General features: G+C 57.9%; 4 protein-coding genes across 6 annotated transcripts; 1 reads left to right on the top strand and 3 right to left on the bottom strand.

Moving 5' to 3' along the window:
* Window positions 1-2,220: 2,220 nt before the first annotated feature.
* Window positions 2,221-16,958, top strand: TCFL5 (transcription factor like 5; the record flags this gene model as incomplete). 2 transcript variants are annotated; one of them, XM_079719237.1, is made up of 6 exons in its annotated part: window positions 2,221-2,870; window positions 3,932-4,118; window positions 4,404-4,566; window positions 6,540-6,783; window positions 8,669-8,810; window positions 16,839-16,958. In XM_079719237.1, 6 exons carry the CDS (start codon window positions 2,221-2,223, stop codon window positions 16,956-16,958), a joined length of 1,506 nt encoding a protein of 501 aa, XP_079575363.1. The 2 variants fall into 2 exon arrangements, with proteins under 2 accessions (XP_079575363.1, XP_079575362.1); XM_079719236.1 differs by having other exon boundaries at window positions 6,537-6,783.
* Window positions 16,959-18,266: 1,308 nt separating this feature from the next.
* On the bottom strand, window positions 18,267-38,797 carry COL9A3 (collagen type IX alpha 3 chain; the record flags this gene model as incomplete). The annotated part of the gene is made up of 32 exons (XM_079718811.1): window positions 38,447-38,797; window positions 37,809-37,877; window positions 36,577-36,612; window positions 35,870-35,941; window positions 35,187-35,240; window positions 33,998-34,033; window positions 33,742-33,765; window positions 33,437-33,490; window positions 33,060-33,113; window positions 32,615-32,656; window positions 31,416-31,472; window positions 30,954-31,007; window positions 30,256-30,309; window positions 30,009-30,062; window positions 29,514-29,567; window positions 29,105-29,158; window positions 28,279-28,332; window positions 27,307-27,360; window positions 27,158-27,211; window positions 26,928-26,972; window positions 26,699-26,752; window positions 26,566-26,619; window positions 26,036-26,089; window positions 25,861-25,932; window positions 24,771-24,806; window positions 24,220-24,264; window positions 22,820-22,852; window positions 22,499-22,645; window positions 22,273-22,327; window positions 21,562-21,744; window positions 19,319-19,396; window positions 18,267-18,457 (listed from the first exon to the last, which is right to left on the bottom strand). Exons 1-32 carry the CDS (start codon window positions 38,522-38,524, stop codon window positions 18,267-18,269), a joined length of 2,055 nt encoding a protein of 684 aa, XP_079574937.1. The 5' UTR covers window positions 38,525-38,797.
* A 2,339-nt stretch (window positions 38,798-41,136) lies between these two features.
* OGFR (opioid growth factor receptor) lies at window positions 41,137-48,349 on the bottom strand (the record flags this gene model as incomplete). The annotated part of the gene is made up of 7 exons (XM_079719120.1): window positions 41,137-42,369; window positions 43,089-43,237; window positions 43,884-43,950; window positions 44,747-44,825; window positions 45,714-45,792; window positions 46,410-46,478; window positions 48,002-48,349. The coding sequence occupies 7 exons, from the start codon at window positions 48,347-48,349 to the stop codon at window positions 41,337-41,339; spliced, it is 1,824 nt and encodes a 607-aa protein (XP_079575246.1). The 3' UTR covers window positions 41,137-41,336.
* A 2,617-nt stretch (window positions 48,350-50,966) lies between these two features.
* On the bottom strand, window positions 50,967-55,687 carry MRGBP (MRG domain binding protein; the record flags this gene model as incomplete). Of its 2 annotated transcripts, XM_079718594.1 has the most annotated exons (5): window positions 50,967-51,981; window positions 52,472-52,546; window positions 52,830-52,911; window positions 55,046-55,167; window positions 55,540-55,687. In XM_079718594.1, 5 exons carry the CDS (start codon window positions 55,685-55,687, stop codon window positions 51,794-51,796), a joined length of 615 nt encoding a protein of 204 aa, XP_079574720.1. In that variant the 3' UTR covers window positions 50,967-51,793. The 2 variants fall into 2 exon arrangements, with proteins under 2 accessions (XP_079574720.1, XP_079574721.1); XM_079718595.1 differs by lacking the exons at window positions 52,830-52,911; window positions 55,046-55,167.
* Between the last annotated feature and the right edge of the window lie 381 nt (window positions 55,688-56,068).

The raw sequence follows: 56,068 nt of genomic DNA, 5'->3' as shown, positions 1-56,068 counted from the left end.
GTCCATGATGCTGTTTACTTATTCATTTATTTATTTTTTTGCATGTTTAGTTCTTAGCTCAGGGGAGCCCAGGTGGGGCCTTTCTCCCGCCCCGACCTGCTCCGCCAGGCTCTGCCTGACTCTTCAGCTAGGATCCTCAGCTAAGGAGGGCTACCCCTGGAGGGCTACACCAGAACCACTTGGAGCCACGTTTAGAGTTTGAAAAAAACATGTTTTATATTTTCTTCACATTTTATTTATAAAATAAGTCCCACTAAAGCCAGATCATTCTCACATTTCATGTCTGAATAAAAGAGGGCTCAAAGACTGTTATCTGCAAGGAATCCGCCCAAATCAAGAAACACAAAAAACAATGTAGGTGCCAATGGTCTTTATTTCCAATAAGCGAAAAACCAAGTCGTATATAATCTTGATTTTATTTTCTTTTTTAAACATTGTAAATTTCACCATACTCCGTGATTTTGCTGCTCAAAGTGGGGTCAACTGATCAGCTGCACACACGTCAGCTGGGGGCTCCTTAGAAAGGTGGCATTCCGGGTCCCACCTAGGCCTGCTGAATTAGAATCTGCTTTTAAACAAGATCCCCAGGGCGAGCCTGTGCGCATTACGGTCTGTGTTGATGTCATGTTTAGAATCTTCTCAAAGATTTTATCGATATCATCCTATATATCTAGTAGTTGTATAATTTTCTTTTTAAATGTAGGTATTTTGATGACCTGAAACTAATTTTTATGTTAGGTGTGAGAAAAAGTGCTCTTCCCCCCCCACACACACCTGATACCTTTTATTGAGTAAGTGGTCCATTATTCTCCTACTGGGGACATATTAAGTCGACAAAAAGAAAAGCAAATATATATATATATATATATATATTTTTTTTTTTTTCCTCAAAAAAAATTTTTTTTGGCTGTGCCACGTGGCATGTGGGATCTTCGTTTCCCTACCAGGGATTGAACCTGCACCCCCTGCAGCGGAAGCACGGAGTCTTAACCACTGGACCTCCAGGGAAGTGCAGGATGATCTTACATTGTTCAAAGGAAAGATACTGCAGAAGAAATGAATAGCTCAGATGTCTGAGCTCTGACAGAATGAGCGATTCAGAGCCTGATGGAAGAAAACTGTGCCTAAATCACAGGCCTTTCTTTAAACCACGTGGTTCCTATACAGAAAACAACCACTGGTTGAGATGGGGGTAAGGGTGAGAGGTGGGTACAGTAATTATTTTGAGCCCGCAAAAATAATTCTTCTAAAGACCACCTATTCTATGATACCATTTATAGGACGTACCCAGGTTGGCAAACCCACGGGGACAGAAAGAAGGTTAGTGGGTAGGGAGTGCTAATGGGTATGGGATTCTTTGGGGTGATGAAAATGTTCGAAAACTGGTTGTGGTGATGGCATGTGAACACACTACCACTGAAGAGCGCACTTTAAAAGGATGAACCCACATGGCACGTGCATTCCAGCTCATCAGTGGCCAGTGTTTGTCCAGTGCATTGATTACACGAGCCCTGCCGGTTCTAGGAGGAACCGCGCACCACGTGTATTGATTTACCTGACTGAGTTTTCACCTACGTACAGCCTGCCTTGTCACACCTGTATTTGGGGCCGCTGTCTCACCTGTCTACTGTTCGGGCTTACTGTAGGCCTCGTGTCCCGAGGAGGGGGGGACCGCAGGGCACCCCGTGGATACGTGGACTCGAGGTGAAGCGTTACCTGGAGAGGCGCCTCTTGCATGCGCCCTGATACCCGGCCAGGGCCCGGGCGGCCCCGCGGACACTCGACCCAGGTGTCTGACCCTCGGACACTGGACTCGGGCGTTTGGCCCCTTGGACATTGGGATCCGGGCGGCGCGGCCCTGCGGACACTCGACCCGGGTGGTCTGGCCCCTCAGGCACTGGACTTGGACGGCCTGGCCCCGCGCGCCGCTGCCTCGCCGCCCGAAGCCCGCGCCCCCGACCTGCGCGCGCAGCTCGGGACAGGGCGTCGCGGCGGGGGCGGGGCTGTTGGTTGGTGTGGCCGGGCCGCGGGGCGGGGCCGCGGGGTGGGGTGGGGCGGGGCGGGGCCGGGGAGGGGCTGCCGTTGCGGGCGGGCAGCGCAGGCGCGCTGCGGCCGGCGGTTTCCGCGCTCCCGCACGCCCGCCCCGGCGGTTTCCGCGCCCCTGCACGCCCGACCTGGCCCAGGCGGCCCGCCCGCGAGCCCCACGCCGTTGGCGCCGGCATGTCGGGCCCCGAGCAGCCGGAGACGCCGCAGGCGGGCGGGCCGGCGGGCCCCGAGGGCGCGGACGCGGCCGTCGGCGAGGCGGGGCTGAGTTTCACGACCACCGACCTGAGCCTTGTGGAGATGACCGAGGTCGAGTACACGCAGCTGCAGCACATCCTCTACTCGCACATGGAGGCGGCGGCGGCCGACGGCGAGCTCGAGACGCGCCTCAACTCGGCCTTCCTGGCGGCGGCGGCGCCGGGCGCGGCGTCGGGGGACTTCGCTGCGGCCGGGGGCGCGGCGGCGGGGGGCGTGCCGCCCGTGTACCCGGTGCTGTGCCCGCCTGCGCTGGCCGATGGCGGCTTCGCGGGCGCCAACCAGTGCCTGGGCCACATCGACTTCCAGGAGCTGCGCATGATGCTGCTGAGCGAGGCGGGCGCGCCCCCCGCCGCCGAGAAGACGCCGGGCGCCGACGGCCCGGGCGCCGGCGCACCCCGGCCCAAGGCAGCCGACGGCGCCGGCAAGGAGAACGTGGAGGGTGCGCCCGAGGCGCGGGCCAAGTCGGCGGTGCGCGTCCGCCTGGAGGACCGCTTCAACAGCATAGCAGCCGAGTCCTCGCCAGCCCCGCGCGGCGCGGATCCCCCCGAGCCCGGCATGGCGCTCAACAAGTGGGTGCATCCCCCAGGGAGCGGGCCCGGCTGGGTCAGGGTGTAGACCAGGGTCCTCTGCAGAGAAGCACCAGGCTGGGTCCGGGTATAGACCAGGGTCCTTGCAGAGAAGCACCATCCTGGGTCCGGGTGTAACCAGGATCCTCTGCAGGGAGGCACTAGCCTGGGTCCGGGTGTAGACCAGGGTCGTGTGCAGAGAAGCACCAGCCTCGGTCTGGATGTAGACCAGGGTTTTTTGCAGAGGCCAGCGGCCTCACTGCAGCTTGCATCTTAACAGGGAGCAGACCTCAGTGGGTCTGGAGGCTGAGCTGAAAGTTTGTGTGCTCTGTGCAAGCACAGCAAGCAGATATTAAGTACACAGCCTGCAGCATTACCTTTGCGGTGTGCACTCTGCGTCTGCATGTGGAAGAGAGATGAGTTGAGATAAGTGCACACATGTTCCTGAGGAACAAAGGTTTTGTCCCCAAATCACCCAGCTAAATGTCAGGAGAGACCTCTGCTTCCCTTTCTGTTGACTCAGGTTGAGGCTGACCTCATCTTGCACAGATGCATCCCCTGGGAGGAAAGACGTCATGTTGTGAGGCTTTGAGTGTAAAATGCAGCTTCATCCTTCAGCCAGACTGCTAGCCCATAAGTGATCTCGCAGCAACAACTATCGGGGAGGAGTAGCCTGTCTGCTAGGGCGTCTCCTCAGCTTTCTCTCTGTCCCCACCCTGTAGTTTTCCCCATTTTGCCCATAGTCGTCAGATTTTGGAGGATGGCCCCCAAAACAGAGATTGGTGTCAGAAGTGTGATGGGAAGGGAGGTGTAACTAAAAGATGACACACAGCTACACCTTCCAATGTGAGGAAGAAAGTTTGAACTTGTCCCCTACAACACTAGCTGATAATTGTTTTGTAGAGATTTCCATGATGGGGGGCATTCATGGTAACAGATTCGAGTTCCTATCTAGAAAATCAAGTGTTAGCCATTAGAGTGTGATAGTTAGTGATTGTGGTGTTTCAGGAAACTTACCTGCCACATACTCTTCATGTGTTTCTGGGTTTCTTTTGTCTTGGCAGTTTGGTATCTCTTATTCACCATCCATCCGAATTAATGAACGTTCCTCTTCATCAGCAACAAAACAAATGTACAACATTAGTGAAAAATAAAACTGCTGCTGCAACTACTGCTCTGCAATTTACATACCCGCTGTTTACTGCAAATAGTTGCTCTACTAGTGGAAATTCTAATCTTTCACAAACACAGGTAGAGAAAATGATGTGCGAAGCTTTGCTCTTTTGTATTAAATGGATAAATTGTATTTTAGTTAGGTCCCAAGGATTTTTTTTTTCTTTCATTGAGCTCGATAACTTTTTAAAATCGAGAGTATTTATGTGGTTCGGGGATATTTAAAAATCCTTAGTGCACCTAAAGTTCTTCAAGTTCATGTGAATAGCTTTGACGTTACTTCTATTAAAGTGCATTTTATTTGTGCGTAGAGAGGAGATTGTCACCTGTTGATAACGTTCCTGTTGCTTCATTTTTTTCCAGAGTTCTAGTGACTCATGTTCTGTACTTGAAGCTACCAAGCATCAGGATATTGGATTGCCGAGAGCATTTTCTTTCTGTTATCAGCAAGAAATTGAATCCACTAAACAGACTTTGGGTAGTAGAAACAAAGCTTTGCCTGAGCAGGTTTGGATTAAATTAGGAGGTAAGCGATAAGACAGAAGCCGGCAGGTGCTTTCTCCTCCTGCCTGATGTCTTTGCCCTCCCCCTTTTTTTTTGGCCACGGGTGGGGGAGGGGAGAGAGGTGGTTTATAAACAATCGAACGGATCTCGGAAGCCTGCTTGCATCTTAGGAATCCTTCTGTGCCTCCGCCCAGTCACCTCACTTTGAACATCCTTGCGAATTTGGAACATCACGTTTATACTTGGCCTGGAAACGTTGAGTTTAGGGGCTGCTTTTTCTTAACAGTAACCTCCTTAAACAGAAAAATGATAGACTTAGGTACATCTTCGTTACCTTCAAGTTACCGACAGTGCTTGTAGGGTTTTTTTTTTTTTTTTTTTTTTTTGCGTTATGCGGGCCTTTCACTGCTGTGGCCTCTCCCGTTGCGGAGCACAGGCTCCGGACGCGCAGGCTCAGCGGCCATGGCTCACGGGCCCAGCCGCTCCGCGGCACGTGGGATCCTCCCGGACTGGGGCACGAACCCGTGTCCCCTGAATCGGCAGGCGGATTCTCAACCACTGCGCCACCAGGGAAGCCCTGGTTTTTTGTTTTTTTTTTTTTCTCTTATTTCATACTTCATGAGTGAGGCAGGAGTCTGAAATCCACTCAGAGCTTTAGGGGACGATCTGCAGATGGGCAAAGGATTGAGTTGGGAGCAAGAGGCCATAAGGTGATACAGAAAGTTTTAGGAAGGAAGAAACTTCTGAAGGCAAACTTTGCTTACCCCTGACGTTAACCCTCAATCCGTTTTTCCTGGAAAACATTCTTTTTCGAGTTATCCAACAATAACACGGCTTACACTCAGCTTTTCAAGAGCTGATAAAGACAGGGTAGGGATGGAGCTCTCCTCCCTTCCCCCACGCCAGTGATTAATTTTCCATTGTTCTTATGACATTGCTCGTGAAGGTATCTGTTAGCATTTGTAAGGTGTAAAGATTAATATTAAAATAGTCCCTGTACTGACCACTCAGCTGAAGAACCAAAATATTACCAACACTTGTGAATTCCTCTCTATGTCTTTTGAAAAGTTATCACCATTCTGAAATGTGTGTTAAGTGATTCTTTCACTGTAGAGGGTTTGGCTTTGTACGGTACCTTGGGAATGCACATCACCACAGGTACTTATTAGACGCCTGCTGTGCTTTGATAGGAATTCGACGTATTTCTGTAGCACAGGTCAAAGCTATGCTGTGCTTACTCCTTTTGTGGGGGGATCTCACCTGTAAGGTGAGGGCAGGTTTAACCCTAAAGCATTTAGGGTTTGTCCTCTTCTGAGCAGTGCAGTTAGAACATCAGACGTCATATTAGAATAAGTGCATATCAAGAAAATCTTTTGGAGAAAATATTTCTAGGTTTGTTTCTTTCTTCCCATTCTGAATATCAGAAAAATCAAACAACTTCTTGGTTTTTTTATTCATAGATGACAGTTAAAATGCCTGTTGATTTAAAAGGGGGACTTTTGACTGTATTGCTGTATAAGCTGTATTGATTACATAATACCTGGGGTGTTTTGTTTTGTTTTATTTTTTGCGGTACGCGGGCCTCTCACTGTTGTGGCCTCTCCCGCTGCGGAGCACAGCTTCCAGACGCGCAGGCTCAGCGGCCATGGCTCACGGGCCCAGCCGCTCCGTGGCATGTGGGATCCTCCCGGACTGGGGCACGAACCCGTGTCCCCTGCATCGGCAGGCAGACTCTCAAGCACTGCGCCACCAGGGAAGCCCTCTGGGGTGTTTTAATTTAGTTTATGTTCAGTTTTATAGTTTGAAACCTGGAGCCTTGTGCCGGCTGTTTCTATGGAATTTTGGAGTGCTTCCTGTTTGGTTCTCTGTGCTCCTTACCCATTCATGTTTATATCTTGGATCGAACATACCAAAAAATATATTCAGCATTCACGAGGGTAAGTTTAGAAGAACAAAATAATTAAAATACCACTTTTTCCTTCTTTTGCAAAGAAGAAGCGCTATGTAAACAAGCAATAAATAAGAGGAGTCGGAGTAGGATACATCAGTTGGACACAAACATAGAACGAAGAACCCTTGGAGAGCTCCAGAATGTGGGTGAAGGCTCCACAGCAGCGCAGGGTGCTTGGCCGTCGGTGGAGTCGCCCCAGGCCGCCCTCGGGGAGCAGAGGCAGAGCGGGCCCCCGCGGGGCAAGTCCCAGCGCAGGGAGAGGCACAACCGCATGGAAAGAGATAGAAGGTAATGCGTGCTGTCGGTGGTATACAGTTGTCCTAGACGCCAAGCCGATGACAGTCAGTGCTGGTAACGGGCACCTTTTTGTAGAAAACAATGGTGTAGCCATTTCTGTGTTCAAGGGAGGGAAAGCTGGCAAGAGTCAATGGTCGCCTTGCTTTGCTAGGTGGATGGGGGTACCCAAGACCACCCCCAGGTTTGATGATTCATTAGGAGGACTCATGGCTTTGATTTATTTTGGACAAAGAACCCAGCAAAGTCAGCAGAGGCGCATGGGGAGAGGTCTAGGGGCCCCAGACGCCAGCTCCCCAGAACACCTCTCAGTGGAGCCACTCAAGATGCCTGTCACCCCCCAGCACTGGTGACATGTTCCCAGACAGCAAAGCTCCTTAGAGACTCGGGGCCCTGGATCCTACTGGGGGCTGGTCGTGAGGGGCATTCCCTACCTGGCACGTGGCCAAATCCCAGATGCCCAGAAGGAAAGCTGGTGTTTAGCATAAGCCAGTGACCAATGGTGGTGGGAACCCCCCCGAAATCTAAGTTCCCAGCTGCTGGCCGGGGCCGCCTTCCTGGGAGGGAGTCTGCCTGCACGCTGGGTTACTCAGTTTTGCTTGGTTCTTTTAAGGATATTGAAGAAGGAGGAAGTTACAGCTTATGTAAGTTGTTTTATCTGTGGATTTTATTTGTGCTGTTCTGTGTAGAAGCAAAAGGTGGTTAATTTTTCTGTTATAGCTGGGTACGGGATGATTCCCTAACATATAGTTAATTAATTTAGTCATTTATTGAGTACTTTGTACCAGTTTCTGTTTTAGGCTAAGGAAATAGAGCACTGAGCAAGACAGATATTCATCTCTGAACCTACAGTGTTGAGCAGTGGAAATTTATTTATTTAAAGGGATATATTAAAGCTAGGCAGCTAGATCCCTTTCCTAAGGGTGTGTCCACACATACACGCCAAGTAATGGGCATCACTGAACTCACCGTGAATCATAATGGGCATTGTTTATATTTATTTAATAAACATTTCCTGAGCACCTACCATCTGAAAAAAAGCCTTATACGTACTACGTGTTGACGGTAAAAATTTTAATTCTTACTCTGCCATTTCCTAGTTTAACAACTTCCTACGCATTCTTTACCTCTCCACCTGAGTCTCTCGTCTATAAAATAGGGATATTGCCTACTGCGTAGATGGGACACAAGAATTAAGCAAGCTGAAATGTAGTGTCTGTCCCAGTACCTGCAGTTACAGAGCATCTAGTGAATTCCTGCTGTTGTTACCTTACAAAGTTGCTCTAAAGTTCTGAGCGTACAGGTGGGGAATTAGCAAAAAGGGCCGTATTATCTGAAGGTAATACGTAAAAGTTAAAGATGGTCTAAGACTCCAGTTGTGATGTAAATCATCCCTAAAAAGACCGGGTTTGGGGATATTAACAGGCTGGTAGTCTGTGGTCCTTTATGAACCGGGGCCCCTTGGAGAATCAAAGCTGTGAATCCTAGCTTCTGTGACTTCCTTGGCACCTGGAGGGCAGGTGAGTGAAAGAATGTCCTGCCCAGAAGAAACACACACACAATTTTGCTTCCAGTTTCAGGGGGTTTGGGTCCATCCTTGGTCCAGAGACTTGGACCTGGTCCTTACTCCTGTCCCAGGAGAAGTAAACAGGAAGCTTTCCAGGGAGCGCGACTGGGCTTAGTGGGCCGCTGAGGGGGGGCTGGCCGCCGTGGAGGGGGGGCTGGCCGCCGTGGAGGGGAGCCCCGAGGTGAGGGCCTGCCCTTCCTACGCTCCCAGTGGCCAGGCTGCGAGCTGGTTCCTCAAGACACACAGACACCTGCTTTCTTCCTTTGTTCTGCTTCAGCTTCTCTATGTGATTCCTTTGGCTTTTGACTGTAGGCGCAGAATCCGCATTTGCTGTGATGAGTTGAATCTTTTAGTCCCGTTCTGCAACGCCGAGACCGATAAGGCCACGACTCTGCAGTGGACCACAGCGTTCCTGAAATATATTCAGGAAACACATGGAGATTCTCTTAAAAAGGTTAGTATCTAGGCCAGGAGATTTTCACAGTCCTGTAAATGTATCAGTGTTGTTATGTATCCTTTTTCCTCTAAGATGTCCCAAATTGTCCTTTGTTTCCTGGAACCAAATGTCAGATGCTGAGTCCAGTGTGAATAATGCCCAGCGCATCACTTATCCAGGTACTAACCACAGCCTGGATTTGTGGTCAGCTAGCAGTTAGGCACCTGCTCTGTGCAGTGGATTGTTTGGGGGCTTAAAGGGGTTTCAGAGACCTGCCTGTAGGATATGATTTTTTTTCCCCCCTCAGAAGATGTTGTGAAAAGGAGAAAGCCCAAATAGGAAAAAAAAGAGGCAATTAAATGTCAAATAAATAATCTGGATTTCAAACGTGTTCAGAAGGCAGAGAAGAGAAACACTGCGGCCTGGGGGATCGGGGAGGACTCGGGGGCTCAAGCATCTCAGTTCCTTAGGACAGCCAGCTCGACCTTGACCCTGTCTGTCTGGGCCGAGGAGCCGTTGATTCCCTGCAAGCCAGCTGGGCTCCCGGTGGGAGCGGATGCTGGGTGTGAGTGAGGGTCCCACCTGCCCCCTCCTTGGGAGTTCAGATGAGAGAACATTCCCTGCATTGGCTTCTGTGCTCTGCCTTGCGGGGACCTTGGGTCCAGGTGCCGGCCTCAGCACTCTGGGGATCGGGGTGCATGGGATGAGGCCTTAGTGAGGAGCGTCCGGGTTTTGCTGCTGGTCCCGGCTGTCGTGTAGTCGCTGCCGTTGACGGCAGCACGAATCTGTTTAGAGAACCGAGCTGAGGTTGGCGCTGTAAACATGCAACCTTTTGCAAAAGAGCCTTCTGTATCTAGATCCTGGGGGAGCAGCCGGCCGAGCGCCCCAGGCCGCCTGGAGTGAGGCCGTTCGGGCTCTGTGCTAAGAGTTTGTCTTCTCCGCTTCCCTTTTCTGTGCCCATGTGCATTTCCATCTTGTGTGTTTCGTAATTTCGGTCAAGTTCCTTATTTTCCTTGTATATTTAGTTGCCTTTGAAAGCGATCCCTGTGTCCAGTTTGTGCTGATGGATCATTTATGGTTATTTATAGTGTGGTTACTCTTTAACATTATTTTTTAGCGATAGACTTGGTTTATTGTCATAAAATAAAGCTTTTATATTTAAAAAAATGATTTAATGGTTGGCTGTGTGTACCTAATAGTGGTAAATTATTATTTATATGATTCATTCAAATATGATGAAGGTGTTTACAACAATTAAAAAACTTAACTGTTACTATCTATACTCAAAGATTAAATAGGTTAAAAACTTCCGGACGTTAATTTTTATGTGTATTAGGCTTCCTGAATATTTCTGAAATTTAGTTACATTGAATTTATAGATTGTTTCTGGGTCGGATTACAAGACCCATCAAGAAACAGGCTGAAGTGACGTCAGTAGCAATTTAGGGGGGAATTAGAATGTAGGTAGCTTAAACCCTTGTGTCCTTCCTGTTTCCTTAGTGACTTTCCCCCTCTTACTTGCATGAACATTTTGAAAGATATGATACACAAAAGTCTTCAGTGATTTTCCTAAATTATTTCAGTACACATCTCATCCCACAGGTCTGTTCCGACTCTAACCAGGCTTCTGTCCCAGACACTGGGGGCACCTTGAATAAGACAGAGACCCCGTGGGCTGGAGGGAAGCAGCTAACAGGTCGAGGGTGAATGGACCACTTCCATCCCGGTGTGGGGTCTGGTTGACATGCTGCAAAGATGGCTCTCCCTGCTGCGCAGCAGGGAGACTGGACTCCAGGAGGAGAGGTTGGGGGTGGGCAGGAGTGGAGACATCAGACCCTGGTCAGAGGCCGCAGCCGCTCTGCTGAGACTGGCCAGGGCCCGCAGTGCTGGATGTAGGGCTGCTGGGCAGAGGAATTGGGGACCACGGTGGGGCATCTGGCTGGAGCAGCTGGGCGGGTGGTGCTGTTTCCTGAGATGGGAAGACGTGTGGAGCAGCAGGATGGGGTGGGGCGGAATCCACGTTCTGTGTCCGACGGGCTAGGTTTTCAGTGCCCAGGAGGTGTCAGGTGGAGAAGTTGAGAAGGTAAACGAGTCTGCAAGCAGGTGGTTCCCTTTGTTTTGTTTTTCTAATGAGCATAGAGTTCACTGAACACCTGCCCTCCCCACACCTAGTCTGAGCCGTCAACATTTACCATGTTTAACACACACGTGCACGCGCACAGCACAATTTCAAAGACAATGACAGATGTCATGACCCTTCACCTCTAAATATTTACGCCTGAGTCTCCCACGTAACGCCAGTGCCGTTTTCACGCCTCACAAGGTCGATAGTCATTCTCTTATACCATCTACTACCCAGTCCATATTCCCATGTCCCCCAGATGTTCTAAAGGAGACTTTTATGGCTGCGTTTTTTTCCAAACCAGCACCCAGCCATGCTTCTGTGTTGCATTCAGTGACGTTTTTCTGTCTCTAAGCTATAGCAGTCCTCCCTACCCCACAGTTTCTATTACAGCACTGAGATTTTGAAGAGATCGGGCCAGACAGGTGCCTGTAGAACCCTGGATTTAGATGATTCGTTGTATTTATTTATGGTAATTAAAATTTTTTATATAATTTTAAACTTGCAGGAAAATTCCAAGATGAGTGCTCAGAGCTCCTTGTGTGCCCACCCTGGTTTACCCAGAACCCCCAGTTGTTCACATTTTGCCCCATTTGTTCTGTCTCTCGCAGCCTAAACCATTTGACGGTAAACTGTGGGCACCATGCCCCTTGATACCCAGACACTTCAGTCTGTGATGTTAAAGAATATTACATTATCTTACATAACCAGAATGCAATGGCCAAAATCAGGACACTTAACATTGGTGTAATACTCTTATCTAATTCAAATTTTGCCTCTTGTCCCAATAACATCCTCTACACCATTTTCCCCCGTCCAGCCCCGCTCCAGGATCACTGGTGACACAGTTGTTGTGAGGTGCCATTTTGGGGCCATGACCTTGAACCCTAGCCAGGCTCCGGGGCTGTGGGGCCGTCTCTCACTCTGTGCTCCCCTCTCCTCTGTCCTGTCACCATCACAGTCATTGGGCAGGACGGTGGCACTGCCCCCCTGCTTTGTCTTCCCTCCTCCACCTGAAGTTGGGCTGGGGGCCTCCCCGCACCCACTTGTCCTTGCGCAGCAGCCCCAGTTATCAGGTGCAGCTGTACTGTTACTTCTCCCTTTCCTGTGCAGTAGGAACTCTGTCCTCTTTATTTTAAATTTATTTTATTGAAGTCTAGTTGATTTACAACGTTGTGTTAATTTCTGCTGTAGAGCCAAGTGACTCAGTTGTACATATATATATATATATATATATATATATATACAGACACACGTATATATATATATACATACATTCTTTTTCATATTCTTTTCCGTTATGGTTTATCACAGGATACTGAATATAGTTCCCTGTGCTATACAGGGAACTGTAACCCTATATAGGGTTAGGACCTTGTTTATCCATCCTATATATAATAGTTTGCATCTGCTAACCCCAAGCTCCCACTCCATCAATCCCCCACCCCCACCCCCTTGGCAATCACCAGTCTGTTCTCTATGTCTGTGAGTCTGTTTCTGTTTTGTAGATAAGAGTGTTCTTCGTAAGAACAGCATTTTATCTATTTCTCACATTTATTTATCGCATTCTGATCCGTGAAGATGGCAGTTTTTAGAAACTTGTTGAGACTTCCATTGTGACCTCTTATGTGGTCAATTTTTTAAAATTCTGTGTTTATTTGGAAAGGACGTGCATTCTCTGTTTGGCGAATTCTGTTTGTTTATTAGGTTGAGGTTACGAATTGTGGTTCAGGCCTTTCCTGTCCTCTCTTGTCTGTCAGACCTGTTGTTCTCAGAGCCCCCGTGGCAGCTCCCACCGTGACTGGCCTTGTCCCATCTCTGTGGGGCTCTCAGCGTGGCTGAGTGTCGGGGCACACCCTCCCACCTGGGCCCCGAGGTTTGTCACCCCTCTTGGTTTCATTAACCCTTTTCCTTTAATTCTCTCATCTCTCTGTACAGATGACACCAGTTTCCCTCCTCTTCCTAACTTCCTGGTATAATTTCTTGACATGTAATTGGAACAATCTTTCTCTTTCCTACTAAAAATAGTTTTTATCATTGACCTTCTCCTATTTACAAATTTAATGTGAATATCCAACTTTGACCAGACGTCATCTCAAGGTGTCTGATGAGTTGTAAAAATCCCTTAAAACTCAGCTATTTCACTTAAGTTTCATTGAAATAGACACTAATTGAGAGAGCAGAGTAACAGTTAGTAGCTCACCTTTGACGCAGTCAAGGGCGGGAGGTGTCCACTTGTCTCCCTCTTTCACGGTCACCCCAAGTTCCCATGAACTGAGTCCCAGGGACCTCGTGAGAGTCTAGATTGAGCTACACCTTAACCCCACTGCTGGCAGAACTACTCAAAATAAAGACGGGTCCCCAGGGCTATCCTCCTCATTTTATGACGATTGTTTAGAAAAATCTCTTGAAGTACTTTCTTACGTCTGAGAGATGATTATTTTCTTCCTTCTGATTTCTATTTAGGTATTCTCAAAGGTAAATTCTACCTTCTCAAATATAGGCAAATGTTTTATAGTTGGGCTTTGGGTGTCAGAATATAGAAACCAATATATCAAACCATGGTTCATCTTACATTGCATTAAGACCCGTTGAAAATCTTTTAAATTTTGGGAAGGAAATTAGAATGTATTTATGTGCAAGTATAGCTTCTGAGCATAGACAGTTGTTGCAAATGGCAGATGGCCTTGGTTGGGATGCCACTTAGCGTGTGGACAGGTGGAGTGCTCCAGCTGTTCCAGATGACTCAAAAGTCAGAGCAGTGGCAGCAGAGAGAGCACTTATACTTCCCTTCCTGGACACAAATTAAATATAAATCTATTATAGTCCAGCAACAAAGAGCACAATTCAAAAATGGGCAAAGGACTTGAATAGACATTTCTCCACAGAAGATAAGCAAATGGCCAATAAGCACATGAAAAGATGCTCAACATCACTAATGATCAGGGAAATGCAAATCAAAAGCACTTTAATGGATGTTGAGATAGCAGTTCACACCCATTAGCTGTGGCTATTACAAAACAAAATAACAAGTGTTGGTGAGGATGTGGAGAAATTGCAATCCTTGGGATTGCTGGTGGGAATGTAAAATGGTGCAGCTGGTGGTTCCTCAAAAAGTTAAACATAGAATTACCATATGATCCAAAAGAATAGAAATTACCCAGAAGAATAGAAAGCAGGGACTTAAACAGATATTTGTATACCAGTGTTCGTAGCCGCATTATTCACAGTCACCAAAAGGTGGAAACAATCCAATCAACAGATGAATGGATAAGCAGAATGTCTGTACAGCCAATGGATTACTATTCAGCCATGAAAAGGAATGAAGTTCTGACACATGCCTCACAATATGGATGGACCTCCAGAACAGGATGCTGACCGGGAAAAGGCAGACACCAAAAGACAAATACTGTATGATTCCACTTACATGAAGTACCTAGAGTCATCAGATTCATAAAGTCAAAAAGTAGAATGACGGGTGCCAGAGACTGGGGGAGGTGAATGGATGGAGGGTACATGTTTAACAGGGACAGAGTTTCAGTTTGGGGAAATGAGAAAGTGCTGCAAATAGATAACGGTGATGTTTACACAACATTGTGAATGTACTTAAGCCACTGAATTGTACACTTACAAATGGTAAAAAATGGCAAATTTTATGTTATATATATTTTACCACAATAAAAACATAAACTTAGACTTAATTGTGTAAGAACGCTATGCTTTAAAAAAAAAAAACTTACAGAAATGTATACATGCACAAAAACGGAGAGACTAGAATAATGAACTCCCGTGTCCAATAACTCAGCTTCAGGCATAACTTTGTTTCACCTATACATCCCCATCCTCCCACCATCACTGAGTTATTTTAAAGCATTTCCAGATGTCATATCATTTTCATTCACAAATGTATCTCTAAAAAGAAAAGGGCTGTTTAAAAGCACAACCACGTCATCATCATCTTCCTTAATCTCCATCCCTGTCCAGATTTCTCTGATGGGCTCACAAGTGTCTTTTTACTGTTGACTTACTTAAATCCGTATCCAAACACTGCATTTGGTTCACGGCTCTTAAATACCTTGTAATCTGTTATGGCTCCCCTTTCCTAGTTTCCTTGCTGTTTGTTTATTGATGAGGCTGAATGGTACTGAACCAAATTTGGGTCCATTTGCCTGTGCGCAGTAAAGCCAATTTGCTGACACCAGTTGCGCTGAAAAGAAGTTTAGCGTTTATTGCAGGTGCCAAACAAGGAGTCTGGGCAGCTAATGCTCAAAAGATCTGAACTTTCTTGTTTGGCACCCACAATAAAAGCTGCACTTTCTTTCACTGCAACCCAGTGTCAGTAGATTGGCCTTACTGTGGGCGGGTGAGTGGACCCAAATTCAGTTCGGTAACAATTTTTGGTGACCCAGATGGGGTTTCCAGCCCATCTGGGGTGCCAAAAATTGTTACCGAACTGAACTTGGGTCCGCTTGCCCACGCACAGTATTACGTGTCATGATTAGTTATACTCTGTGACAACTTCGGCAGAGAATTTTTTTCCATATAATGTTTTCTGTGTAATTTAATATACTACATAATCTTCATTAGTTTAATATTTCTCTCTGAGATGCCTCAGGAGCCCTTTGGAAAACTCAAAGTCAGCTAGAGAAGGAAACTTACAAGAATAATTTTGTCCCAGAGCTGGTTGTTTCTGGATAGGGAAAATATAAGGGACAAACTAATATGGATACAGAAAGTGATGGGAGGTTTGTGGAAAAGGAAGCTTAAGGAAAGAGTTTTGCATGGGGTCAAGATTGGCTCATATTAGAGTGAATTTAATTAACTAAATGAACTTTGCTATTAAAAGTAAGCTGGTGCAAGACTGGATGTGGTTTTCTGTCTCTGTTAAGAAAGCAAAGTTTTCCTGGAATATTGAGCTGCTTTTGACAACAGGTTGTAAGTTTCCTTCTCTAGCTGACTTTGAGTTTTCCAAAGGGCTCCTGAGGCATCTCAGAGAGAAATATTAAACTAATGAAGATTATGTAGTATATTAAATTACACAAAAAACATTATATGGAAAAAAATTCTCTGCTGAAGTTGTCATAGAGTATAACTAATCATGACATGTAATGCTGCACGTGGGCGAGCGGACCCAAGCTGGGTTCAGTAACATGAATACTGCGTCCTGCAGGACATCCCACCTTCTGCATCTTGCAGACCCGTGTCTTTTGTTTCCTGGAGGCCGATGAGCTTCGGGTTGTCTGCTTGCACCTGCCTTCTCTTTTTGTGAGCTTGAGACTGACTCAGCCATTAAAATTGAGGCCTTTTACAAAGTGTTTAGAGGCATAGTGTCATGAACTTGACCCGCGGCCAGCAGGGTGCTGGGGAGTTAGCTCTTGGTCTGGCCCCGTTGCCACGCCTAGCACTGAGCACTCAGTGGGGTGGGGGCGGGGGACAGCAAATGCCCGTGGCGGGAGGGGTGTGTCATGGTACAGAGTGTCTGTGTGGGGTGGTGGAAAGTTCTGGAAATGGATGGTGGTGATGGTTGCACAGGAGTGTGAACATACTTAATGCCACTGAATTGCAAACTTACAAATGGTTAAAATGGTAAAGTTTATGTCTGTGTTACCACAATGAAAATAACAAAAAAATATGGCTGCTTTTAAAAAAAAAATCAGAAGGGTTTACAGTATGGTCAGGCATTTTGAAAATCTATTGGAAAACTAAATAAAAATACATGTAAAGGTAACTATTTGAGACAAATGTTTGAATCCCCATTTTTATCATCTGTATCCCCTTACAGGATGTGACATACGTTTGTGAGTGACACCTTAACTATATATTTTGAAGTAGTTTAGCTCTTAATTTCAACCATTTGTGTTTTTGAAGATAGCAGTTTTCAAGTCTGTGCATATTGTACGTTAATGGTCATTTCTCAACTTTAGGAATTTGAGAGTGTATTTTGCGGAAGAACTGGCAGAAGGCTAAAGTTGACCAGACCAGACTCCTTGGTGACGTGTCCCACACAGGAGAGTCAGAGTAGCCCAGCTATGGAGATCAAGTGACTGGATGTGAACACTGATGCCTGGGAAGTAATCGGCTGTTCCTTCGTGACCCATAAATATATCCTAGGACCCTGGAACTCAGCTCTGATAGTCTAACTCTAAAGGGACATGATTCAGCTGATGGGACTCCAGTGGGGACTTTGAAAGCACATTTTGTAAAAATATTTATCTAAAACAAAATGCTTACTGATTAATGTCCTCTTAGACCATTTGGGGATGAAGACATCTTGACAATTAGTAAGTAATTTTTCAATTATCTGTCTGATTCCATCATGTTTTCTTAACATGATAACTTGAAAAATTAACATCCTTTGTAATTTCTTTAGTCTTAGAAGGTACATTGCTTTTTACTTATTTTATTTACATTTAAAATATGCCCCCTTAGCAACTAGAACAAGTTAAATTGTTCTTAGCTATAAGTAGTTTGGCCATTTTATTTCATTTGCTTATTGCTTCCCCTTGTAAAGATTTCTAGCTGCATAGAACTGTATTGCAAAATGCAGTCCTATTTTAAACCTTTTTGCTAGAAAATTTCCAGACATCTCCTTTAAAGGTACTTTTGTCCATAAGTGAAATATTGTCACAGTAGATTGCTTCAATGCCCTCATTTTCATATTGAGAGTCATTACTTTCTGTGTAATAAACTGTAGTGTTTGGAACTGAGTTTTTCAAATGAGTGGCTTTATTTATTACAATAGATAATACCAATAGACTTTAGTGCAGTACAGTCACTTTCAATAAATACTGTCAATGGGAGATAGTTAAACGATTGTACACAAAGGAGGCAGGTAAATCAGACGAGACCTTTGTATGGAAGGGATACTGTACATTAAATTCTTTATTTTTTTTTGTAATACTGTGGCCAGTCATTAATCTGAAGATTTCATGTATCATTTTATTGAAATGATATCTTAGCCTTTACACAAATGCCATGTAAACAAGTTGCTGAATATTCTTTTCTCTCGTGAAATTGTACAGAACTTTCTATATGGACACCCTAGACCCCTCTGAAATGTTGGGTTGACGATTTTAGTACATAGGCCTGTGTCTGAGGTATGATGTTACAGCCGAATGGACCACTGTAAATACACGTAGAGACAGAACACTCTGACAGCAGCTCGATGAAGGATGCTCTCGGGGACCAAGTGTCCAGCCGCTGCCACTGAGGACAAGGAGGAGCAGGCCTCGCTGGACGGCACGGCGGTGTCCAACCATTGATCCCAGGACGCCGCTGGTCCCCGCAGGGTCCTCGCACAGCTGGCTGCTTCAGTCGGCATCACTTTCTCACTCGCTTCCTGAAGTTGTGTTTTAGGAGCTCCTGGGACCTGATTTTTCCCCGCCCCCTGCCATCACGGCTCCTTGGCAGGCGGAGGTGTCGCAAATGCCGGGGGTCCCCTGAGCGCCAACAGCACCGGGAAGGCCAGGATCGCCAGGGAGCCCAGGCTCTCCGTGGGCCCCGTCGCGGCCGTCTTTGCTAACACCGGACACGCCTTGTGGTCCTTGAGACACACCAGGAAGGTGAGTGGAGACACAGAGAGAGGACATCAGTGGTGTGTCCGTTCAGCCAACCCAAGTCTTGTGTTTCTGTAGCTCGTTTCTTAACTCTGGGAGGGGCCCAGGGGAGGCGCGCTCAGGCTGGAGAACAGCGAGGGCAGAGGCCAGGGCGCGGGAGTCTGGGTTCTGTCCTAAGCAGGGCAGCTCGGACTTGAGAAGGGTCAGCTGGTGCCATGTGAGGAATGGGTCTGGGGTGAGCGAGGGGGATGCTGACGATGATGGTGGTAACCATGGGGATGGTAACCATGGGGATGGTAACCATGGGGATGGTAACCATGGGGATGGACCAGGCGTGAGGCAGAGAGCCCCCCGCCCCCAGGTGGTGGGCACCTGGGCAGAGGAGAAACCAGGAGCTGGGGGTGCGGGGAGGGACGGAGTGAGCGAGCAGCTGGGCCGACAGGTGCGTGTTTGCTCCCGGGACGTGTCTGCAGATGCGGTGGCCCCGGGACAGCCCCCGAGAAGGCTCGGGATGGACCGTGGCTGGGCCTGCCCTCCTCCCTCTCGGCAAAGTATTTATATTCAACATGAAAAGTGTCAACATGCAGGGTACATGTGGGTCACTTAAGAGAAAATTCTGTTAGAATTTAACTGAAATAGATACTCAATGGCTTTAGTTGAATAGAATTTAACTGAAACTCCTGAACTAAAACAGACACAGGGTGATCTGATTAAAGGGTCGTTAAAACAGTCCCTAACCTGGCATCTAAGGGTGCGTTGTCGGGAGAAAAGCTGTTCCCTCAGAAGAGGATGAGACGTGCCCGTCACCCAGAGGTGCCTGTGTAGCGTTAGTGACAGCGGCCTCATACCTTGGAGCCCTTGGTCTCCGTCAGGCCCGTCCAGGCCCTCGCCAGCTGAGCCTTTGTCTCCTCTGTCCCCCTGGTTTCCTGTCAAGGGCAAGTGACATACGCATTTGCTTAGAAGCCCTGATTCAGGATCAAAGACAGACTTCTGCTGCGGGTGAGTGTGTGATCCTGCCTTTTTACAAGTAGGGTTCCTGCTTCCTAAGCTTTTTACTGAATCAAAACACATTTAGAAAAGGACACACGGCAAAGTGTCGGTCGGGCTGGATGGATTTGACAGAATGAACCCACCCACGTGACTCGCCAGCCTCAGAGCTGCACTTTTGGACTTTTAGTTTGTTCACAATATTTATGCCTGTTAAACAGCTGAGTGTTTGCCCTGTATTCCTATGTTCAACATGATTTTTGACAAATTATCTAAGGTGTTTTACAACGTCCCCTGAACTGCGTTCTCCACTCCTCCTCCACCTCCAGCTGGTTTTGGTCGCTGGGAGGTGAGCCGAGGCCCTGCTACGAGGGCCCGCTTGTCGGCCTGCGCTGTGTGTGATGCTGGCTGCAGACAGCTTATCCTGAGTGATGTTCTTGGAAAATTGAGCCTCTTGTCAACGTAGTGACGCTCAGTGAGGCAAGCAGCCTTGTTGGGCGCGGTCTGTCCTGCCTGATGGTAAAAGCAGTGACACCAGTTTCCTTTCCGCTGGTGTTTGTCACTTTTCCCATCGCAGAGGGTAACACACCTTCTACAAAGGATCAAGAGCCCCAGGGCCGGGCAGTCGGGGCCTCCCGTGGGGCCTGGGCTTTCCTGGCCTCCAGAGCAGGTCCCTGATCTGCTGTGTCCCCGGGGGGAGATGGAAGCCCAGCCGTGACAGTGGCTTCTGCCTGAAGACCTACAGTATGTATTCTCATTTAATTCAAACAATAACCTTCGCTCATCCCCACCCCGAGGCAGGTGCCCCAGGGAACAGCTGACCCTGCACCGTGTGGCGGCCTCCCCTGAATTCTGCTGTGCAGTTTTCCTGAGAACCCGTAAAGTGATCAATGCTATTTTTGAATTTTATTTTCAAATGTCTTAAAGGCATTCAGATCCCTATTTGGAGAAAACCTTGTTTGGTCTTTCTTTGAGGACAACCATCCGTCCCGCAGACTGTACTGGCACAGACGGACCAGGGACGGTCAGAACTCACACACGTCTCCAAGACAACAGGGAGATGTCTGATGGTAAACTTGGGACGGTGTGAGAAGGTGCATTTGACACGTTTGCCGTGTAGTGTTGAAACTATTCAATCTCCCGGCGTCTTAACAGTAATGAAATGATACCTCTAACTCTGGAAGCATTTTCATCTGCTGAGGTATTTTAACTTAACCTCACAGAGGACAAAAGGAGCTCACAGAAGTAAGTTTCCCTTGGAAACTTTTTTCTTAAGCTGTTTTTCAGAAACAGAAAATTATTTGGTCAATAAGTTAGGAACACATTGCAATCACGAACTTTAAATCCTGAATGGGGGCCGTGGGGCTAGCTGCCTGGGGGCAGGCCGGCGGCCGTGGTTAGAATTTAAAATGAACTACATGGTAAAGGCCTTGTTGGAAAAGGTTAGTGGCCAACGGCTCCCTCTCTGGGCACCAAGCGTCCCCACGATCGCAGCCCCGCGTGGGACCAAGATTCTCGCCTCGTTTCAGCTCGTCCCTAGTTCCTTACAGTCCCTAAGATGGAGTTTTGATTTATAATTTTTGCCTTTTGCCACAGAAGTGGTCACACGTGCCAGTTTCCATGAAGGGAAGTGCTGTTCCGTACAGATGGGGCTCCTGTGCGTTCATTCCTCACATTCTTCTCAACCCTCCTCCCCCAGATGTTATTCTAACGGTATTTGAGAAAACCATCACATTTTGAAAAACGTTGTCACACCCGTGGGTTTAACCGAGCTGGGCCTGAAAGCATGAAGGGCTCTACCCGAGGCGGCTTCTAGCAATGGCTCAACCTCCCAGGGCTTTTCTAGATGAGCCCGTGGACCCAGAGGGAGGGGAGGGGAGGGGTCCCCCCAGGCAGCTCAGACGTGTGTGTCAGACGTGGATCGGCAAGGCCGGAAGGACCCTGGCTGAAGGCCAGGTGACTTTGGGCCCATTTCCCCTCTGGGTCTCTTCCCCCGCCCTGTCCCCCCCGGGGAGCCTCTCTGCGTGGTGGGGGCAGATTTCACGGCTGGGGTACTGGCTGGGGGCTCTGGCGTGTGGCCGCGTGGTGGGTGGACTGCACTCACCTCTGGGTCCGGGGTCTCCCAGCTCTCCGGTGGGACCGCGGTATCCAGGGGGCCCTCGAGCCCCAGGGTGACCGATGGAGCCTGGGGGCCCCGGGGGGCCGGGGGGGCCAGCGGGACCCGGCCGACCGATGGACCCCGGTGCTAAGGGCTTCCTCAGGTGCGCGGCTAGCTGTGCGATTTGCTCTTTTGGAAAACAAAGATCAGACATCTGTTCGTCAGAAGTGTGTTATATAAAGTGCGAATATACTGCCTTTCAAAGGAAGTTTGCTCATTGATTGAAAAGGGCTTTAACTGCTTTGGGTACGTGATAGGTGCTGTCCCAGTCCTCGGTGACCCAACGAGTGAATCACAGCCCTAGAGAGGAGCTCCTTAAAGAGCTCATGGATCGGAGAGGCCAAAAGATGTCCGCTTGGTCTGTCAGAGCTGAAAGGGCACGATTCTTTGACCCTTGGGACCACTTCCCTGAGCAGACGTTTAGAACATCCCCGGTGCGCCAGGCACCGCGGCAAACCCCGCGGGGGGGCCCCCTCTAGTGCAGACCCCGAGGACCGCGGGCGGTAGGCCAGCCCGGAACGTGGCTTGGCTGGAAGGTGGTGGAGGGGGAGGCTGCGTGGGGATGGGGTGAAGGCGAGGATGGGGCTGGGGGTGGGAGGGGCTGCCGCTCCAGGGGCGGAGCCGTGGGCGGGATGGGACAGGACAGAGGGCGCTCACCGCTGACCATCCCCACACACAGCTCTCTGATGCGCTGCTCGCTGGCTTCTTTGCCCTGAAATTCACCCCAAAGTCCATCATCGTATTGGGGGCATGCTGGCATCTCCTTGAGGCACCCCCACCATCACACTCTGCAAAGTAACCTTGATCATCTAGAATAGACTTGATCTAAATCCAGGAAAAGCCCGACACCAATGAGCACTGGCTCCAGAAAGGAGACACGTACCGGGACTCCGGGTTTCCCAGTGATGCCAGGCACGCCTCGCACGCCCTGGAGGCCCATGGGGCCAGGGTGGCCCGGGACGCCGTCTATGCCGCTGGTGCCGTTGGGGCCCTGGATGCCCTTGGGACCCAGCTCCCCTCGACTGCCGGACTAGAGGGAAACAGCAGGAAGGGGTGGGTCAGGGCATGGGCTTCTCCCTCGGGAGGAGGAGGGCCCGCAGTTTCCTGACTTCTGACCAGGGCAGGCCTCTGAGATCTGCACGGCCGTCAGGGCCCCGGGGCTGGCCCGGGGGCCCCGAGGAGCCAGCCTCTGCCAGGCACTCACCTCTCCTTTGGGTCCAACAGGGCCACTGGGACCCTGCAAAAGAGCAGAAGGAAAGTTGTGCATTTTAATTACTTGCGTGTTGTTAGTTGGTGGGAATTATTTCCCCAGGATCCAGTCTAGCCGGTTATTAGTTGGGGACGGAAGAGAAAAGCAAGTCATCCACGAAGCTGCTGTTTGATGGCATCACAATAGCCACAGTGGTTACTCCTTTTTATTCTAGGGTTCGTTTTATATTGCTGAGATTGTATTATAGCTACTGATGTTTTTAAACTTATTTTCCCTAGAGTGTTTTAGCTGCATAGTCCTTTTTCTCATCCATGTTTACTTTGTTCCCGTTCTTTATTTTTTATCTTTTTTAACATCTTTTTTGGAGTATAATTGCTTTACAGTGGTGTGTTAGTTTCTGCTTTATAACAAAGTGAATCAGTTACATATATACATATGTCCCCATATCTCCTCCCTCTTGCGTCTTTATTGTTACACATTTGGCGGAGCTGAGGGTCTCTGTGTCTAAGGCTCCCCCTTCTCCAGCTGTGACCTCAGGAAGCTGCCTGGCAGGACGTGGACAGGGACTGGGCCCCAACCAGACAGCAGACGGCCCAGGACCACTCATCCATCCACGCCGCCGCCCTCTGCTCAGGCCACAGCTGGTGGCCCCCCTCGAAGCCAGAGGGAGATGGAGGGGCCAGGCTTTTCAGCTCAGACAGCCTGAGTGGTAAGTCGCTGAGAGCCCAGTGTGAGGGGCACTGCCCGCCACGCAGGCGGGGGTGCAGCAGGTCGGGGGGCTGCTCCCAGGGTCCCATGTGTCAAGGTCATCTAGGAATTCACCAAGATGAACAACACTCGTGCACACGACTGAGATCATCTCAGCTCAAGCTGGGAAAAATTGGCTCTGGGCTACAGGGTTGTGCTGGAGATGAGGGTCCCTGGGGCTGAGCCGTTTCCGTCTCCTCTAGACTCAGAGAAGGGCTCAGTCACAGAACTGGAGACCCTCACCATGTGGGAGCCACAAAGATCTTTATCCCCAAACCCCCTGACTGTTCCGTTTCATTCACCCGCCCCGAGGTGTGACTCTGTCAATGAACTCCATCAGGGTTTTATTCTAAACTCAACCTGAGTTTTAGCTCTGTGGAAGCAGGGTTTTCTGTAGCTCAGTCTCAACTCTGGCTAATTCATGCTGGAGCCGCAGATGGAGCACGGGAGGGGGTAGAAAACCCCAGAGCTGGGCCTGGGGCCACCTTCTGCCTTAGGGGCCGGTCAGCAGCCAGGACCTCAGCTGCGCCTCGGTCCTCAGCTCGGCCCACCCCAGCCTGGACCTGCAGAGGCTGCCCTGCCCCAGCCCCCCACCCGAACGCGGCGAGTTCTGTTGTCAAAAGTGAGGCCGACTTAGTCATACTCACCAGTTCTCCTTTATCCCCAGGAAGGCCATCGGCGCCCGCGATGCCCTGAAACGACACAGCTCAAAGTTGGAGAACTGTCCACGCTGCCATCCTCCAACCTTGGTGGGAGCCGGTGCCTGACACCCAGACCCAGGCCGAGGCACCAAGCAGACAGTAAGCAGAGCCTCAGGTGGGTTTAGACTCTTCTAGGTCCTCCTGGTGCTCCCGGGGGGTCAGAAGCAGAGCTGCGCCCCGCCCCCCTGGCCTCTGGGCCCTCCAGAGAGAAGGTGCTGCCTGGAGAACAAACACTTTTCTAATCTGCTCCTGGAACCCAGATGGCCAGCAGGGAACACGCCCCACTCTGAGGGTCCCAGAGGAGCCGCCCAGGCCACAGGCGGCCCCCGTTGTACCCAGGAGCCAACTGGTCCCGGGTCCGGCTGGGTGCCCAGAGTTGTCAGCCCGTGGCGGGGGCGGCGGCGGGAGAGGGAGGGAGATGAGAGAGATGAGAAGGATGCCCCCTAGCCCTGAAGACAGCGGGCAGCCCACAGCTGACCTGACCGCCGGTCGCTCACCTGGTCGCCCTTTGGGCCTGCAGCTCCTCCTGGGCCCTGGGCAGAGAAAGGCTCAGCGTTAAAGAAACCACAGGGATCCCTGGGTGACCCGCACCCGCTGTGGCGCCAGGACGAGCTGGGGGCACCCGGGCTGCTGTGGAAACAGCCTCCTTCCCGGACGTTTGGCATCCTGGCCCCTAAGTGTGCTGGGATCCTCCCGTAGAGCCCTCATCTTTTTAGGGGCTCGTAGCCTCGCCCCACATGGGGTGCACGATTGTTTCACGGGCCCTGCTGCCGGACAGCAAGGCCTCTGGGCTCGGCATCACCGGAAAAAGTTTGGATCGTGCGGCATTTTCCCGATGTGAGCTGCCGAGTCAGAGCCCGAAGTTTGTATTGATCATCTTTCCAGGGGACTGCGGGATTAGGGGTATGTCTGGGAACTGCCAGAATCACCCCTAAAATGTTAAAATAAAAACTGTCCATCTGCTCAGATAGCAGCGTGAGGAAGAACCCGCCCAAGGGGTCCAGAGAGTGAAACTTCCCTGTGACCTCAAAGTGCAGGTGAGGGTGACCGGGGAGTGGGGGATACAGTAACTGGCCCCTGGCCCCCACGGGGACGGGCGCAGTGTCCAGGGCCTCTCTCTCTACCTCTTGGAGGCCCTGGTGCCCTTGGCATGCCCCTGACCCCTGGCATTTCTGGCCTGAAGGCTGAGGAAGGGCCCACTGTCCCAGCCGCAGGCCGTGGTTTCTGTGGCCCGCCAGGCCCGGAATGAAGGGGCGCCAGAGATGGCAGCTCCTGGGTCCTGTCACTGCCAGCAGGCGGGCGGACGGCCAAGGAAGGCACCTGAGGTTCCCCTGGGACCTGGGGTAGCGTGGCCAGGCCGGAGCCCAGACACAGCTCACAACCTCCTCCCGGGGCCCCCGGTCACCCAGACTGGGGCTCTCTGTGCCCCAAAGATCATGGGACAATAGGGACACCCACAGTGCCCGACTACTGCGCACCCACAGTGTGAGGTGCCTCTGGGGGCCGCTGACGTGGCGCCGCTGTGTGTCCCGTGGGACTGTGGGTGGGGTGCAGGAGCGGGACACCCTTGCTAGGACAGCCACTTACCCGGTCGCCCCCGCCGCCTCGGAGGCCTTGGGGGCCGGGCAGGCCGGGGTCTCCCATGCTGCCCTTCCGGCCCTACAGACAAGGACGCAGCACGTCAGCACCCACATGGAGCCCAGTGGGCCCCTCCCCAGCCCAGCTGGCCCACCTGGGCTCCCTGGGCGCAGACCTCACCCACCTGGAAACCGCGGACACCAGGGGCTCCGGGGGGGCCTTGCGGGCCCAGAGCCCCCTGAAAGACAGACAGAGTGTGAGTGCAGCTCCGCCTCCCCCGCGGGGGCTGGGCAGACACAGGAGCTGGTCCCCAGCCATCTGGCCCAGTTACTGGGGAAAGAGGTGGGAGGGATCCTGGGGGGGCAGCTGGGGGTCGCAGGGGCCCGTGTGTCAGTTGGACTTGGCGCGGGGCACCGATGCCGATGTCTTCCTTATCTTGGTCTATGGTGGGGCTGAGAGGCGGGGTGCTTCCACCACACCTCCCAGGCCCAAGGTGGGGTGCTCCCTCGGCCGGCTGGGTGCTGGGACTTTGCTTCCTCAGCACAGAGGTCTCAAGGACAGGACAGCTCGAGCCTGGCTACCACCATGTCCCAGCTTTCACAGGCTCAGCCCATTCATGCATCCAGAACGCCACCGCAGCCCACACAGAAAAGGGGGCCACTCGGCTGTGGCTCCATGCCCACCCCCACCCCAGACTTCATTCCCCCGACTCACCGCTGAGCCCCTGTGGCCAGCCTCGCCTCGCTCCCCGGCCACACCAGCGTCTCCCTACACTCGGGGAGGGGGACAGGGGGTGTCAGCGGGGTCCGCGCACACTCGGTTGGGGGCGAGGGCTGCAGATACTCACGGGGACACCGGGCTCTCCTGAGGGGCCAGCTTCGCCCAGCTCTCCAGCTCTGCCCTGCAGGGGAGGGGTGAGCCCTCCGTGAGCTCTGCCCACATCCCTCTGCCCAGGATCCAGGCTGCGGCCTCTACCCCTTCCCCCTTCCCCCTTCCCCCTTCCCCCTTCCCCCTTCCCCCTTCCCCCCTTCCCTGCCCCTCCCCCCTCCCCTCCCCAGAAGAAAGAAGCCACATACCAGTTCTCCCTTCTCACCCTTGGACCCTGCTCGTCCAGGGAGACCCTGCAGGTCAGAGGTCAGAGGTCAGCATACAAGACCAGAGGCAGAGCATCCCCCCAAGGGTGAGGGGCTCCTGCAGCCTCCCCGGCCTTGATGCACAGCCCCCTGCAGGTGCCCCACTCAGGAACCCACGGGAGACGACCACTGGCATTGTCCCTGGGGCCACGGCAGGAGCCCCATGCACTCACCGGCAGCCCATTGGGACCCTTCTCTCCTGGGGCACCATTGCGACCAGCTTCTCCCTGTGGGAGTTTGGGGGGACATGGGGTGCTGAGGCCCTGGAGGCTGAACTCCCTGCAGACCCCTCCTCCCCTGCAGACCGCCAGCCAGTACCAACCTTCTCGCCATCAAGTCCCAGCACACCGTCCCGGCCATCCTTGCCCGGCATGCCCTGAGGACAGCGGATGGTGTGAGGCCCAGTGGGCAATCAGCCTGGTCATCCTCCAGGTCACGCCCACCAGGCCCCTCCCTTCCGCAGCCCCCTGCACTAGGTCTGCCCTCCCGGGCTCGGGGGGCAGGTAGTAACCCGTGCCGCCCTCCGATCACGCAGATGAGGGCGGTGAGGATGCACCCAGACCACACACTGCCCCCCGCGTCCCGCGTCTGCCCAGACTCTTCACGCGCCCCAGGGAAGTTCTGCCGTGCCCACTTTACGGACGGGGAAACTGAGGCTTGGGAACCAGGATTTGGGCTCAGGACTGCCGAATCCCACAGGCTTGACTAATTTTGGAATCTCAGACACAGCCATGTGCTGGGAAGGTGGCAGGAGAGCGGCTGGGGTCCCTCCCTCCCCTCCAGCCTCCCACTGCCAGGCTGTGCTACCCCAGGTGGCCTCCCAGGGGCCCATCCTCTAGGGCCAGGATGGGGTGGGGACCAGGAGGAAGTGGGGGTCTGGGCTGAGCATGGGCACATAGCAGGGATGAGGGGGCACAGGTGTGGAGGGCCAGTGCTCAGGACCCTCAGAATGCCCCCCACCTGTGCCACCCAGTCCCCCACCCACCCTCACGTGCCCCTGGAATGCAGATGAGCTCAGCCCGAGACCCTCTACCTCTGTGTGGTCTAGATGGCAAAAGATTCTGTGGCCTCCGGCAAAATGCAAGTGTGCAGGCCCTTCACCCACAATTAGGCATTTGCAGAAGGCGACAGCAGAGCGAAACAAGGGAGGGCCAGTGGCCTGCGCAGCTGGCCCAAGTATAGCCCAGGGCCATGGGAGGAGAATGACTCTCCCGGGGAAGCAGGTACAAAGGGCAGGGAGCAAGGGGCCGGCAGAGCCCCCTCCGCCCCTATGCTGGCATCCACGGGCACTCACCGGCTCTCCGACCAGCCCGGACATGCCAGGGACGCCTTTAGGACCAGGCCTGCCCTGAAAGACGCACAAGGGAGCGCAGTTAGGCCCTCCGGGACTGCTCCTCCCAGATACCTCACTAGGTCCAGGGGAGGGGGGTGGGGAGGTAGGCCCAGGAGCCTTAGACGTGCAGTGCACACCACTTTCTAGACTCCGGGTATTGAGCTTGGGCCAGGGGACAGCTGTGTAGGCCAGGCCCGACCCCCAGGGGAAAAGGCCCGTCACCCCGGGAGCTATCTTAGGATCCTGTGGATGCTGCGGCATCACATGGCCGCCTCCCGGACCTCCAGCCGCTAGGCTCAGGCCAGGGGAAGACAAGATTGGTTCAGAGACGGTCACTTCATTTCGTGAGATGCTTAATTATCTCTCGGCTTCACTTATGCTCTGCTTAACCCGAGAGTTGTTTTCTCTGTTGCTGCATCTCACAGCTGGGCATCCTTGGCCCAAGATCAGGCCCCACTGCCCAGGGCCTCTTGACGGATGTTAGTGGCCAGGATTCGCACTCAGAAGTGTGGTCCTCCGGACCCTGCCCTGCTGCTCCGGAGAGCTTCAAGGAGCCACGGGGGCAACAAGGCCGGGGGACTCCTGGGGGAGCCGCCTGGGCGGGCGGAGGGCTGGGACCCCCAGGCCCAGCTTGGCACTGTCCAGCGGCTTCCCCGCCACCCGCAGGAGAGGGCAGCTGCCCCTCGCCTCCCTGGACTTACCGTCCATTCCCCGCACCCCCCCACCCCGCCCTGTGGGTCAGGTTCTCCCAAGGAAGGACCCAGAGAACACAGGCTCTCTCACTTACGAGGTCGCCCTTGGGGCCGCGCAACCCCTCTGGGCCCCTCTCGCCTCTGTCACCCTGCAATGACAAGGGGGGATAGGGAGAGAGTTAACTCAAGAAGGTGGGCGAGCAGGATGACAACGCTGAGGGTCACAGAGGCCAGAGGGACACTCACCACACCTCACTTCACGTCTGGAAAGAGAGAGAACGCAGATCTCCCACGAAGGACCGGCTGACTCTGGATTTGCCCCCGCCCCCCAGGTGTGCCCACTGGTACCTGCCCAGGTGTGCCACATGTGAGTCCCCCCAGGTGTGCCCAGGGGATAGGTAGCCCAGTGGGGCTGGCTGGGGGAGGCGTCTGAGTGAGCAAGAGAGAAGAGAGCCTGGGCCTGCACGGGACCACCCCCCACCCCCCACCCCCAGACACACGTACCACTTTCCCAGGGGCTCCTGGGATCCCGGGGGCCCCTCGGAATCCGATGGGACCCTGTGGAGGAGAAGGGGCACCTGAGCCTCTCCTCTGAAGCCGGGGCAGCATCCCCCAGAGCACCCGGCTCCCTCTGGAGAGGCCTGCCGGGAGCCCCCCACCCAAGCCCCCCCAGCAGGCCCTTCCCCCATCAGCCCCCCAGTGGTCCCCAAGCCCCTCCCCTTCCCACATTTGCCAAGGCCTCCCCTGCTGTCCCCTGTTTGCCTCTCCCATTCCCTTTGGGCCTAAGCCACAAAAGCCTTCACAGGCCCCGGTTTTGGGAACCATCCAGTGAGTGGAGGCCCAGAGGGCCGCGGTCACACAGGCCACCTGTGGCCACTGGCGAGGACCCGTGCTCAAGGGGCCCATCTAACGTCTGGAGGTGGCCCCCCAGCCACCCCTTGACCTCGGGCTGGCCCACAGCCCCTCAAGGGCCAGGTGGCGGGGGGCTGGTGGACTTACCCGGTCCCCGGGGGGTCCGAGTGGCCCTGGAAATCCTCGTAGGCCCCGTGGACCCTGCAGAGAGAGAGCTGGAGCTGCAGGGCCTGGGCCGGCAGCCCCCGGACCGCACACCTCCCGGGAGCCGCTGAAGGGCTCTGGTATATTCCCCAAAACCCTGCCTCAGGACCCGCACCCGGTTCCTGTCCTGGGAGTTGGTGGACTGTCCCCACCCCACATCCTCACCTGTCCAACACCTCCCCTTACTCACCTGCAGCCCAACGGTGCCTGGGATGCCAGGGGGCCCAGGGGGGCCGGGGTCACCCTGCAGGAGAGGTGGGTGGCGTCAGCCCCGAGCTCTCCCCGCACCTCTCCGAGCCCACTGCCCCACTCCCCCTCCAGAGCCCTTGCCGTGCGGGGCGTCGCCCCACTTCACAGCTGAGCCCCCAAGGCCCAGAAAGGTCACACCGTGTCCTCCCCCGCCCTCCCCAGACACCTCCTCCTGGCGGCGGCCAGCCCCTCTGCTGCTCACATGGCAGTCTGGCGGCTCGCACCGCGCTAGAGGGAACCCAGGCTCACCCGCAGCCTGTGGATGAGGATGCACAGATGCCCTCCAGGGCAGTGGCCATGGGGGAGGGTGGCAGGGACTACTGGGGACCACTGGGGACCACTTCGGGCTGAGGCCCACCTTCTCCAGCCCGCAGCGGGCCTGCCCAAGCTCAGGGAGCTTCCGTGTGAGGCCAGGTGTTGGGGGCTCTGTCCAGAGGCCCTGCCCCAAATCACCCGGCTCTAAGAGCCAGGCCCCGAGGGGAGGCGTGCACAGAAGCTGCTCCATCAGAGGGCACCGAGATGCAGCCAGCACGTCCTCACACACCCGCAGCCCTGCCAGAGTCCCAGCCCCCACGCCCACAGGCGCCTGTGCCTCCCCGCCACCCCCCGGGGCGCCACCCAGCCGCCAGCCGCCTTCACCTTCTCGCCATCCTTGCCGACTTCTCCTTGCTCCCCTTTGTAGCCGGTGGGTCCCTGAAAGACAGCGGCGGGTGGACGGTAGCAGACCCCACAAGCAGCCCTGAGCCAGTTAAGGCCTGCCTGGCCCACCAGCCCAGCTGGGGAAACAGAGGCCCGGTTGGGAGGAGAAGGGCTGGGCCAGGGAAGGGGTCTGGGGGCCTGAGGCCAGCCTTCCCTCACGCCCTCTCTCAGTGCCCCTCCAGCCCCCAGCGGGTCACCGGGGTGGAGGGGCACAGGGACAGAGCAAAAGGTCCCCCAGCAGGGCAGGGGCCAGCGCCCTTGCTTCCCGCAACAATCCTGCAACCAGGGCAGGCTTTCTGGACGCCCACCTCCCCCCGGACCTCCGCCCACATGGGGGCCCCGCCACCCCCTAGGGGTGTGAAGGTGAGCTGGGGTCTGAGTCAACCCTCAGTGGTCGCTCACCTTGAACCCTGGCATTCCTGGGGGCCCCGGGGGGCCTGGCGGGCAGATGGCCGGGCACTGTTGGGAAGGAGAATGGTCAGACCCCTCCCAGTAAAACAGGGGCGGCGCTGAGGTCAGAACCCAGGGGCCCGGAGGTGGGCCATTTGGGGTGGGTGGGGGGGAGCTCGGGCCGCACGGGGGCCTCCTGGGGAGCCCAGACAGGGCCTCATTCAGGGCCACCATGGGGCGCGGTGCGGGGCTGCAGAGCCAGAGCATGGCCGCCGGCCCCTCATAGCCGGCTCCGATGTCTCAGCCCCAGCACAGGTTCAAAGCAGCTATTCAGCCCGGTGGCTGCTGGCTCCACAAAGGGGCCTTTATCACGCGCCGGCTCTGCAGCCAGCTCTGCTCGGGGGTCCCCTCGGTGCCAGAGGTGCCTCAGGGAGGGACACGTGGTCCTCGGGCACAGGCCGGATGCCCCACACCTGGGGGCTCGGCGAACCCAGGGGCGGCATGGGGGTGTCTGGATCATTCCACGGCTGCTCTGGCACAGAGCCAGTGACGTTCACCTCCCCCAGCCGTCCTCCTCTTTCCAGAAGACCCCCAAACCCTCCCTCAGAGCACCAACCGTCAAGCAGGACACGGGTGGGGGAGACAAGGGCAGCAGGGGTCCCAGTGGGCAAGCGGGCTGGGCCAGGCTCTCCCTTTAATAACTTCCAGCCGCTCCTCCGAGGAGGCCGGGCGCTGGCCTGGCCCACAAACAGCTGTGCAAACGAAGCCCACGAACCCCAGGCCTCCAAAGTCACTGTTTTTCTTCTGACAAGAGAGACAAAGCTCAACAACCAAAGGCGGGTCCCAGACTCTCTGGTCTGGAAGCTTTTGTGGTCGGGAAGCCTTCTGTCTGCGCCCCCAGGGCAGCCAAGCTCGCCGCTGACGGGCACCCGGAGCCTGTCTGTGCCGAGGGGCAGGATGGGCCCACACGTGATTTTGCTTAAATTAACTTCAATCCGTGCTGCTGCGCATGCCAGGGTAGACCGGTGAGGGCGGGGAGGGGCAGCCCGGGGGGGACGTACCCAGAGCTGGTGCCGCTGGCACTGAACCCGTCCCTAGGGGCCCCCGTCCCTAGGGGCCCCCGTCCCTGCCTTCCTGTGCTCTCCAGACAGGCCCCTCCTACCAAGACAGGCACCCCGACAAAGGGCTTCACAAAGGCTGCACGTGCCTACCTGAAGGTCAGTAGTGCCTTCGGGGAGGACCCCCGGGCGACCCTGGAACAGAAAGACGCCAGCTTTGACGTGCCCCCCCCCCACCAAGGCCTCCAGGGGACTCAGGGGCCCTTCATCCCCCCCCCCCCCCGTGGCCAGTGCCAGGTACTGCTGGTCCCCCCCTGCAGGGCATGTGACAATGACAGAAACCAACTGCCCTTGGGGCGGGGTGGCTACCAGGCCTGAGCCTCACTAGCCCTGGGTCAGCTGACGCACACGGCTCCAGCCTGGACTTGGCCCGTGTCTGGGGTGTGGCCAGGACTCCCCACGTGGACACGGGTGCTGGGGCTGGGGGCATGGGGGGCCTGAGGACGGGCACCCTGGGGACAGGGGAGGCAAGCCCACCAAGCAGTCACCATGCCTGGGACTCCTCCTGAGAGGCTCTAGAACCCCGCCCAGTACTCACAGCGGGGCCGGGAGGTCCCGGGGGGCCAGGGAGGCCTGGAAGTCCAGAGGGTCCCTGTGGGGGGATTATGGCTTAGACGGAGCAGGGCCAGCCCCCACCTGAGGTGAGGGGCCCAGCGACGTCCAGGGAGAAGCCTCCCCTCCACAGATGCCCCTATGGGGGCACTCCCAGTGCTGCCCAGCTGGCCCGCCCCAGCCCTGTGCGTCCTGAGGTCTGCGCTGCCCTGTCCTGGGCATCAGCCACGAAGGCCCACCCAGAAAGAGGGCAAGGGGAAGGGAGAGGAGGGGCACAGGGAGGCGGTGAAGGGGGAGGGGAAGGGAAGGAAAGCGGGGGGGCCCCCCCGTGGCTGCATTTGGGGAGTCCTGGCAGCCACTCACCGGGGGGCCCCGGAGGCCAATTCCGCCTGGGACGCCGCTCACCCCGGCCTCTCCCTGGGGGAGGTAAGAAGTGAGAGATGGGGGTCTGCACCCAAGGAGCTCTGAGGATCCCCAGGGGAGTCCAGACCGGGCTCCCATATCCCTATACAGGACCAGCCTGCCCTCTCTTAAAGCATGGGGACTCTGGGTGAGGGGTCAGCTCGCTGTTCCCCCACCAGAGGCCCCCCACCCCCAGCCCTGGTTTGGGACCTGGTGGCCATGTTGGCTCGGGGGTGGGGGGCGGCACGAGCGTTATCGGTACTCACGGGGGATCCAGGGAGGCCTTTGCCCTGCAATGCCAAGCATGGGGTCAGAACTTGCTGGAGACGGGAGGAGGTTGCCCACCACCCACGCCATCCCCCTGAGCTGGTCAGGTGAGTTGCTGGGGATCAGGGGCACAGCCCAGATAGCACCTAGGACCCCAGCCCGGGGACCAGCCCCCAGGAGACGCTGCAGAGGGGAGCAGACGTGGCGTTCGGGGGGCCCCTCCAACGCCCACCAGGAGGAGAAGACAGCACTCACCCCCAGCCCAGGCGGCCCTGGGGGTCCCAGACTGCCCTGCGGAAGGAAAGGGGGCATCAGGGGTGGGCTGGGCCCAGGCACCGTCGCTGATGTTCGCAAACCTGTTCCCTCCCCTCCCAAGTCCATCTCCCCTGAGGAGGGGGTTCTTGTTTTATAGGAGACCGACAGTGGGTCGGGGGGACCTCTGATGTCCCAGGGGCCTGGGACTGGTCCTTTACCAACAGTCCCGCTGAGGAAAAGCCAGAAAAGGTCCCTTCCTGGCAGCACTACTGCCGGCAGGACGGGCCACCAGGAAGGCACATGCCAGGTGTGACCTGAGCCACACAGAATAGCCTGATGCCCGGCTCCTCCAGGAAGCCCTCCGGCCTCCTTGGTCCACAGTAGGGAGCCTCAAACCTCCAGCAGCTGGTGGCCTGCCTGCCCGCCCAGCGCCCTCCTGGTCCTCTTGCTGCCTTGCATGCCAAGGATGAGGTCCCCTCCTGTGCCCCAGGCTCCCTGCAGAAAGCCTGGAGCTAGTCCCCCCTCCTCCCTTCCCCCACTTTCCCGCACTCCCCCAACGTCCTTGGGAACATCAGAGGCCCTGCCGGCTGCAGGCAGCCACTCTCCTCCTTGTTTCCCACTCAGAACACGCCCACAGCCCAGGTCCCAAAGGCAGGGCTGCGTCCTGGTTCCCTCCCCATCACAGCCCCCCTGCCCTCTGCACCCCAGGGCTGGGGGACAGTCACGTCTCGAAGGCGGGACGGAGAGGGAGTTGTTGGCCTCGGCTTTGCACCTGGAGCCACAAGAGGAGTTGGTTGGTCAGAAAGGGGGCTTTAGTGAACAGCGGTCAGCCTCGGGGGACGGGCTGGGTGGCCGTGGGCCCCTGGGGTGGGCACAGAGGGGCAGCGGCTCACCAGAGGAGGAGGAGGGCACGTGGGGCTGGTCACGCCCCAACCGCACCAGCGCCCCCAGCACGGTCTGAGGGCTGGGACAGCTCTGACCAGAGGGGACGGCGGGGGGGCACCCATCACCCTGTGTCCTCGTGCCCTCCAGCCCCCTTCCACCCCACGGCAGGGGCGGGGCCCAGCCAGTGCGGTCACAGCAGCTGCCCTCAGAAGCCACACCCTGTGGCCAGGTGGTGCTCAGCCTGGCTGCCCTGGCTGGGACCTCGCCCCTGAGCTGAAGCCACTGGACGCCGTGCCTGCCTTACCCGTTCTCCGGGGGCGCCCTTGGGTCCAGGGGGTCCATCCTGCCCGGTCAGACCCTGGGGAGGGAGGTGGAAGGAGGGCTGGAGGGGTCACGTGGGAAGGACGTGCCCTCTCAGGGGGAAGAAGCAGGCATGGGCCCCGCCCTGACTGAAGCCAGTCAAGAGAGGTCAGAAACACCCTCAGGTCGGGCACCTTCCCCTCTGGCCCCACCCACCGCCCACCTGGTGGGAAGCCAGCGGCTGGAGCACCTACTGGAGTGGGCAAGCCCAACGGGCAGGAGAGTACCCCTCTGACATCCCCTCCCGTGCGGGCAAAGCCCCCGGGCCTGGGGCCAGGCCTTAAGCTCCTGAGGAGCCCCTGACGCAGGCACCCTGGGGCTCGGAGGGGTCTGGATAATGGGCCCTTGTTCCCAGAGAAGCCAGAGCTGGCGGGACTTTCACCTCTCCTGTGCGCTGGCGCTGTCGTCTGGCACACAGGGCCAGACACTAACGGGTGTGGGATGAAGGCCAAGGGACCCTGCTGGGGGACATCCGGAGACACTCTTGGGCCTGGCTTTCCTGCTTGAGCTGGCCCAGTTGGAAAACAGCAATTAAATCTGACTCCTGGGCGCTGGGATGGAACCCCTCCAGGCTGGGAGGGGAGTGGGGGGGCTCGTGGGAGGAGAAGGAGGAGCCGGCACACTCACATCCACACCAGGCAGTCCCGGCATCCCGGCCTCTCCTGGTTTCCCTGGCTTCCCTGGGGCCCCTTTCGGTCCCTGTGGAGGGAAAGGGCAGAGGCGTGAGGGGAGCTCCAGCCGGAGCCTTGGCTTCACCGAGGAGACAAGTGTCCTCCAGCGGGGCACAACCTAGCAGCCCTAGATGGGCCCCTGTCCACCGGAGCCCCAGCCCTCGCTGCCGCCCCGCCCGCCCCTTGCGGGCCCAGGAGGGCTTCCCCCTCCCGCTGCCCCTCTACCCTCCTTCGGTCCCATCTGTAGGACACTCACCCAGACGCTTTGGCCTCCCCAGCTAAGGGCCAGTGGGCCCCTCTGTGGGCCCCTCCATGAGCCCAGAACCCTCAATTCCAGGGCCTGAACAGCTCCAGGACGGCTCACTTGTGGGACCTCGGACAGGCTGGATGTGCAGCTCTGTATGGACCTCTTCCCTGACCTGCCGGGGCACTTGCCCAAGCAAGCTTCAAAGCCAGACCCTGCGTGGAGACTCACTGAGGCCCACCCACTCCCCTCCCACCTCTTCCCGCTCTGGCCCCGCTCCAAGGCCGCCCTTTGGCGACCCAGGGCCCAGCATGGTGGGAAGGGGTGTCAATGACCCCACTGCTCTAGGCCCACCCATCCCCTCCAGACTAGAAGGAGGCCTCCTCCCCGCCCACCCCCACCACAGCCAGGACACTCACCAAGGGCCCAGGCAGCCCTGGAGGACCAACTTCTCCCTGCAGAGAGGGAGATGCCCACACGTGACCAAGTGTCCTCCGGAAGCTCCGCCCAGGGGAGGAGAGCTGGGCCCCAGAGGAGACCCCAGGAGGCAGGATGGAACCCTTCACCCCATCATCCACACCTGTAGGCACCTCCCCTCTAGGGCCAGGTGCAGAGGCAGGTGGTGGGGAGAGGGGTGAGCTGGTGGACAGACTGGGGATTTGAGCCCACTTTGAGGGCACAGGGACACCCCAGAAACGGTGGGAGGCGTCATGAAGCCCCACCCCTCCGCCTGCCTGAGAAACTCCAGAAACCTGGTTGGAGGTGGCAGCCTCCAGACACACAGAGGACCGGGAAGGCACCCTGGCACCCTCTCCACCCTGACGGCCACTGGCTCTGAAATCTTTAACCTGAGGCTTTCAGGCCAGGCTTTAAGTGGAAACGTCCCCAGAGGGAACGAACTGGGGAGCCCTGGGGCACCAAGTGCCCAGCCCCACCAGGAGGGGAGGCCACCTGGGTCCAGGGCCCAATACAGCCACGCTGAGCGACGGCCCTGCGGGTGGGGTGGCGGGAGGGAGACTCAGGACCATCGAGGGCCAGGCAGGGCCCTGGGGACTCAGAAGGAGGCACGTTCTACCCGGGGAACAATACCGGTGAGGAGAGGCCAGGAGGGCCCTGACTTCCACGGATGTGGCTGAGTCAGGGGCTCTCAGCCCGCCGGGTCCTGGGGGCAGCCTTCAGGGTCTCATGTGCCTCCCATACGGCTCAGGCCACGCTTAGGCGGGGGGCGCCCTTGGAGGATGCCACTTCTGGGGCAGAGCCAGCCCCCAGCCCCGTCCAAGGCTGGCTCCAGCCTCTAGCAGCCGCCAACGAGACCCACCCAGGGGGACAGTCTTTACCCCCAGAAAAAGAGGACAGCAGGCCCCTCTGGGGACCCAGGGACACACACCCAGTGCCCACACCTCCAGCCCAAAGAGCACCACGGAGCCACCCCCGCCTGTCCTGGGGAGGCAATCCCCGGGGGGTCTGCCCCAAGAAGGAACAAGGATCGTCTTTGTCCCGTTTCACATCCCACAGGGGTGCTGGCTCATCGCCCCAGCCCTGGGCGGTGGTGCAGTTAGCTTTCTCTCCATCAGGCCTGGGGCTCAGGGAGGTTGGGGCGGGAGCGAGAACCCTGCAGAGGCTCCCCGGCCATCCCCGCCCACACACTCACATCAATGCCGTCCTTGCCTGGCTTCCCAGGTGGTCCTCGGGGGCCGGGGGGGCCTCGAGGTCCCACTTTCTGAAATGGAGAAATGTCATCAGGCAGCTGCATCCCCACTCTCTCCCGCTGGCAGGGGTGGGGGTCCCCCTGGTTGGCCCTGGGGTCAGCCCGACAGAGCATCCCCTCCTGCCAGTCTGGAGGAGAGCTAGGGCCTGTCCAGGGGCCCGCACCCCGGCTCCCCTCAGACCCTCGGGCCTTGGCAGTATCCCCTGCCACCTCGCCTGGGCGGGAGGGGCTGCGTCGGGCCTGAGCCCCGCCAGGAACAAAGGCCACATTGTGTCTCTCTGGTGGAGACACAGCGCTGGCACCGGACCCTGCCTGGTGAGCAGGGGCAGCCCCTGCGCGCATCTCCGAGGTGCCCCGGCGTCCGTGCAGGCTAGCCGGGAGACGGCGAGGAAGCTATGGGGCGACAAGACTGTGCCCGCCGTCGCCAGGGGCCCTGGGCTTCCCGGCTCCCTCACTGACCCCGGGGGCGAGGCGGGGAGCTTACTCCCTGGCTGTGCTGCTCAACGCCGACCTCAGAGCCACGGACCCCCACCCCGGCTGCCTCCCAAGGCGAACCCTGTGCACCGGGGCCCCGCGCTCACCTGCGCCTCGGTCACGGTCACGGTGGCGGCCAGCAGCTGCCCGAGCAGGAGCAGGGCCAGGGCAGGGGCTCCGGCCATGGCTGCACGCACGCTCTGAGCGGAGCCGGCGGGCTGGCAGCGGCCTGAGCCCGGCTCGGCGGGCGGGGCTGCTGGTGGGCTGGATGCCAGTTCCCGCCCCACCGGCCCTCACACAAGCCCCCCATTCAGCTGGGCCCACCTGGGTGGGCGGGGGCTTCGGCGCTGCCCCGCGCCTCCCTGCCGAGCCAGTCAGGGGAAGAAAAGAAACCCAGTGGCATTTTTTTGGCCAGCCTCTGAGTTAAAATTATCCTGGGACTGGTGAGTTACACACATACACCTTTTAGCAAGCAAGAAAGAGGCTCTTTTCTCCCCTTGGTCCGCGACCAGGGTGTGGAGAGGGAGAATCCCACGTTGAAGGGCTCCTTTGGAGAAGGGGCCGTCCTAGTCCTGTCAGCGGGGCGGGTGAGTCCCATACTCCTCCCCAGGGTCCTGAGAGGGACCCAGGCTGCCCAAGGCCCAGGAAGACCCCCCGAGAGGGTGAACACGCCTGTGCCAGGGGTCAGACAGGGCCCACCACGGCCCCGGTTCCCACTCCGGGGCCCTGCCGTGGGCAGAAGAGACTCTAGGGCCATGCCTGCTAGGCTGGAACGCCGCCCCCAGGGCCCTCTCCCCAAACTTTAACTGTACTGATCGGTCCATCCACGTGAACCAGCACTGGCAAAGGCCGGACTCTCACCCGGCACCGCCCCCCAAGAGCCAAGTGGGGGCCCTGCAGAGAGGAAGGCAGGCCCACCGTGATCCTGAGGCCCGAGCAAAAGCGAGACGAACAGGAGCCCTGAGGCTGGTGTGGGCTGTTCCCGTTTCTCACAAGCCTTGGCAGCTCAGGGGTTGCCAGATTTGGGCACGTTCTGCTTCAGCCCAGGAGCACATGGGGACAGCAGGGTAAAGGGCAGCACCTGGGGCCAGGAGGACTCAGTGACACCCCCCACCAGGGGACACTCAAACATCCAGGTCACCTACAGAGCCCGCTGAATGCTCAGAATCCCGGCCCCGCCTCAGGTGTCTGAGTCTTTAGAATTCCCTGGGAGATGCTGCTTTAGGATGAGCTTCATTTCTGCAGGTGAGAGCTCAGAACTTCTGAGATGCCGGGAATTAGCCCAGGAGGGAGCATGTGGTGAGGCAAACCGAAACAGTTAAAAACCTCCCTTCCCTGTTGGGTTCAGCTGTGGGCTGCTCGTCAGGCTTGGCCACACCCTCCAAAGGGAGGGTGGATTCTATCAGGAAGGGCCAAGAGAACCTCCGAAGTTCCAGCCTTCCAGCCAAGTCAGAGTCATCTTAGGACATCCTCAGAGATGCAGTGCGGGGCTGGGTGTAGGGCAAGCGGCTTCACCCCGCCCCTACCTCCAAGGCACCTCCCGCCCGGAGCCCTTTCCTTCCTGCGCTCGCCTGCCTGACGCAGCGCCAGAGGGCTCCTGCTGGGCCAGACTCAGAGGAAGCCTGGCTGCGAAGTCAGGGGAGCGACCTCATGCCTGGAATCCCACTCCCCCTGCCTTACAAACCCACTCCCAGCTCTGTGCAGACCCTCCCACCTGCTGCCAGGAAATACCCTCCCCATGGAGAGCAGCCCCTGCCCCGAACCCAGAGAGCCACAGTGGCCGGGGGAGAGGCCACAAGGCTGGCCTCACATCCACCTGTCAGTCCGGTGTCGCTGCCCACCTGTTTGGGGCCATCACTCTCCCCGAGGCTTGCGGGTCAGGCGGGCCCGAGCTGCCTGCCCTCCCGTCCCCAGGCCCCACTGCTGGGCACAGACATCTGGCCCCCAGGGGTTGCTCCAATGGGGTCCACTTCTCACCTCACGCTCCAAGCTTCTCCATCTGAACCCGAGCCCCATGATGGTCTGGACGAGGACCTGATGACACTATGTCCCACACCCACCCTCCCCACAGGACAGGAGCTGTGGGGAGAGCATGAAAAGGGGACCCAGGTCCCGGCCCCTAACTCCCTCCCCCTCCCCCGCCAGGTGTGACCTCCATCACTTCCGAGTCTCCGCATCCTTGGTGCTGATGTACAAAGGAAGGGAGCAGTCCTGGCACAGGGGACAAAGCCAGGCTGCGGGGCTGCATGCCCTGCGGGGTGGGGGCTGCTGAGGGAGGGAGGCGCTCCGTTCCCACGCCGGGTCCGAGGGCCCAGGGGGTCCCTGTGTGGAGGACCGATGGGGTGAGGGGCGGCTGTGGCCACCAGGGAGGGGACAAAGGGGACAGAGGCACAGAGCGCACCACTGAGCCTGCTCCCCGAGGCACATCACGGAGCCCCACATCAGGGCGCACTGAACACTGGTGACAAAGGGACCAGCCGAGGGAGCAGCTGCCCAGCCCCAGCGGCTCTGGGAGGCTGTGGGGTCAGGGTGCCCAGGAGGCCTGCACCACTGCTGCACCCCAGGCACTCCCAGGGGCAAAGTGGTGCCACAGCCAGGCCACGTGCACCCAGAGGGTGTCCAGCCAGCATCACTCGTGAAACCAGCCCCTCCCCTGCCCCGGCCACCCACAGGGCCACCGTCCACACCCAAACACTCAAAGTCAAATGAGTTTATTCAGAAAAGGCCTCTGCACCAGACTAAGACAATGAGCCCCCTCCCACCCCCCAGCCCACGAGGAGCCAGGTTACAAAGGCCGAGAGGCGGCAAGTGAGGTCGAGGTGAGAAGGACGCTGAAGCCTCGGCCTCCCCCAGGGCGGGACCTGCCCTTCCAGCAGCTGCAGTAGTGGCTGCAGGGACCAGCGGGGAGAGGCCCGCAGAGCTGGGCGCGGAGAAGAGCTGGCGACCTGGCTCCCAGGCCTGCGACAGGGCGGGGCAGGGCCCCGGGCCTCCCCTTGCCTAAGGCTCTCCGGGCTGGACAGAGGGTCCTGCCTCCGTGGGCTCTGCTCTCTCCTCCACCTCGGGTCCTGCAGTGGCTGGGCTCCCGGGGGCACCCTGCTCCGGCCCTGCCTGGCCATCCGCTTCTGCTTTGACCCCATGTTCACCCTCTTCAGCCACTGGGCACCCTGAAGGGGCAGGGGGCTGGGTGGTGGCCAGCGTCACGGTGCCATCATCTGCTGCCACCCCAGTGCCATCCCTGGCACCCTGGTCCGTCTTCCTTCGCTTCCTCACCTCATCAGCCACCTTGGTGTCCAGGGGCTGGGGGCAGGGCTGCTCGGCCTCTTCCGGGGCTTGGCTGCCCACTTCCTGGGTCTCCGCCCCGAGGCTGCCCTGGCTGAGGGCACAGCCCTCCAAGTTCAGGGCGATCTTCTCCACCTCCGAGGCGCCCGGGCCCGGCTCCCGTGGGGCCGGCTCCTCTGGGGCCCGTTCCCGCAGGTTCGCCTCCAACTTCCTCTTCTTGCTCTCCTTGGGGTTTGGAGACTCTGGCCCCTGCTCTTCGCCGGCCTCATCCCCCTGGTCCTTCTCCAAGGCTCCAGCTTCCTGGGGCTCTGTGCCGGGAGGCTGGGGACCCTTGGCCACTGGGTCCCCCTCCTCATCCCTCCCTGGCCCGCAGGTCTGCCCCTGGGCTCCGGCCTCAAGGAGGGGGTCCCCAGGGCTCTCCTCCCCGTTGGCCTGCCTTGGGTGGGCTGGCCGGGGCGAGCAGGGAGGAGAGCACGGCCTGAACTTCTGCAGCTTGTCGTGGGGCCCCCAGACGAACCTGTAGCGGGGCCGGAAGTGCTCCCAGGCAAAGTAGAGCAGCTCACGGCGCTGGTGCCGGCACCGCACAGTGAACACAAAGTAATCCAGGGCGCTCTGCCGGACGCCCGGTAGCTGCCGGCGCACCAGCGTCTCCTCCAGGAAGAAGCGGGCCAGGGGGGCCTGGTAGTGCTCCAGGCCCAGCTCCCCCAGAGACTTGAGGATGCGGGTGATGCGGAGGTTGTTGTGGCTGTGCCTGGAGGGGACAACGGGCGCTGGCAGGGCTACACGGGGCTGGGCGGTGCTCAGCCAAAGCCCACCCTTCCCCCACCCCCACCCCCAGAGCCTGATGTCCACCAGCAGAGACACTCCGGCTCACAGGCCAGTCCCTGTCCCCACCTGCTCGCCCTGCAGGGCCCCAGTCCCTGAGAAGACGGCCTGTGAGCCTGGATCATGTAGGTGAGGGATTGTGATGCATCCTCTAGAAGGGTGACTGTCCCCTTGGTCCCATGGAACACCCACTCCCACCTCAGCTGGAAGAGGACCAGGTGGGGACCCTCCAGAGGCGGGGGCCTCAGCTACCCATGGGCAAGGGTGGTTGTACCATCAGCAGAGTCATGCTCTGTGCCTCCCCCAAGCCCAGCGTTTCCCAAGGCAGGAGAGGGGAGTGTGCTTGCCACTCCCAGCGGGTGCAAGGCTCAGGGACGCTGTGAAGGTGATGGAGCCCCCCTGACAACCTGACCCATGCCCACGTGGGCAGGAGGGCACAGCCAAGAAGCTTGTGGACTCGCGTGGCTTTCTTTAGTTCTCACACTCCTGTCAGGTGGGGTCCACCCCCGCTCTGCAAGCAAGGAGGGTGCCCAGAGCCTCAGGCACCGGCCCCGCAGGCGTCCTCCCCAGAGGGGCTCCTCCCCAACCTGAGACCGGCCGTGCGGACCCCCGAGCTGCTGGGCCCGGGGTGAGAGGCATCCTCACCAGTTGAGGTTCTGGAAGCGCTTCTGGTAGTTCTGCGCTCGGCACACCCGGCCCGTGTCTCGGTCCTTGAGCTGGATGCCGAAGAAGCCCAGCATGAGCTCGTAGGCCTGGACCAACCGCTTCCTGACCTCCGTGGAGCTTTTAAACGCCTGGAAAACGCCCCCCCCGAGAGCAGCAGGGAGCTCAGGGTGGTGCCAATGCAGTTGTGGGGCTGCACGCCGCCCTCGGTCCCCGATTCATCCCGGGGCTTCGGCTCAGACCCTTAGGGTGAAGTGCCAGGGTGCAGAAGCCCAGGGATGCTCTCTTCACTCTGAGCTGCCGCAAGGTCTCTCTGAGGCCTGAGGCGCTGCTGTAGCCCCAAGAGGAACTCCCTGACCTGAAAGGGGACCTAAGGGGCTCCAGGGCTGGACACGGGGCAGCAAGCACCCACCCTGTCTCCTCGGTGCACCTGCTTGGCCTCTCTCGCGGGCTCCTTGGCTCCTGGAGCCCCCTCCCGACCATCCAGGGCATCCCCAATCCAGCCCAAACCAGGGCTGACCAAGGCAGAGCCCGGTCACTCTGACCCTGCTCGTGGCCCCTGCCCTGGACCCCTGGATGTGAGCAATCCTCACCGTTGGATTTCTCTGGAAGCCTGCAAGGAGCACTGGGGGCAGAGGCGAGGACCACTTGGGAGGGAAGAGAATTACACGGCTGGGGGGGAGGGGCTCCTCTAGCTCCTGTACCCCCAGCAGCTCCTGAAGGGGCACGTGAACCCCTGTGGCCAGCCAGGCCCCTCCCCTGGCCTTTAGAGCTCACCTCGACCTCTTGGAGCGTGAGGGGCTTGGCGTGACAGTTTACTCCTGGCTCCCGCAGGGGAAACAGCCTGTGAAGGAAGAGATGGCACAGGCCCCGTCAGTGGCAGACGCGGGCCACCAGCCACTTGGCACGTGTTGGCTGGGTAGCCCGGGGCGGGTCTCCGCTTGCCTCCGGGGGCTGGCTGGACCACACGTGGCACAGGTTCTCACCAGTCAGTAAAACCAAGGGGCAAGGGTGGGAGAGCTCCAGGGAGAGTGCCCAGGATGAGGGCCCAGGACAGACCCACCTGCAGAAGTCCCAGCCCGCCCACTCAGCAGCAAGGGCACCTGCCAGCCGCCCCCCGGGAAGCCCTCCATTCCTTTTCATTTTCACATTCTTCTGTTCCTTCCATCATTAATGCTGTGGGATTATTCCCCGGGAAACCCTGTGCCCCGGGTTGGCCCCCTGCAAGCTGTCCTTAAAGGACACTGCGTTTGTGGGGCAGCATCCGGGGGCACCTCAAGGCACCGTTAGAACCCGCCCCCGCGGCAGAGGGGCTCTGCGGACAGGCTCGGCACAGGCTCATGGGGCCTCCAGCCAGCTGGTTTGCTGCTCTTCCTGTCCCCCAAGACCGGTGTCAGTTCCCAGTGGCAGAGGCTGCTTACAGCTGGAGAACCCAGAAGAACCCAGACTGCAGGACCGGGTCTCCCCTTAGCTGGCCCCGCCCTCAGTGCCGGGCACTGGGCACTGAGGGCAGTCAGTGCACCTGCTCAGTAAGCGCTGTGCCTGGGAGAGGCGGAGCCAGGCTCCAGCCTGGGTGGGGGGCCTCAAGCCTCTCCTCTGGAGCCCCGCCCCACAACCTCGGCCCCGCCCCGCCCACTCACCACTGGATGTAGGAGTGATTGTCCTCCAGGAGGTCGTACTCTTCCTTCCAGTTCTGAAGAATGTCCTCAATGAAACAGCCTGGGAGCCCCACGGGGACAAGTCAGCCAGGGCTCCCGAAAGCCCCTTCCCCCACTGCCCTCTGCTCCTTTCGTGAGGACCTCGGGGCCTGGCAGCTTCAGGCTGTGCACATCTCGTGTGATTTTAACCCCACTTTGGCCGACTGCCACTCTGCCACCTGGAAAGCGGACCCTTATTGCTGATGGAGGGCAGACCTGAGTGGGCAGGCCCCATCCGGGAGCGACAAGCGCTCCCAGACGCGCACCTGTCTTTGCAGCAGGGGGCCTCACCACACCCCACAAAGCACAGGCTGCCGGCCAGAATTCTGCCCTCAAAGAGAACCTGCAGCCAAGCCCCACCCTGCAGCCTGGCCTCTCGCAGGGCAGCCCGTTTCTGCAAAGGGCCAGGAGGGTAACAGTTGAGGCTGTGCGGCCACCGGCCTGTGCCGTGGCAGGAAAGCAGCCACAGACAACGCGTAAGTGCGAAAGCGTGGGTGGGTTCCAAGGAAGCCTCCCTATGGACACTGAAATCTGAATCTCATATGATTTTCACATGTCACAAAATGTTATTATATCTTAAATCTTCCCCAACCATTTAAAAACGTAAAGACTGTTCTTTCCTGTGTTTACACATGCTGCTTTCCCACTATAGAGGGAGAGTCGGGTGGTCGGACAGAGACGGTGCGGCCTGCAAAGACACCAGCACTCCTTGCCTGGCCCTTCGAAGTGTGTCGGCCAGTGGATCCAGGCCAAGGGTTGGGGACCTGGCAGCCCCTCAGCAGCTTCCAGGGGGCCCCATGGGGCTATCTGAAAGCCACGTGTCCAAAGCAGGTCCCAGCAGACCAGACAGGCAGAGGGGAGAAGGGAGCCCCCCGAGGCCGGAGCTGCCAGCAGCCGAGCAGGTACACACCATTAGGCAGGAACCGAATCTCGTTTTTGTAGAAACGCAGGTTGGGCTTGTCACCATCGCCATCTCCTTCCGCCAAATCCTGAGGAGCGAGAGACAGGTGCCGGTCAGGACATCGCCAAAACAGGCTGCCTCCAAGGGCCCCTCACACTAAAGCGTTCCTGGGATGGGGGGGAGGGGGCGGGTGTCTGCTCTTGGCCCGTGAACCCCCAGACATCCTGGAGGCTGGTGAAGACCCCGAGTGCCAAGCCTGGGCCCTCCACCCTGAAGGTGAGGACGAGCCTCCACACTTGGGGGACAGCAGCCACCTCTGACCACCAGCAACGACCTTCCCCTCACCAACGTGGGGCAGGGCTGGGAGGTCCCCTTCATCCGCACCCCAAAGACAGCCCAGGGATTGCCTGAGACTCTTGGGTGCAGAGAGCCGGGGCTGAGGGAAAGGAGGCTGTGAGATGGGCTAGCGGTGCCGGGCCTCCTGTGGATGAGCTGCCAGCTGGCGCCGTCACGTGTTTTAAAGGTAAGGGCATTGAGATGGGAGTTAGGGCGCCGTGCTGTCACCCCATGATTAGGGGAAGGAGCAGCAGGCCCAGCTGGGGTGTCCGGCAGGACATGGGACATTGTCCAGCTGGCCTTCTCCGGGAGGAGGATTTGGTCCCGGGTGGGCTGCAGGGGGCAAGGGCGCTGCAGGCAGTTACCTACCGGGTAGTGGTGCCGGTACCTGCGTGTGTCCCGCGCTGCTCGCCAGTTTCGGGACCCTGTCACCTTGAGCTGGGAAGAGAGGAGACTGGATGAGACCCCCCCCCCCAAGGAGACCCTCCCCAGTCCTCAAGGCAGCCAGCAAGCAGGACCCACCCCACGGAGCCCCCATCCTGGTGACGGCAGCAAGGACCTGGGCTAGCTGTCAGCAAAATCAGAGGGGGTCGGAGTAGCTGGAGTGAGGCTGGCGCCCTGCTGCTCGCTCCAGCCCTCAGGAACCCCAGGCCAATGTGCATTCTTGGGGTGGAGCCCCCCTAACTCTAGCTTCACTTCCTCCTCCCATGTTTGCTGGCTACCCTGCTTGGATCACACCCCAGGACCTCGCCCTGGGAACCCTGCCTTTCTCAGCACTTCCTCCTTGCACTGTGCTCCAAGTTGTCACCTAAGGGCTGTGTCCCTAAAGGCAGTGGCCTTGCCAGGAGGGGCCCCAGATGCTTCCCATGGTGCGCTTCTTAGCCAGATGCCAGTTTGGCCAATGGATAGCGGATGAAACTGAAACTCAGCAGAAGCTGGCCCCGCCCCTCCATCAGTTTCCATTTGTCTGCCCATGGAGCTATGGTGGTGACAGCGTCCTCTCACCTACGCTGCGCCATGCTCAGTGGGCATCTGCCTGGGGAAAGAGCCAGATTCCTGCCCTGTGACTCCTGTGACCTGTGACCCTGACCACTGCCCAGCCTACCTCCCTGAAACACTAGAGAAGTGCCGAGGCCGCCGGCCTTCCATCCAGGCCCAGGAGCCCCTTGGGGTCCCTCTTGCTGACTGACCACCCCAAGACACAGAGAAAAACCTGAAAACCAGAGCTCTCATCTGCTACAGGGAGAATCCATCCCCGACACCACACAGGCTGGAATTCAAGACTCCCTAGACAGGGTGCCAGGACGCCCTCATCCCAAAGTGAGGGGGACACATGGTGACAGCTACCACTTGGGTCCTTCCCTCTTACCCGGAACCCCAGCTGCACCCACTCCGGGAATGTGACACCCGGTGAGTGCTAGCAAGTAACCGCTGGTAATGATGAGTAACCATGGTTATGACAAGTAACCGGTGGGCACCGCCGGCCACCCTGGCGCAGGCACGCCACACACATGTAGCCTCCAAGGCCACCTCCAAGACGACGTGAGGTCAGCCCCAGCCAGAGTGGGTGGGTGCTGCGCCCAGCGAGGATCAGTGGGGGTGGGGCAGGCTGGGGGCTCTGGGGCCTGAGGGAAGCTGGAGTCCTGGACAGTGGGGCAGGGTGAGGTGCCCCCGGAGGGGCGCCAGGGTGGAGGAGGGAGCTCCAGGAGGCCGACGGGAGCAGTGGAGGTGGCCAGCACTGAGAGAGCTGGGGCCTCTTTAGAGGACAGAGCCAGGGCCTGAGGCTGGGGTAGGACAGAAAGGAGTCCAGGATGTGCGGGGCCACCCCCTTGAGGAGGTGTCCTCACGCAGATCTGGTCCTGGGGACACGGGTCTGACGGTGGCCCTGGATTCCCTGCAAGGTGCCCTGGTGCGGGGGCGGGGTCGGGGTCGGGCGGATCTCAGGGTGTCCTGGGGATCACGATGGGGGAGGAGGAGGACAGGGCCGGGAAGAGGGCGACCGCTGGAGATGGGGAGCCGGGCCCCAAGCCGGGTCTCCGGGAGGGGCCTCCACACTCGGCCCCGGGGTCGGGGGGGAACGATTTTCCAGGAGCCGGGCCTTGTCCCCTCTTCCAACGCGGCCTCCCCAGGGGCGCCGGGTCCCCAGCGCGCGGGGGCGGCACCTGGAACGCGCTGGGCCGCGCGTCCGCCTCGGCCTCCACGTCCCCCGGAGCGCCGGCCTCGCCATCCTCGTCGGCCCCGGCCCTCGGGCCCTCGCCGTCCTCCTCCTCGTCCTCCTCCCAGGTCGAGTCGCAGTCCGGGTCCTCCATACTCCGGCGGCGGCGGGACCCGCTCCGGCGGAAGCGAAAGTGATAGAGGGAGGAAGCGCGGGGGCGTGCCGGGGGCGTGCCGGGGGCGTGCCGGGGGCGGGCCCGGGGGCTGCCGACTCCGTCCGCCCCGCCCGGAGGAGGCCCAGCCCCAGGAGGCCCCCTGAAGGATGTCTCCCTGGAGGAGGCCCATCACCCCGAGAAAGCTCCTCCGGAGGATGCTCGCCCCCTTCCCCCGTGAGGTTGCCCCCCACCCATGCCCACCTTGGTGATTTCTCCCTGGAGAGGCCCCCTGGAGGATCCTCCCAGAATATCCCTTTCCCCTGGGAAGATGTCCCCCCCACAGATGTTTCCCTGGAGGATGCTTGCCTCCCCAACCCACCAACCTGAAAAGTCTCTTTTCCACTGTCCGGGAATGTTTCCCTACACCCTGAGATCCCCACCCTGGAGATCTTTTTCTTGGAGGATGCTTACCTCCTAGAAGTCCAGAACCATCCCCTGGAAGAAGCCCCGCCCCCATGTCCTCCTCAGAAGAATGTAGCCCAAGATGCCCTCTCCTCTGAGGATGTTTCCAGAGGGTCCCTGTACCCCAGAGCACCCCCCAGAATGTCCCTTCCCCTCCAGAACATTCCCCCTGGAGGATACCTCTCTCCACCATCGTGCCCCCTCAGGATGACCTGAGGCAGGATGTCCCCCGAAGGGTGGCCCCCCTGGAGGTTGTCCACAGCAGATGTCCCCCACCCTGTACAAATGTGTGGAGGATGTCCCCCCGCAAGGAGGACACCCCCTGGAAGTTGTCCCCCAGGTGTCCCCCCAGCATGCCCTCCAGGTGTCGACTGGGGCAGCAGTCTCACCAGATTTCCTTTGGGGACTGAACTGCTTTCAAGCCCCCTCAGCTGGTTGGTAGAACCCATCTTCCTGTAGGGCAGTAGGGCAGAGATCCCTGTGTCCCCTCCAAAAGTTCACAACTGGGCAGTGTGCTTCTTCAAGGCCAGCGGGAAAGTCTCTCTCCAGTAGAGAGTCCCACAGTGCAGTGTCCTCGTGGGCCTGCCCTCCTGTCCCCTTTGCTGTGTTATAATGGTTATAAGAAAGCACAGGGGCTGCCTGCTCTTACAAGGGGGCACCGGGCAAAGACCCAAACACCTGGAGGCAGGAATGACCGGGGATCACCCTTGGGGCTGTTCAACACAGACTGAGGCCCAGCCCAGCCCCCGGGGATGCTGACCTCGCCCAGCCCTACAAGTCAGCTACGAGGCCTCAGGGGATGTGACAGTCCTCAAGCTGTGCAGCTGGGGACGACCCAGAGCTGAACAGAACCTGCCAATCTTGGCCGTGGGTACAGCTAAAGACCTTTTTTGGTGCTGGTGCCAATTCCTTGAAGGCTCACCAACCTGTTACCTCTCTGGGTACCGTCTTGCCTGGACGACTTTCTAAAAGGACAGTGGTGACTCAGCCAAAGGTATGGAGCTCTGGGCGTTTCTGCAAATCGTCTGCCACCGATGGCCTGGGCAGGTGTCCCGAGGAGCAGGTGATAGAAGAGCCGCCAGGCGTCGGGTGGGGCTGGCCCACCGCAGGCTGCGGCCACAGGCCTGGCCTTCTCCTTAGCTGACTTGCAGCTGGCCTCAGAGACCCTGGCTGTGACTTCCAGCCTCTGATGGAGGCACTGATGGGTGCTGGGGTGCCCTCCAGGGTCGGGCAGCTCTGAGAGCACATGGGTGGGCAGGCTCCCCCCTCTGCCCCGGAGAACAGACAAGCATGCAGCGGAGACAGGGCCGTGGCCCCAGCCTGCGGCGCTCAGAGCACAGCCTTCCCACGGCTGCCTGCTGCCACACACAAGGCTTGTTCTCAGATGCTGCCCAGCTTCCGCTTTACAAGTGCCAGTCACACCCAACTGCACCTGGGCTCCGTCTAGATTCCCCTCCCCGTGGCAGGAGGTTACGGCCGAGGCTGTGATCTTCTGCTGGGGACTTACCCCACGGGGGCCCCCCATGCAGCAGGTCTGACCGTGGGGTGCAAGCTTCTGCCCCAGCTGCCCACACAGGGCAGTCGGGCTGGAAGGCCAGGGCTGCTCAGGGTCGGCAGACCCGACCCAAGACACTCAACCTGACACAAGACACTGCCGGACAACATCGGCCCTGCCGGGGAAGCAGGTGCCGGCCCCCGACCCCGCGCCAGGTGACCTCAGCCCGTGGAGCTCCTGGCCTGGCCTCGTGGGCTCAGCCTGTTCTGACCTCCTGCTCCTGATGCTGGGGGGTGGGTGGCATTCAATGTCCTCGTGGTTGGTCAAGATGAGGGCGAGCGCCTCCGCCGTCACTCGGGAGGCCCTGCTGTGCCTCTCGACAAGCTCAGCCGGAGTTCTCACCTTCAAGTTCGTTCGTTCTTGGGAAGGAGGCACCAGCTCCAGCTGGTTTGCTCTCTTGACATTTTGCATTTGAAGGGTTGCTTACATGCAACAAAGTAGCCACTCTGGAACCTGTTGTTACTACGTTGTATATTCATTGTATCAAGTGATCCAGTACCTCAAAGTTAGCTGCAGTTATAATTGAAAAAATACAACTTCCTATTGTAGGAGAAGTTAACTTACTTTGGTATCAAAATCACACAACTCCAGGTTGCTTTTTTGTGTTTTAATGTCCCTCAGTCAAACACAAGTGTACCTCGGTCAGCCCGGGGCCCAGGCTGCGGCGGGTCAGCCCCACGTCCTGCCTCCCTCCACATGCTCATTTGGTCTGTTTGCGAGTTACTTGAGAATACAAAAATAACCGCTACAAATTCTCTGTATCGGCATATAAAAACTGAGCAAAAAGTATCTCAGTAGTCTGTTACCTTAAAACAAAACATCTCAGAAAAAATACAACACAGGTTTAACTTCTGCAGTATTTTTTTTTTCATATAAAACACTAGTAAAATAGGCTTCTTAAAAATTAAATAGTGAAATACCAACCAAATTATATACATCGTTACAGTACAAGTGAATGAGGCAAAATACCCAGTTCTCAGTCTCTCGGGTGGTGGAGGGGCCGGCGCCTACGGCCTGACGCTCTCCTGAGGCCGCAGTCAGTTGAGAGCGGTAGACAGATGGACAGATGGACAAACGGGAAGACCGCGGCTCCTCAGAGCACAGAGGGGGTCGGTGTGTTATTGCTGGCTGTGCCCCGCTCTCTGCCCACGCAGCCTGGTTCACAGGCCCGTGCCAACGCTTAGCCACAGGCGCAGCTCAGCCGTCGTCACGAAGCCACAAGTGTCCGCAGTGGACGTGGCCTGGGCTCACACCTCTCGGGTCTCAGCATCTGAATGGGTCCCGTTCTGGTCATCAGGGGCCATCTGAGCCCAGGCGATCTGAGTGGCACCGCGGGAGCCTCTGGCAACTGAGGGCAAGGCAGCAGGCCCAGTGGCATTTGACCCGCCGACTGCCTGGTGACCATGGTGCCCACCTGCTGTGAGCGTCTACGTCCGGCGCCGCTTGGCCGCACTGGGGCTGGAGGGGTTGCTGTTGGCGGTCAGGACTTTGTCGGTGACCCGGCTGCGCTTCCGCTTGTCCGGCCCCTCTTTGGACCCCAAGTCTGAGTTGCTCTTGTCTTTGTCTTTGCTGGACTTTTCTGTTGCTTTCCCCAAGCTTCCTGAAGATGAAAAAACTGGGAGACAAAATCATTTGGCTGAAAACAGAATATCCAAAATTTTATTTCATCTTCCTGTTCAGTTTAAGAAATCTACACCTACATACATGACATTGACCCCAAAAGGCTCCTCCCGAACTGGGGGTGCCCATGTGGCCTGCCCCTTGGGGGAGCGAGGCCCAGCCGTGCCCGTCTTTGCTCCTTGGGGTTCGCCCTGCACTGAGACGGCCGCCACCCGTTCCACTTCAGTCGGACACCCTCCTGCACCCCATGACCACTGACCAGGCCCGGGGCCAGGCTGCCCCGTGCCCCGTGCCCCGCTCCCTGCCCCGTGCTGGCCCCGTGCGTGATCTCCCAGCGTGGGAGGCTCTGCCTGAGCAGACGGAAGCGGCCTTCTCAGCTGCTGAGCCAGACGCCAGGCCCTGGCTGCCCGCGACGGGGAGGCCTGGCCAGGCTGGGGGGCTGTGCCCCTGGGGCCCCGGGAGGGGCGGGCGAGCTCCACACTTACCATCATCGGCCACGCTATGGGGGTCCACGTCTTCCTTCATTTCCTCGTTCGTATCCTCCTCAATGACCACTTTTCCTGGGGGGAGATGGCCGACGGTGACCTAGAGCCCGGGGCGGTGGGCGCCGCAGCCCCACCCGACCTGCAGCGGCTCAGGCCAGGGGCTCCTCCTGACTCGGGAGGCGTGTATGTCCTTCAGGAAGTCCTCCCCCCGTCCCGGGGGCCCCCAGACCTCCCCCTCCAAAAGGGCCCAGCATCACCCTGCCAGTGACGCTCACTCCCCGAGGCTCATGACCTTCACCCTGACACCACCCCCCTCGGCCTTTCCTAGTTCCCAAATCTGCTCTCACCCGAGTCTTACCTTCTCGGACTTCTTGAATGATTTCTTCCGGAAGGACGAAGTTCCTCTCTGGATTTGGGAATGGAAGAATCTCAGACTCGTGCTGATGGCAAACAGGGTATTTTGGTTTTTTTTAAGAAACAAAGAAGAAAACGTGATTTTAAAAGACACATTTAAAAGAAAATGTGACTAAAGATGTGTAAGAGACAACTCAGGAGCGACCAGCGAACACACGTGACCGTCCTGGAGACTGCAGTGGGCAGGCGCAGGGCTGAGACCTTTCTTCCTTCTCTTGTGCAGTCTGCAGGGGCTGGCTTGTCACAGAGACCCAGACCAGGCAAAACTACAGTGCGAGCCACAGGCAGGCATCACGATGGGAATAAGGGTTTAGTGTCACCTGAGATGATGCCGGGGCAGCTCCGCCGGCTGGCACGCCTCCGGGGGCAGAGTCAGGCAGTGCTGTCATGCTGGCCTGGCCCGGCTGCGTGGGCTCCCCCTCCAGGAGAGCACCTTCAGAGCCCGCGACAGCCGTGAGGAAAGGCCATGGTGCCTGGGTCCCGTCTCCGGGGGGGAAGGAGCCAGGGAGGCAGGGAGAGCCACCCCCGTGGAAACCAGGTAAGCAAAGCAAAATGGAGGGAGGTCACACACATGCCAGAGGAACAGAGACCCCAAAAACACGGACCACCGGACGAAGAGAAAGGTGAGCTGGTGGGAAGCTTCTCTAGGTTGGGAGGGGGTTCAGGAGACAGGGCCTCCAGTCCCCAACTTGGGAGCTGTGCTGACAAGCCAGGTGGTCAGCATGTAAATGGTGACCAACATCCGGGAGCTTCGCAAACCCTGAGGGCTCCTGGGCTCCTGGTCACCTTGTGGGGTGCGGTCCACAGACTCATATTTACAAGGCCCCAGGTGACCGGGGCATCAGCTCCATAGCGGTGCTGGGGTCTAAGGAAGCGAGGGGGGAAGGGCCACCTGTCCTGGGCTGAGACCCCTGGGTGGCCCCCCCCAGTGTCACGTGGGCCCTGTGCTGGGCGTCACAGCCACAGGACCTTGGAGCCAGTGCCTGTGCCTCAGAGCCAACTGTTTCTCCTACCGCACCAGGGCCCCCCAGGACAGGGGCCCTGCCACACTCATCTCTGTGTCTAGCTCCTGGCCCCCAGCCTGGAGTCGGGGTGCAGGAAGTTCCTGGGGGTCAGGTGACCCCCAACATGACAAGTATGGGAGCCCTGTCAAGCCTCTGAACACAGGAATTCTTGGGGAGCGGGGCCCCAGCTCATGGGCACAGCCCCTCTGCAGGGCCTGCTTTAGTTTAGCGGCTTGTCCTCGAGTTTCCAGGGTACTGACTGTGGGCCAGGAGGTCAGTTCCAGGGCCCAGCTGGCAGTTCCCCTTTCTATGCGAGGATGACGAGGCGCAAACGACTTGCCCAAGACCAACAGGGAGCGAGTGGCAGCGCGGTTTATGGACACAAGAAGGCCCGGGCTTCGCTCTCCACCTCACAGATGTGCAGCGGGTCTCAGCTGGGGGTCTGGGGCAGCCCCAAGTCCCGAGGAGAGGCCGAGCCTTGCTTAACCCCAGCATGGTCTCCCACCCTGCTGGTCACCTGACATCCCCACTCCCACTCATCCTCCAGACACCCCGGCCTCCTCTGCGTCCCCTGACGCACCAACGCCTGCTGCCACAGGGCCTTGACGCCTGCCATTCCTCTGACGGGAATGCCCACCTGTCTCTTCTGCCGTCCTGGTTACCTAGTTAACCTTTGCCCCCTCAGACACGGCCAGCTGGGGGTTCCATGAGGCCTGGGGCCCTGCCTGCCTGGTTCTCACAGAAACCACCATATTCATCTTAATATGACTCAGACCCGGTCACCTCCCTGCCTATAGCACTCGGAGACTTTCCACAAGACTGACAATGGCCTAAGAGCCCCCTCCCACGAGCTTCAGCTCCCTAGTTATCTCCTGGCAAGATCTTAACCGACCACCCCCCAACCCCCCACCTAAGGTAGGTTCCATGCAATAACTAGCTACCGTCATTAGGCTTGTGTTTTTCGTAAAACTACTCAGAGCTACCTTGTTCAACAACTGGTCCCCTGTGGGACATCCCAGACATCAAGGTCCCTGAGGCCAGGGCCCGGCAAGGACCCAGGGAGGAGGCATGGAGTGGGCTCCCTGCCACCAGCTCTGTCTGGGGGAGGGAGGGGCTCCGGCCCTGGGATGACTGGGGAGGGTGGGGTCCTGCTCACCAGTGCCTGCATGTCATACATGGTGCTCAGGTGGTCCCAGATGACCTTGGATGGGACCTGCCGTCCGATGTTCTGGCTGAACTTGTCTCGGATACAGATCATGTGGAAGTGCCGGTTCACACCTGCAGAAGGAAGGGGTCAGCTTGTGGGGAGGGGCGGGCCAGCAGGTAGGGTGGAGAAGAGAGGTGGGGGGCAAGGAGGCGAGAGGGGCAGCGGTTGGAGGGGGTGGGGGTTAGAGGAGCAGGGGTGGGGGGGGGAGAGGAAAGGGCAGGGGTCAGCGGGGAAGGAGTAAAGAGGGGCCGGGGTGGCTGGGCGCAGGAGCGGGGGCTGCGGGGTGCAGGAGAGGGCAGGGGTGGGGTGCGCGAGTGGGGGCAGGGTCGGCGGGGGTGCAGGCACAGGAGGCCCCGCCCCGTCCACCCCGCGCGCGCCCCCGGCCGTTGCCCGCCGCCCCGCCCCCACGCGGGTGCGCGGCCTCGGCGCGGCGCTCCGCTCACCGACGGGCTTGTGGCCCAGCATGGCGTGGAAGAGGCACACCTCCACCTCGGGGCTCCACACCACCGTCTCCTCGGCAGGGCTGGTGGCCGCTTCCCCCGGCCCCTTGTCGCCCGCTGCGCCGCCGCCGCCCACCTCAGCCTCCCCCATGGCCCGGCCGCCCAGCGACGAGCCCCCGGCGGGAGCTGGCGCGGCCACGGGCTGCGCGCAGGCGCACTCCACGGGGCGGGCGCGCGCTCGGTGGGTTCGCTGTCGGGCTCGCGCGCGGCGCCTGCGCAGGCGTAGCTGAGGGCTGGGTCGCGGCGTCCCCTGGCGGCCCGGTCCCGCGGCGCAGCGCTGTCAGAGTGCGGATCACTGGGAGTGCGTTTGGGGAGAGGGAAGGAAACGCCCTAAATTAGGTTGTGGCGATATCTGCACAGCTCAGGGTAAACCCCGCTGAACTGTACGCTTTAAATGGCGGAATTTCAAGTTACATCTCAGTAAAGCAGATAAGAAGAAAAGCAACAGGCAACCTACAATGCCTGCGAGTGT

Source organism: Hyperoodon ampullatus (assembly GCF_949752795.1).
Source record: "Hyperoodon ampullatus genome assembly, chromosome: 14".
NCBI classification, from domain to species: domain Eukaryota; kingdom Metazoa; phylum Chordata; class Mammalia; order Artiodactyla; family Ziphiidae; genus Hyperoodon; species Hyperoodon ampullatus.
Note: the sequence above shows the minus strand (reverse complement) of the source record. Positions and strands in the feature narration are given on the sequence as shown.